Source organism: Sodiomyces alcalophilus (assembly GCF_042370955.1).
Source record: "Sodiomyces alcalophilus JCM 7366 unplaced genomic scaffold ACRALscaffold_2, whole genome shotgun sequence".
Lineage (NCBI taxonomy): Eukaryota > Fungi > Ascomycota > Sordariomycetes > Glomerellales > Plectosphaerellaceae > Sodiomyces > Sodiomyces alcalophilus.
In genome coordinates, this window is record NW_027263533.1 from 6669806 (window position 1) to 6741894 (window position 72089).

Sequence of the window (72089 nt, forward strand, 5' to 3'; positions counted from 1 at the left end):
TCTTCGATTATATCTGAAAGGCTGGTATCAGAATAATCGTAAATACTAAGGTCTTCTTTATTATAGTTATATAAAAGACCGATATTAGGATATATATTTATATAAGCCCAGATTCGATTCAACGCAGTAAAGTGGTCTTACGAGGGATTACTTATATAGCGAGAATACTGGTTAACTATATACGTTATATCCGGTCTTACATATAAGGCTAAATACAATAAAGCCCTGATATCCTGTTGGTGTTTATTTATATTATTAGTTAACGCTTATTCAGGATTTAGTACTAGAACCTTCTTCTGTATATAAGGGGTATTAACTCTTTTCAGACTTTGCTTATTATACCTTTTAAGTATCTTATTAGTATAAAGTAGTTGACTTATAGAAAGAGTCTTATTATCCATATTTATATTTATTATAAAACCTAGAGCGGTATTTATCTCATCTAAGTCTTTAAGTGTAATATCTTTAGACATCTCCTTAAAGAAATAGTCCAAAGTGTTCTTAGAAGGGCTTAGAACCACTATATGGTTAACATGATATAAATGAATAGCTCGTTCTTCTATTCTTTTAGTCTTATTATATTTATAAAAGGTAAAAAGCCCGTTATTGTATTCAGAGACCTAGTAACCTAGCTTAGATAACATCTTAACCAGGTAATTATACCAGAGTCTAGGACTTTGGCTTAACCCGTACAAAGCTTTATTGAGCTTACAGAGAGTTATATTATTATTTCCTGAACCGTCTTCTTTCTCGAAGCCTGTAGGTTATATAGTATATATCAGGGTATGTATATCGACATAAACAAACGCGGTTTTAACGTCGAACTGCCTGAATTTCTAACTGTGTAAAACGCCCAGTATTAAAGCTAGTTTATAGCTTTCTGGCCGGCAGGTAGTGGAAAAGGTTTCTAGATAATTAAGACCTAGAACCGGATTAAACCCCTAAATAACCCACTAAGCTTTATATTAAATAGCGTCGCTAAAGCTAGTATATTTAATCTTAAAGACCTAATGACCTGCTATGCGGATTTCCCGTATCTGTGTGTCACAAACGTGTGTGAAGAGAATTCAGAGAAGTGAAGATATCTTCTCTAAAGTATAAGCTTATAGAGCTCTATAGGACCGTAGATTAATATCTATAAGGTCCGGCTAACTAACGAGTCTATATATGACTAAGCTAATGGATACTATATATTAAGTACCTTCCGCCGTAAAAGTAATCGTCCCGATTACCATACCACACTTCATTGTATTTCCTTATTTATATTGTTTTTATTAGAGCAAAGTGAAAGCTAAGTAAGTGTCTATTCCGAAGCAGATAAAGGAAAATTTTATCTCGCGTATCCCTTTTTCGGTGTTTATCCCCTTTTCGTACCGCCGTGCTTCCGCGTCTTAAGGATATATAGTTAATTTATATTCCTCGGGTCGCCCGTGTTCGTCTATACTATCGAAATTAATCGGAATCCTCTAGTTAATCCGTCGATTACGAGTTTTATCGCGATATTAAAGGAGCTTATAGTTACGAGGATACCGGCTATGATTACTATAACGATTATGGTTATAAGGATAAAGACGGCTGCTATTATTACGGAGCCTTCGGCTTTACCGGCTTTAGTCGCGGCGCTTATAGCTATAGCTAAGACGTGGTCGGCTAGGCCGACTTTAGATAAGTTGATTCTACCTGTTTCTGATTCTTCGCCGCTTTCTATAACTAAGTGATTTCCTTTTATATAGTCGTGATACGCGCTTCTAGTGCCCTAATACTTACCTCTATAACTGCCTAGTTATCTTCGACCTTTTTACTGATTTACTTTAGTTCCGTTTACTATCGTTAACTATTGCCCTCTAGCTAATTAATCCGGATATAGTGTTTATCCAATTCTTTATATATAATATCTGCTCTCTAATTAAGCTTCTTCTAGAAATTACTTACCTATTAGGTGAATTTATCGTTAAACGCCCTATCCCTGTTATCGATTATTCTCTTAAGGCGTTTAATATAATTATTCGATTTTATATCCGTGGCCTTTAGCTTATCCTTTATCGTAAAATTCGTTATCGGCGGCGTTATCTGCGTAGTTATCTACGTAAGGGGCGTAGTTACGGTATTAGGGTCGTTAATAGTCTTTTTTTTCTTTCTAAGATTTATATCTATAAATTCCTATAGATTACTAGGGGATACTAGCCGTTTCCGTTATTTATTATTCTCGCCCTTTTATCGCTATTATATAATCTAGTCGACGATAATCTCTTGGTTTATTATATTCAGCTAGTCTAGTCTGATTACCCCTTTATCCCTAAGCGCTAATACGATAATATAGTGTTTAACCGAGGACTTCCTGGCTACTAGTTTATTTCTGAGTCTAACTACGAGGTCTATAAGGTCAAAGAATATAGATCCTAGCAGGTTATCCACCTTAGCCGCCGTATACTAGTTAATCGCCCTTTCGGCTTCTACGATAATAAACTATTAATCTATAAATATTTATTTTACTTAATTATCGTTATCGGTTAGCTATACCTAAGTTAGTTTAGCCGTCGGCTTCTAAGCGGCTATACCCGTGGAAGGCTATAAAGCTAAGTTAGTAGCTAGCTATAGGGTCGTGCTATTAGTCGTTTATAATACTATATTCGGCTATAGATTAGGGGTGTGTTACTAGTCGGGATCCGTTTACTAGCTAGTTATTAATAGTGGGGTTACTATCTATAGATTACCTACGCCGGTTATCGTGGCTGCCTTATTCGGATTAGTGGTATTATTATTATCGTATAGGCTAAAGTCGTTATCGCCGTATATATAGATATCGCTATTAGATATTACGAAGTTTATATAATCTATATTTTATTATCTATTATCTCCTATAACGCTATTATCCTAGGCGTCTATAATAAAAGCTAGGTCCTCCTAGTATCTAAATATTTCCGTATTAATTAAGGCTTTTTTAAATAATTATAAGGCGTTCTTATTATTAGGTAAGTAATTATTATCCTGTATTCGTTTATTTACCGCCTCCTACTTATCCTGCTAGTTATCGATTTATCGTTTTATACCGTTCGTCTAGATATAGTATATAGTATACTATGCCTCCGGCAGGTAAGGGCTTAGGTTATTCTTAAGGACAAAGTCGTCGAAGTTATCGTCTTTCTTTCTATTACTACCGCTCGCTATAGTCTAGCTAGTATAGAAAGTTATAGTGGCCTTCCTATCCTAGTTATTATACCGCTATTCTATAAATAGAAATAATAGTATATCGTGGTACCACTTATATAAGCGATAGTATTTATATAGATATTTAGAAATCTTCCTAAGCAGCTTAATACTCTTTTCCGCCTTATTACGAATAAATTAGCTTTCCTTTAGATTAGAAATAACGTCCTTGCCTTTCTTCGCTATAGTAGGATAATATTTAATTATTAAGGCAGTATGTTTACGTGTTTGTTTATATAGGAGAGGTATTTTAATTATCGTTATTATATAAGTAAAAGGATTAAGATTAACTACTATGGTTGTTAAGAGGGTTAAGGTAGAGGTATAGGTCTATTATTTAAAGTCTCTAGACTAAACGATTATATCTCTTTATTCTATTTAGGGCGTAGAAGGGTTAAGTAAGAATAGAAGGTAATATAAAGGATATCTAATTACGCCTCCTTTTCCGGAAGCGGCTAGTCGTCTCGCGTTCTTTCTTTATTTAAATAGGTCTTCTTATAAGGGATATAACTGCGTTTACGCCTATATAAGTTATTCTTTGACTTCTGTTTATATAAGGGAGTGGGGCTAGAGATAAAATAAGATAAGAAATAAGGAAAGAAAGGGGTTTAGTGGAAATAGGGGAAAAAGGTAAGCGAAAATAGGAAAAAGGGGTAAGCGAAAGTAGGGAGAGTTATCTTCTTTATTAGTTATCGTTATTAGGGCTTATTTCGTGATACTCTTTATCGTCCCTGCGCCGGCTATATAGGAGTACTAATTCGATATACCTTTTATTCCTTTATCTGCTAACGCTAACTAATCTTTTTTCCGCCTTATTATTATTTATTGTTTAACCTGCTAACTCCGTTATAGTAATCGGGTTCCGTCTCTCGAAATCGTAAACTATATCGCTTATATTCTTTATTAGCAGCTATTATGGATACTATTTATCGTATTATATTAGCTAGCCTTTCTATTTTACTAGGTATTCCGTCTATAATCGTCCCCTGATTTTCATTACTCGCCGTCTTTATAGCTTTTCGATTTTATAGGACTTCTATTCGTTATCGTCTCCGTCTACTACTACTAGTCCCGGCTTTATTCGTTCTTTACTAAACGGATCGCTTATTAGCGCTAGTATTAGCTATACGATTAACACTACTCTATAAACTCGCCACGACTAAGGGAAATCTAACTCGTATATAAGTAGATTAATTACTCTAACTACTCGGAAAGGTCTGACCCTCTATTATAACCATTTCCTCGAATTATAAGCTTATCCCGGAAGCTTATATCCTTAGTATAGACGAAGATATACGGAATCGCCTACTTCGAAGGTATATAGATATCGCGTTATATCGCACCGTTGTTTTATATTAGCTATAGCGATTGTTACTAAGTGCTCCGTCTCTTAGTAATATAGCTATGTAATATATTTTATCCACTCCCTATTATAGATTTACGGAGTACCCGTGCTAACTATTAAGTCTATAACTATTTATAGGCGGAATCTAAGGAGAAATTCGTTTAGGGAGGTATTAAGTGTTTCGGTGTATACTTAATTTTAAGTATGCTATACTACTAGGATAATATCCGGCCACGGAATATCGCTAGTAAAGGTATAATATTATAGGATAATTTCTATAGATTAGTTCTTTCTCTTTAATAACCCGTTAGTTTATATATACCACGCTATTAAGATCGCTAGCAGTACTCCTAGTGCCTTAAATAACTCGTACCAGAATTCGGATATAAATTTCGGATCTTTATCGGATATAATTCTTATCGGTAGGCCCTAGTCCGTTAGGTATAGTATCCGGAGCAGTAGGTCTGCCTAATCCTTAGCTATATATATCGAGTATCCGGGAATAAGGATCGTCTTCTTACTAGTTTTATAAGTAACTATAAGCATACTATTAAGTTTATTTATTAGCTTACTCTTAATTCTTTAGAATAGTTATCGGTATTCTATAAGTAGTAGACCGATTATAAAGTTAATTATAATCACGGAAAAAGATATCGCTAATAGTAGGATTAGTTATAGTTCTCTAAGCGGTTTCTATTAATCTATAATATTATCTAGGTATACTAGGTAATATTTTATTTATTCCGCTATAATATATACTTTACCTTTAAAGCTAAAGTTGTTTAGGGCGTGTATTATTAGTTTTTCGCCGAAATAATAGTTATTATCGTGCACTATTTATAAAACCTTTTTAATAAGTTTACGGGGTACTACTAACCTTAGTTTATTAGCTTCTCTGACTATATATAATAGTCCGTTCTCGAGCCGGGTTAGCAGAGGCCTTATTAGTCTACCGCTAGAAGTTTGTCTATCGGTTTATCTAGCGTTAACTTCGTCGATTATGGCTTTATATTTTAGATCCTCCTAATATACTTGTAGAAACTCCCTCTTTAAATCGTCTAGTATCGCGTAGTCCACCGCCACGTAAGTTATAGAGTATTCGTCTACGTCTATTAGTAGCCTTAGGTCCGAAATAGCTATATACGCTACTAATACCTCGTTATACTTAGTCTATATATCGTCTAACTCGCTATTATAAGCTTATTTCTTTTTATCCGTTCTCTTCGCTTTTTTAGCTCCTATTAATACTTTAGAGTCCTTATTGTTTACCGTTAGTAATTAAGATAATACGTCTAACACCACGTTTTATTATCCTAGAATATACTGGATATCTAAGCGAAATTAACTAAAAAAAGTGGACGCTGCTATTAGGCGCGGGTTTAGTTTATTAACGTCTATCGTCTTTAGGGATATCTATCCGATAATTCCCTTAGTTACTTAATAATCGGTAAGAACTATTATAGGCTTATAGTAGGATTATAGGCGCGTTCGGAGCATTTTATAGGCCTAGACCAGGTCGTAGATCTTTAGCTCTATCGCTTTATATCGCGATTTCGCTGCTATTAGCCTTCTTAAAAGGAAAAGTATCGGCTAAATAGTATTAACTAGGATTTTACCCCTATCCTATAGCTTCGCTAGATAGAAGAGGAATACTCCTGGACCGTTTGCGCTAGCGTCTAAGTTTAAGAAAGTCGTCTTATCGGGAATATAATAGTATAACCTTATCTTTTCGATAACTTACTTCTATATAATCTTAAAGGCCTACCGTTTAATATCTATGGGTTTATATATTGACTTACCTATTATCAGGTGCCGGACCTCCGGTACCCAAGTACCGGATAGTAACGAGTCACGATAGGGTTCTAGACCGGGGCGGATTACGGATAACCACGGAGTATCTAGTCCGGGACCTAACTCGATACTGGCTATGATATAGTCGGTACCTAGGCACGAGTCGAGTTATCGCTATAAGCAAATAGATAGTGATTAATCGGGCAGAATAGACTTAATCAGGGACTCTTATACTAGACTAAAGCTAGCTAGTACGTGTATAAGAAAGGATAGATAGCTACCCTTAGGATAAGAAGGCTAGCGATTAATTTAACTCTTTAGTACCCCCTACCTTTTAACTTAAGTATAATTACGTCCTAATCACTAAGTGCCTTATCCTAATTATCTCTTTACTCTTCGCGATTACCTACTTAATAATATTAATCGCTTTTCCCCTTTAAGGGCGCGAGGACCGTTAAGAAGTTAAGACACGATAGCTAATCTAATTAACGATTAATATATACTCGATACTACTAAACAGCTAGAATAAGCCTAGCCGGATACTAGTTCGCTTATACCTATTACCGAGGCACCGCAGGGTTAGGAGCACGAACTTATAACTATAACGGAACCTAGTATAACCAAACTTTAATAGGAACCTAACCCTGTTTAAGCTAATTATAGACTACCCGTAAAAGGGCGTCCGATTATTATTTATTCGACGCCTATCCCTTTAACCTCCTCGGGTCCCCTAGCCTATAAGCCGCTCCCTCTTAGGCCCCCTCCTAAGCAGGTCTTATAGGAGTAGCCGATATACTAGTAGCTAGAAGAACGCCTACGCTACTTAGAGCGAGATAGGTAGTATAGACTTAAGCGCTAGCTAAAGCTCGAAGAAATAGCTACGCACTAACTTAGTCTTAGTTATAACTAATAATAGGACCTGGGGGGTATAGTAGTTAAACGTTTTATTAGTAGATAAGCGGTTCCGGTCCCCGTTAATTAGTATACGATTATAAGAGGTCCCGGTATCCAGACTAATTAGGCTAAGGTTAACTACCCTTTTCCGAAATAGGATAGGATATCCTAGGCTAAGTACCGGACCTTTATCTAGGAGATAAAGGAACGATTTATAATTAACCCCTATAGCTTTCTAACTAACGCTACTAAGAACTACTTCGTTATCTCCTACTTACCCTACTATCTTAAGGAATATTAGCAGAATAAAGTCCGCTATAAGTATAACGGTTAGTCCGCGCGGGTCTTATAGCCAGCACTTAAGGCCTGGCTCGGTTAATAGGTGGATAATCAGGATACCCGCCTCTAGGAAGTCGCTATTTAGATTATATCTAAGTAGGAGTCCTACTAAAAATATAATAAGACTTTTTAATAATTTATTCGGAAATAAGAGACGCTAGAGTCCGAACTATTAGAGGAACTACCTAAGTTCTAGCGTATTTAGATAGTCCTAACTAGAGTCCACCTAGCTACCCATGACTATATTATCGCCTAGGGAGTTTTATAGGTATACGGAGAGCTTACCCCCTTATATCGAAAAGCGGAGGCCTTAATATAACCTTTAGAAAGCCGCTTTAGGGGCAGGCTATAATTACAATATAGCCAGTATAACCAGCATAACGATTAAAGTAATCGATAAGGGCACCGGGATTAGATAGCGGCTCTAGCTACTTAGGCCTAGACCCTAGGCCAGGGTTTTTCCGACCCAGCACCTAGATAAGGCAAGCCATTTTCTTCTCCTCCCGTCCACCTATTAAGAATATTACTTATTATAACTACTAATAGCGAGGCCACTATACGAGTACCTATAATGACCCTCGCGTTAAGCGGCAGAACCCGAGGCAGAATCCGAATAACTAGCCCATAGCCGGGATAAGGCTAGCGTTAGGCCGTGTTATAGTCGAGGACCGATAGGAACCTTCCCTGCCCGAGGACGGAAAGGCCCTTATTAAACCCATAAAGGCCTATATTAATATCCGTAAAGGCGGGGGTTAGGTTATAACTCCAGCGCGTCTAGATAACGGCGCCGACGGTAATATAGTGGACCGGTCCCTTATAGGCCCGGACTAGGTCGTAACGGGACCCCGATTATAGGTAGGATAGTTATTCGACGGTATAATAATAATAACCCACAGAATAGTATCCAGAATTATTAAGATAAAAGACTATTAGGGTCGTATAAAGATCTAATAAGATAAGTTCTATATTATAGACCTCGACCCGTCTAGCCCTAAGATTATCCTGGGTTTACCCTGGCTAGGATAAGTTAACCCTAACGTCGATTAAGCCCGAAAGACTTAGACTTACCCTATTATAAAAGGTAACCTAGAACTAGTTATATCCCGAAGAAATATAAGAAAGGTAAGAGAAGATATATAGTAGGTGTTAATACTAAAGTTACCTAAAGAAGCCTCCTTTCGGTTAGGCTAGATAAGCCTATAGCAGGACCTAGATAAGGCCGAAACGGGACTATTAGATAAAGAACCGGATAAAGATTATCCCGAGGCTCCCTTTACCCTACCCGACTAATATAAGGACTTTGCTAATATATTTAATATTAAGGACGCGGGCCGACTACCCGCTTATTAATACTAGGACTATAGTATTAATATAGAGGAGGAGAAAATACTATTATTTAGGCCTATCTACCCTTTAGTGATATAAAAACTTAAAGTACTCCGATAATATATTAAGTATACCCTCGCGAAGGGTTAGATTAGACTATTAAGCAGTCTAGTAGGAGCCTTTATCCTATTTATCCCGAAGAAGGGCAGAAATTTACGGCTTTATATCGATTACCGCGGGCTTAATAAGGTAACGGTTAAGGACTATACTCTACTCCTACTAATTCACGAGATCCTAGACAGGCTATCTGCCGCTAATTATTATACTAAGCTTAACCTTAAGGACGCCTACTACCGGCTCTATATCCGGGGAGGGGATAAATAAAAGACGGCTTTCCGGATAAAGTATAAGTACTTTAAATACCTTATAATACCGTTTAGACTTATAAACGCCCCGGCAAGCTTTTAACGATATATTAACCAGGCCCTGGCCGGTCTTATAAATACTATCTATATAATATACCTTAATAATATTTTAATTTATAGTCGGGACCTGGATAAGCACCGGGTATATATACGTTAGGTCCTATAGTAACTCCGCGACTAGTCGCTCTTTACTAATCTAGAGAAATACGAGTTTAAGACCTATAAGGTTAAATTCCTCGGATTTATCTATAGTCCCGAGGGAGTCTATATAGACCCTGCACGTGTCGAGGCTATCCGTGATTAGGAAAAGCCTAATACCGTTAAGAAGATTTAAGTTTTTACCGGCTTTACCGGATTCTATAGGAGATTTATTAAGAACTACTCTAAGGTGGCTGCACCGTTAATAGACCTAACTAAGGGGGGGAACCCCGGGATTATCGTTTTCGGACTAAAGGCTAAGGTAGTATTTACTAAAATAAAGAGGCTTTTCGTAAAGGCACCCGTCCTTCGGCACTTTAACCCTATATTACTAATACGTATTAAACCTAACGCGTCCGTATTTATAATCGGTATAGTTATTAGCTAGCTAGAAGATAGGATATAGCGCCTTATCGCGTTTATATCCCGGAAACTATATGGGCCCGAACTTAACTATAATACGCCGGACTCGGAGCTAATAGTAATTAATAAAGCATTCCGCACTTAAAGGCACTATATGGCTTATAGCTAGACTCCCGTGTTAGTCCTTACCGACTATTTAAATCACCGATACTTAATAGATAAGCCAAAGCTAAAGGCGTAGTATATATATTAGATCGAAGAGATTATAGCCTATAATTTCGAAATTAAGCACCGGCCGGGCTTATTAAACCTAGCTAATAGCTTCTCGCGGAAGCTATAGTATACCCTAAATAATTCCGAAGTTACCTCCGAATATACTAAGGCCGCGGAAGCGTTTTTAAGAAAGTTTATCCTAGGATTAATTACCCTAGGAGCGGTCATTAATCCTGACTCGCCCACGTTATATAAAGAAATTATTAAGGCTTAGGCCAAAGACCCGTTTTATATAAACTAGTAAAAAGCTAACGATAACCGGCTAAGGGCTAGTCCCTAGTCCCGAGATAAATAAGGTATCCTACGTTTTCGAGGAAAGGTTTTTATACTCGACTATTCCGGTCTACGCAGGAAGGTTCTATAAGTATTCTATAATAGCCCGATAGCTAGCCACTATAGAATTAATAGAACCGTCTAATAGATCTCTAGCTATTACTTCTAGAATTATATATCTAAGGATATTCAGGAGTTTATCCCTACCTATTTAGTATACTAGTATACCACGTCTAGGTATTATAAGCTATATAGCGAGCTAGTAAGTCTTCCTATTCCCGAATATCTATTTTTAGAGATTTCGATTAATTTTATTACCGGTCTACCGCCTATAACGGGGGCAGGCTATAAAAAGGATATAATTTTAATTATAGTCTACCGTCTAACTAAGTACGTAATATATATTCCGACTAATAGTGCCCTAATAGCGCCCGGACTCACGGAGATATTATAGATATATATCTTCTATTAGTTCGGTCTTCTGAATAGCATTATTTTAGATAGGGGGGCCCTTTTTACTAGTCGTTTTTAGGCAGCTCTTTATCGTTACCTAAGCACGGATCGCCGCCTATCTCTTATATAGTATCCGTAGACGGACGGATAAACGGAATAATAAAACCAGAATTTAGAATATTATTTACGAGCTTATTACACGTTATAATAAAACGACTAGGTGGATAAGTTAGGACTAGCTAAGTTTACGTATAATATAGTATAGTATTTAGCCACGAAAATAACCCCCGTAATAGCACTAATAGGCTATAACCCGAGGCAGCCTAATAAAGTAAAGTTATACTAACCTAGCGAAGTCCGCTTTATAGAGGCGGACCGGTATACCGCCTAACTCGTGGCCGATTATAAGACTATAGCTAAACTAATTTAGAGGGCTTAGGCGATATATAAACGTTATTATAATCGGGGACGTATAGCCTAACGGTTTAAGATTAGTAACTATATCCTACTCTCCACGAAGAACCTAAAGCAACGCCGGCTATCTTATAAGTTAAGCGATAAGTATATTAGACCCTATAAGACTATAGGAGTAGTAGGCAGCCACGGACTAGCCTGTAGGTTAGAGCTGCCCGCTAGTATAAAGATATATAACGTGTTCCTTATTTCGTTACTTAAGCTATAAAGGTCTCGCGACGGATTATTACCTAAACCGTAGGAGGTTATAGTCGAACTATAAGAAGACGACGAATACGAGGTAGAAGCTATCGTGGCCTACCGCTACTAGGGTAAACGATATAAATATCTTATTAAGTAGGCAGGTTAGGGCTATAAAGATAATACCTAGGAACCTACGAGGAATATACCGGCGGAACTAATTAACGGATATTTTATATATATTCTAGCGACGATTATAGCACGGCGGGGACTAGATCGGGACAATATAATAGTGGATTAAGGATACACGGAGTGACTTAAAAGGATTTTTATTTTTATTTTTATTTTTTTTTAAAAAAAAGAAAAGGAATAAAATTCCCTTCTAAAAAAAAAAAAAAAAGAAAAAAAAAAAAAAAGGAGGAGGAATTAGTCGGCGGTAAGGCTGGTAAGACTTAGCTATAGGTTATCGTCGAGTTCCTATATAGGGGCGTTAGCGGTAGGAGGAGGAGGAGGAGGAGGAGTCGGTATAACGGGTAAGGGGGTATCTCTACCCTTATCTTTATCGTCGTCGTTAATTATAGTATTATCCTTAACCGGAATAGGGGTGGCTTTCTTCTTAGCCTTACCCTTTTTCTAAGCAGATAACGGTCTAGGCGTGGGCGTGCTATAGACGCCGTTACTAGCGCCTAGGTTAGAGAGCATTACCCTGGTATTATTATTTATAATAAGACCGGTAACCGATCCTATAACGGTAATACCGCCCTAAACCCCTAGGACTTTTTTTAGTAGATCCGGGATCTCTTTCTAGGCCTTTAAGGAGGCCGATATTTCCTTTAATAAGGCCACGACCCGCTCTAGGGCATCTTACTTAGCGGCGGTAATCTCTTTATTATTACGCTATTTAGCCCGTATACCCTTACCGGACCCACGGGTAGTCTCGGCCTTATACTTACTAATACTAGCTTTTAAGATTTACTAAGCTTAAAGTATAGCGTCCTATTATAGCTATTAGTATATAACTAAACGCGGGATAGGATATACTTATAACACGGGCTTAGTTAAACCCGCCGGGTCGCGTTTTATCGGCCTCTAGGATATCCTATAAGACTTTAGCGGCAGCTTTACTAGCTATCGGTAACTAGTTAACGGTTAGTATTAAACGGACCACGGAGCGGTCTATAGCAGAGGGAGTATAAGCCTATATTAAGGCATAAACGACTACTATTAATCTAATAGTAATAGTATTTCGCTAATTTCTCTATAAGGTATATAAGTAAGGAGTAAAATAAAGGCTAATAACAGGACACGCACTAGCACTATAGCGGCACGACTTATATAAGATAATACCTATATCCTTTAAATCTAAGTCGGCTAGGTAGTCGGCATACTATAAGCACGGGGCTTATAAAGCCTTACCCTCGCCTATATTAACGAGCTTAGCTATACCGGGCGTGGCGGCGTTAGCGGCCAGGGCGTTAGCGACGGCGGACTTTTTCTAACGTTTACTAAGAGTCCTAGCTATACTATTACCGCTAATAGCGGCGCGTTTCTTATTAATCTTAGGAGCTATAGTGAATAAACCATACTACGGCGGTGGTTAGCCCGTGATCTAACTACGCGTTAAAGATATAGGAGGAACTTATAATAATACGAAATAACGATAGCTATAATAAGAAAACAAGGCTAGAACGGAAAGATTAAGGTTAGTAATAAGACACGCTATAGGACTAATAGGAAGATTAAATTTATATAAAGCTATTATCGGCTAGTCTTTACTCTACTATAGAGTAGCGTAGGATCACTTATAAGGCTAGATATCTAATCTAATAAAGTTAATTAGAATAGGGTAAAAAGAGGAAAATAATAAGAATAGGATTATAGGAAAGTCAGAATAGAATATCTATAAGGTTAGGTAGGACTAGTCTTTAGTTTCACTTATACGGAAGGAATAATAAAGGTGACTCTATAACTAAAAGGAATAACCACCCTGCTATTATAATAAAGGCAGTCACGGGCTAGCCCTATTAAAAGGACTTAGGATAATAAAGTAGTCGGTAAAGGATTATATTACGACTAGAATAGGGTTACTATAAAGGATAATATTCCGGAATTAGTAATTAAAAGGAGGAATATAATAGGTAGATTAGGCTAGAGTTATAATAGAATTATTAGGTATATCGAGGGTAAACAAGATATAGAGGAATACCGGGTTAGAGGGAGATATATAGATATTAGATTAGTATTAAGGTTTCCGGGACAGAAACTATAAAGACGGGGCGCCCTATTAAGTGCCGGACCTCCGGTACCTAAGTACCGGATAGTAACGAGTCATAATAGGGTTCTAGACCGGGGCGGATTACGGATAACCACGGAGTATCTAGTCCGGGACCTAACTCGACGCTAGCTATAATATAGTCGGCACCTAGGTATAAGTCGAGTTATCGCTATAAACTAATAGATAGTAATTAATCGGGCAGAATAGACTTAATCGGGGACTCTTATACTAGACTAAAGCTGGCTAGTACGTGTATAAAAAAGGATAGATAGCCGCCCTTAGGATAAGAAGGCCAGCGATTAATTTAACTCTTTAGTACCCCCTACCTTTTAACTTAAGTATAATCACGTCCTAATCACTAAGTGCCTTATCCTGATTATCTCTTCACTCTTCGCGATCACCTACTTAACACCTATTTACTTTTACCTTAAATGCTTAGGTACGTATACTATAATCTGCCCGGCCTTTTTTACCTTATTAAGCATAGTCGTCTTTTATTACTATAAAGGCTCGACTTTAACTTAAGACCACGGGATAAATCGCCGTAGAAATCCCACTTTACTAACGTATATCTCTAGGTTACTAAGCTTTTCGGGTATTTTAATCTACTATAGTGCTTTAATTCGATCGGATATAGTATATAGACCTAAGCCGTCCACCTTAAAACCGAGTAATTAAACCGAATTATACGCGTAGAAGGACTTTACTAGAGATAGCGCTAGCCGGATATCTTCGAATAGCTTTAGTATAGTCCGGAGGTATACTATATATTCTTTGAAGGTATCTAAGAAGATAATAATATCGTTAATATACGCCCTATAAAAGTGGCGATACTTAAATAGTCTCTGGTTTATAAATCGTTATATAAATAGCGGTGAGTTTCGAAAACCTATAAGTACTATTTCCGGGTATTCTAATCCTCTAGGGGATATAATCGTTATCCTCTCTCTATACTCTTCCTTTATAGGCAGTTAATAGAAGAATAAGCTGGCGTTAAAAGCACTGAACCACTTCTTCCTCTATAGGCACTAGATAATCTTATCCTACGATAGAATCGGGTATACGTCTAGTAAAACGGCCGCGTTAAGCTTTCGTAGATCCACGATCACTCTACCTTTCTTTAGTTTCTATACTATACGCTATACTATAAATACTAGGAAAGCGAAAGGGGTCGATAATTTTTACTATATTATATATCCGACTTTATATATCCTGTCGAACTTATTATCAAGCAGGTCACGATCTTCTCCGCTAAGTTAAAAAGACCTTAAGTATAAGTTTATTTTCTACTAGCCGTTAATAAGATCGACTTATATCCGTTCGTTAGGGCGTAAAGGTATAATTCCTTTATCACGCTATATATTAAAGGATTCTAATAACTTAACGATTTCCCGAGCCTTCGGTAAGTCTATCGTATATACGTGTACGCTGCCCTTTATTATAATTTCGGGTACATTATCTGGCCGTTCGGTCTTTATATCGTTATGCTTCTCTTTATCTACTCTAGATTTATCGCTTTTACTGTTCCTTATCGTGTCGTCTATTATAATCTTCTAGAGTTCCTCGGGGGTGGCTCTTAGTAATCGGCGCACTAATTCGGAGTCCTTAAACTCTCCGTGCTCTTTTATAGCTGTTATTATATAAGCGTTTACTATCTATCTCCTTAGAACCCGGTAAGGGGGCTAGTAAATTCCCCCCCTTTAATTAATTTACGACTATAGGTTATGCCCTTCTCGTATTAGGATCTTTTTATCTTCGCGTATTCCTCGTAACATAGTCTTATAAAGGCCTATTATTCTTATCCGCGGGGCTATATTCCGCTTTAAAATCCTCTAACGCCTTAGTATTCTATACGGTATCTAACGGTTCCTAAGTAGGTTCCGCGTATCCCTCCTATTATACTAATACCTCGCGTTATACGCCGCGACCTTGCCGTTTATTCCGTGTATATAAAATACTTTTTACCTCTTACTCTTTATTATTATAGAGTATATCTCTAATCCGTTCGGGTTAGGGGTCGGTTACGACCTATCCTAAGAGGGGGTTATAGCTAGCTCGCTTTAGGATATTAATATAGAAATAAGGATATATCCCTAAGGGTATATCTAGCTCGACGATATAAGAGTTAATTACTTTTATTACTCTCTACTTTTAGTATAGCTAGCTTAGCTTCTTTAAGGGCCTAGGCGTAGAGTAGTTAGCTATAAAAAGCTATATAAGGTCTCCTACTTCGAAGCGCTCCGCTAGGAGTCGTTGCTTATTCGCGGATTCCTTATCCTATAATTACTTTAAGGCTATAGCTACTTATACGAACTCCACGGCTCCTTATAAGCGACTTAATAAGTTATACGCGGCGGCTTCCTTCGGGTATACGGGTATCGGGTTATAGATTTAAATAGGGTCGATATAGAACCCGTGTTCTAAGAAAGGAGGACTTAGCTAGGTCGTTAAGCTCTTCCTGCTATTAAGCGATAGCTACACGGCGGGTAATAGGCGACCCTAGTTGTCCTAGGAGTAGTAGATGAAGGCATAGAGGTAAGACTAGATATCTTAGTTTAGCCTCTTAGGCCCTTTATCGGTTTAAGGGTAGTACGCTATACTAAATCGCTACTTAATCCTTATAAGTTTATAAAAGTATCGCTAAAACCTCTTAATCTAGTTTAAGCCTTAGTCGCTAATACTTAAAAGGGGTATACCGTGGAACCTAAAATAATAGTTTAGGAAGCGTTCCGCGTAGGCCTCCGCTTCTATTATTTCTATCGCTTTTAATATCACTAACTTTATTAGCTTATCTATAATCACCTATAAGAACCTCGCCCCGCCCTTGCCGGTAAGTAGCAGGTCCGTTATAAAGTCTATTATAAGGTGGCTATAAATTCGCTTTAGTATAGGTAATAGTTTTAATAGCCCGCGCTTCGTATTCCGCTATTAGTTACCCCCGTTACACGGATTATAGTTACGGATAAACTTCCGTATATCCTTATTTATACCGGGCTAGAAAACCTATCGGGCTATTATAACGATTATATTCTCTTTACCCGGGTAGCCGCTAATAGCGGAGTTATAGATCGCTTATACTAAGCATCCTCTTAGCAGCGAGACCTTTCCGGAGCTTAGAACCTAAAGGCGATCCCGGAAGGTTATATATCCCGCGGGGTTAAGAGGATATTCCGTAATCTATAGTTATAGTCTAAGGGAGGGGCTAAAGCTATAAGCTCTCGCGGTAATCGTAGTAAGGACCCCTTAATACTAAGGATCGGTCTTTATAGTTTCGTCCTAAAATCGCTAAAGGTCTTTATTTACTTTAAATACACGCTTAACGGATATCCTCCGTATCGTCGGCTCGGGGACTATTTTCAGGAACACGGAGTTAGGTATTAATTAGATTACCTATCTCTATTCCCGGTTATCTAAGCTATCCTTCGGGGCGTCCTATTCGCGATAAGAGAGGGTATCCGCCACGAAGTTCTTAGTACCTCGCCGGTACTCTAGTATAAAGTTAAACTAGGCTAGTTCGCTAGCCTAGCGGCTTTACCTTTCGGTAAGGGACTGTTTAGTTATAAAATACTTAAGGGCCTTATAGTCCGATAATATCGTAAATTACTCGTAGCTAGTTAGTTCTACTTTCTAAGCGAGTACGTAGCTTATAATTACTAGTATCTCCTTATTATAGATAGGGTAGTTATACTCCGCCGGAGTAAGCTTACGCGAATAATATACGACTATATAGTAATATCCTAGCTTATCTACCTAGGATAGGATACCACCTAGCGTATAGCCCGAGTAATTAGTTTCTAATATAGTCTTACGGTCCGGGTTTTATAAGTATAGGACAGGCTTTATCTAAAAGAGTCGTTTTAGTTCCTTAAAGGCGGCGTCTTCTTTAGTCCCCTACCTAAAAAGCCGGTCCTTTTTTGTTAATACTATAAGGGGGGCTATAATACCTATAGTTATAAATAAATATCCGGTAATAGTTCGCGAATCCTAAAAAGCTCCGTACTCTTTTTATAAAGGTAGGGGCCTCCTAGTCGCGGATAGCCTTTAACTTCTTAGGGTTATAGGACACTCCTTTACCTACTATAATAAAAAAGCCTAGGTATTTTATTATTATTATACTAAACTCGTACTTAGCCTGGTCTAGATTGAGGCTAGTATCTATAAGCCTATATAATACTAGCCGGACCTTCGCCTCGTAGTCCTTATAAGATCTACTTAAGTAGATTAGGACGTTATTAATATAGCCTATAATAAAGTTATTAAGGAACTCCTATAAGGTCTAGTTAATATAGCGTTAGAACGTAGCGGGTACGCCGCTTAGTCTAAAAGGGTATACTAGTTACTCGAAAAGACTAAACCGTGTTCTAAAGGCCGTTTTACTCTTATACCCGGGAGCTATACGGATCTTATAAAAGGCGGCGATTACGTTAAGCTTTATAAACTATTTAGCGCTAGCCGGGTTATATAGGGTCTTAGTGATTAGGGGGAGGGGGTAGCGATCCCGCTAAGTAATCGTATTCAGGGCTTTATAATTATAGTAAAAGCATAGCCCGCCCCCTAGCTTCTTTATAACTAAAACCAGCACGGTAGCCGCTAAGCTACTAGCTTATATAAATCCCTTATCTATTAGGTCGTTACGCGTCTTCCGGAGCACTAATAACTCTTCCCTTAATATACCGTAAAGGGGCCCCTATAGCAGGGTCGGCTTAAGCCTATTAGGACCTTGCTTTAGGGTGATTTTATAGTTAATACCTAGTTGGTAAGGGGGTAAATCGTTAGCTTTATTAGGCGCTAAGAGGTTACCGAACTCTTATAGTATATTCGTAAAGATATAGTCCCGAGCGTCTACTAGTTCCCTCTATAAAGGGCCTTATCGATATCCCGTATACTAATAGCCCGGATTAAGGCGTTAAACTCGTCTGTTTCTTTTCCCTTTAATCCCCTTCTTATCCGTCGTATCGAGGCTATAAATACCGATCCTAAGACTAGCCTTACCTCGCGGATAGCTCGTATATCGGCTAGTTCTTCCTCGCCTACTAGTTATAGGTTAATATCAGCGACTCTATAGTATAACCTACGATTCCTCGCGTAATATATGATATTATTATATTCTAGCCATGGTTTTCCTAGGAATATATCCTAATCTAATTCTTTTATTACGTAGGCAAAGACTCGTTATATATAGCCACTAATCTTAAGCTTAAACGCGGCGATCCCGGCGCTAATAGCCGGCTCGGATATATCTAAGAATCCTTTTAATAATCGTCTCCTTTTATTAACTAATAGTAATTAAAGTCTTTAGGCAAAGCGTTTATTTATAGTAGCGTAGTAGTTATAACCCGTATTTATAAAAGTATATATATATCTTCTATTTACTTATATTAATATTAGGGCTAAATCGCCGCTAGCTAGGTATTTAAACGCCTCCTACTCTTACCGTAAAGCGGCTATCGGCTTTAGTACCTATTTTCGCGTTAATACTATTCTTTTCCCGATTCTTTATTATCTAAATCATCTAAACTCGCGGCGATATCACTATCCCCGGCCTATACCTTCGTTATATAGGCGCCCTTAGCCTTACCCTTATCCCGGGACTTATAGTTTATACGGATATATCCCTTCTTCCTATAACCCTAGCACTCCCGGTTATTATAAGGTCGGTCTATAATCGTATCGGGCCGGACCTAATTAATCCCGCCTATTATAATATCTTTATCGGTATCGGTCTCTTAGTTCCGGGTTCGGTTTAGTATATAAGTGTTCCAGCTAGTTAGGCGTAGGCCTTCTAGCCTCTAGGCGATACTCTAGACCTTAATAACCCAGCTTGTATAGTTATAGGGTAACTTCGTAGTAACTAGGGCGCTACGTAGCTTTTAGCTTAGGGCTCCCTCTAGGAAAGTAATCTTCGCCGAGTCTACTTACTCGCTGCTACCTGCTTAGGCGATCTGTGTTTTAAATTTCGGTAGGAACTATAAAAAGGTTTACTCCTCGCGTTATCTAAGGGAATATAGCATAAAGGCCGCGTAAGGCTATTTATTCTAGTCCTTATATATACGGTCTAGGTAGGTAAGGAACGACTCTAGGTCGCGGGTACCTCCCGGCCCCCCGGCGGTATAAAAAGCTAACACTATTTACTAAGCACTCCCTTTTAAGTATAAGTTAATATAGTATTATATTTCGGCTTGGTTATTAAATAAGTATTCGTTTAGTAGGAGCTTATCGCGTATCTACTACGACTAGGTAATATACTCTATTCGTCTTCCGCTAAACTTCGCGGGGTATAGCAGTGGCTTAGTGCGTAACGGATATAGTTCGCTTAGCTCTTATAGGACTATAATATAGGGGGGAGTAGAGGTCGCCGGGGTTAGAGGACCTGCCACTAACTCGGTAAGCGTGTTTATAGGAGCTCCCTTTAAGGGGGGCATAAGGTTAGGGTCAGGTTACTACGGGGTCTAGACGTTCGCGAGACCGTTTATAAGTCATTAGAGTAGCTCTTATTATCAAGCTATCTATTCCTATAAAGGACCGAGCGTCGTATTAATAGCCTCGGTAATCCTTCTATCCGTCCACTTAGCTAGGTCGGCGGGGTTTATAAGACCGCCGCCGCCTAACGGCGCGTTCGTATCTAACTCTATACTAACCCAGCGCGTAGGGTTCGCTAAATTCTAGCTATATAAGCGGCTAGTTATAAGGTAATCGCACTAAATAAGGCCGAATAATTATATTAGCTAGAATTAAGGAAAGGAAAGGAAAAGGTCTATAAAGAAGTGCAGGATTTACTAGGTTTATACGAATCCGCGGTAAGGGTAGCGCGAGGTCCGAGCGTCGGACCTACGCGCTAATTAGCGGTTCCGGCCTTATATCGGAACTATACGTTCGAGGGGTTAACCCGTGACAGGAACTATTAGATTCCTCCTCGAAATAGTATAATATAGGTCCTCTAGTTCCTCGTCGTTCTTATATCCTTTATCGGAGACCTTATCGTTAATAATAATATTTAAAGGGTCCTAGGATTATTCTTAGCGGAAGTTCCGGTTTCCGCGAATAAATTAATCGGATATATTATTAGCTAAGAGCTATTAGCCGTGTTTGCTTATATACCGGTTTAGCGTTCCTAGGGCTAGTAGGGCGCGGTTATTCCGGCGGAATTATCCTAGTTCTGGTCCTAGTAAGCGACGTTCCGCTAATAGTAAACGACGGTCCGGCGCTAAGGAATATTATTTGGGCTATAGCGAGCAGTATAAAGCCAGGCTACTACGTTAATCCGGGTACCGGGGAAAGAGCGAATAAATATAAGAGGATTAGTTTAATATCGATATATCTTCAATCCGTAATAGGGTTTATCGGGTAATAAGTGCCTTTTAGGCTCTATTAGTATAGTTCCGGTATTATCTTAGTATTATACTAGCTAGGCTGCTTATAAAGTCGGTCACTATAGTTTCTGGTCCGGCGCGGGGAATAGTATTCGCCAGGATAGCGTCTAAGCGATCTTAGATAAAAGCTAAATACTTACTTTTAGGTTCGTTGGCCGCTTTAGCTAATCGGATTACCTTATTTATAAAGACACGGATATCATAGCGGGTAACTATATTACTTAGGGTATATCGCTCACGTCTTAGCTTATACTCTGCTTCCTCTTAAGATAGTCGGAACCTTTTTTATAAGCCGGTCTTTTATTCCGTAACGGTAGCTATTATAGTAAGGTATAAATATCGTCTATTCTCGAGGCTTATAAACTATACAGAGGCCTTGCCTAATAGATAGCGGACTAGTCCGCGGGGAAGGGACTCGCGGTACTAGGCACTTAGGTTAGTATACTAGTTTATTATATTAGTAAAGCGGAAGATATCTACATAAATTAGTTTAGTTCCTTTAGTCTTAAGATCCTAATCGATAGCGAAGTGTAAGGGAAGCTTAAAGTAGCCTAGGTCGTTAGCCGTAAATTGATATGTCCGATTATCGCGCTAGCCGAGGATAGCGAGTAAATCCGACTATTACACGTATAGGTATAGTTCCGGGTAGCTAACGCCTAGTATATTATAATAAGATAATCGCAGACCTATCGCCATATAGTCGGACCGATAGTCTCGCACGGACCACTAATCCAAATCTATCTCTGTATATACGTTAAGGGATCAGTTTAATCCTTTAAGTTAAAGTCTTAGTTTAAAGTCAGCGCTTAGTTAACGAATATACTACGATTACTCTATAATACTAAGCTATTAAGCCTTTTTTATAATATCTTTTCTTTAACTAAAAGTCTATACACTTTCCTTTTATTATAATTCGTTAACTTCTATACCTTTAAGGTAGTTAGGCCGAAGATGCTACCGAGAAGGACTTAAGGAACGAGCGTCCCCCCGGGGGGACCTAATAAGACGGACGCCGAGTAGGCGCCCGTCGTACCGAAACTAATAGCGATAATGCCCGAGCAGGGACCGGATAAAAACAAGGGGTTAATAGATACGCCGATTACGCTTAGTCCTAAAGATAGTCGTTTATAGGTTAATTAGTGATCCGTCGCTAGCCCCTTAACGTTAACGTAAAAGACATTAATTACGATATTTTCGTAGTATCTTTAGTAATAGAGCGAGATTAACCGAGTAATTATAGAGAAGCTCGCTAAATAACCGGCGCCACGGCGCGATTACGAAAAGCCGCTAGTATATAATTATAAGCTAATTAAAGAATTATCCACGGTTATAGAAATCGACGATTAGTTAGTAGCGATTAAGGCTAGGAACCAGTTTAGACCTAGTGCCCTAATACTATAGTAGATCGAATAGGCTTTAATAAAGCTCGAATATGCCTTCTAGGCGTCCTAGAGGCACTATACTAGGAAGATCGCTAACCCGAATTAGGACGACTTTACGGCGTTTATTCGGCGAGAGCACCTATCCCGCGATATATAACGGTACTATTACTATAAGGAACTTCGTAAGCTATGAATAACCGGCTATATAACGCCGATAAAGCTATTCAAATGGTAGGATAACCTATATAGGCTATTAGGCTAGGAGATAAGCGGAAGCGAAGAGCGTGTATACGACTATTTTCGTCGATTACCTCTATGTATTAAGGATAAGATATAAGAGCGGAGGACTAAATTAGGTAAGGCCGTGACGCTAGCTTAAGAGGTATAACTATTCTAGGATACGAGCCCCGTTAAGAAGGCGAGTAGTAAGCGATCGGATACCGGTTATAGGAGGACCTATATCGCTGTTATCGAAGAACTATAGGTCCTCCTTTAGTAGGTATTCTCGCGGGACTTTATTTTTTTCTTAAAATAGCTAGCGGTAAAATAAACCTTTTTCGCCTTTATTATAAAACTAGCTAGATTAAAGTAATAGCGTTTCTTAATCCCTTTTATAAAGGTTCTAAACTAGTTATACGACTTATTATCTTATTTTAGAGTTAGGAGGCTTACCTTAAATACATCGCCGTGACCACCTTAGGCATAATAGTAGTTTACCGCGGGTTTATAAGGGGATAGAGTAGCGTCCGGGTTTTCGCTATAACGAATAGCTTCTAGACGCTTTAACTTATACTTATATTCCTTATATTCCTCGTAGTAATTTAAAAGGAAGTCTAGCTTTATAGGAAGCAGCTAGTCTATAGAATAATTCTCTAGTTCCTCGATATTATAACGTATACCCGACTAAAGATTAAGTTATAGCTTTATAGTATTCGATAAGGGAACTATAAGTGTTTCGCGCTAAGGGATTATAGGATGCTTATGCTAAGGTGCTAAAGACAGTCCTGGCTACGGCTTTAGAGGGTTCTGTGGGATAATAATCTCCTGTTTATTAGGTAAAGGCGCGATAGTGTCGCTCTTAGGACTACGAGATAGCATATACTTACGAACCGATTTATAATCTCCGTCCTTAGGAGTAGTACTAAAACGTGTATAAGGAGGCATGGTTATTTATTAGCCAACTAATAAAGGTGAACTATACTTATAACTCTTAACGGTCGTTAGACCCGTTAGGATAGTTAACCGAATAATATACTAGGGGCTTTTATATAAAGGGTAAAAGACGTTATAAGATAATTAAACGATAACATAAACTAATATATTAAAGTAAGAGTTAAATTATTCGCTAAACCTCTAAGTTAGGAGTATAGCTTCACGTATCCTTTCTATAGATACTTAGATCCTCTATCCTACGAACATGGGAGAATGCCCTCGAAGATATTGCTAGGATGACGATCTATCCGCCGGTAGTCCTCCCTATTATACTATACTAAGTCAACCCGGATAGTACTAGCCCTGGGGCCGAATTGGCTATCTACTTCCGAGCACCATAACCCTATCCAATCCCCTTTATAACTATTACGACATATCGCCTTCTCCTATTCAGGCTATCCCTGACTTCGATAAATTATACCTGTAATAACTATACATAGAAACGTAAGGGTTAGGTTTATCCTAACTAGTAATCTTTAATATAATATACACAAGGAGTTTTTAACTCCTTTTCTATATAGCCCGGGGGCGGGCTTTTAGTAGACAAACACTCCTTAGGACCGGGTATAGCGCTATTAGCGCCCTTAGCAGCGGTGGCAATATTATAAGCAGCCATAGCGGTGGCTATATCTTTAGTAGCTTTAGGAGTCTTCTTTTATAGCTGGATTAGTAAAAAGCACTTATATCTTCCGCTAATAAATAACTCACTTTAACGGGCTTAGGAACCTGACCTGCCTTAATGGTAGTCTTCTTCGTAGCAGCCCTTTTCGCCTGGACGTTGTTCTTCTTAGGGGCCTACTCCCGCTAGCACCTATATAGCTCTCTTAAACGAATTCCGGGCTTAGTATACTATAATAAGACAAAAGAAGAGGAAAAGTGAGCCAAAGTGAAAAGGTTTTAGAAAACTATTATTAAAAACCGTTCAAAATTTATTAAGGAGAAGCTTATGAAACTAAAAGAACTTAAATTCGGCCGCCGGGCTATTAAAGTTATATAGAGCAAGCGGCCTACTAATCTCTAGCTTATATCGCTCTTAGGTTCCTATTCTAGGCTACCTATATGCTTTATTTAAATACTATCTCTTAATCTCTTTTATATTAATATTATATCTCTTTTACTCTATTTTCCTTTATTTTCCTTAATGGCTTTTTTCAATGAATTGGGCTACGAGTAGTAGGCTGTACGCGCGGAAGAGAGGAATCAAGCAAATAGCTGTTGAACTCGTAGATCCGTAGGATTACTGCTTGTTACGCAAAACGCGTAGTTATGTGTATAAAGAGCTGACTTCTGGGATTTCTTCCTGGATCCGGGGCTGGCAAAAGACCCTGAAAGATTAGGTGGCGACTGTTACGTCAATAGCCTACGCGACGGTTATCACGCCACGTTATTTGCTTAAGTAATAACCAAGATATCGTATTTACGATACCTAGTATATTTATATTATTATTATTATAATTATTACTTATTATAAGTATAATATCAATAGCTTTCTATTAAATAGCTTTATAAAACCTTTTTTAATAATAATTTAATACTAGCCTAGGCGTATTCCGAGTGTTTTTAAATAAATAGCTCTAAGTAGAGAGTGTATTATATAACTAAATGGGTTATATAAATACAGCTATACTAGTACGGCTATATAGCGCGGTCTTAGGACTCCGAGCTTTAAGGCTATTAGTTATATAACGATAGGAAAATCCGTGGACTTTAGTTAAGGAAAAGATATCGTAGAAAAGGGCGCGATAGCTTAGAATCGAAGAGTAGTCGCGGTATATCCATCAACCAAGCCCTGACTTAAAACCAAGACTTTACCTTAAGGGATTAAACTATATCCTTTAATGCATACAAAGATAGATTCGGAGCGGTAGTCCGTGCGCGACCATCGGCCCGATTATATATTAGGGACTCTGCGATTATCTTATTACACGTTACTAGAGCAGGTATGGCTTATATATAAAACAAGCTACTAAAAGAGGACTTCGATTAGTTATATTTAGTCTGGGCATAGCCTATATATACCCTAGCCTTTAGCGAGTCTATAGCTAGAAATCACGGCAATCAACGTATCTCTATAGCTCGGTTTAGGTACGCATAGCTTTATCTTATAATAAAACTATATCTCTTAACGTATATAATAATATAAGTTTAGATTAGTAGTCCTTGCGCGTCTATCGGTCTAGTTATATACTAACGGCTCTACGATTATCTTACTATATTTAGCTTACCGTTCTGTAGCTAGACCGACTCCTTTAGTTTCTATCGCATAGATATTCTAAGTTACTAGTAATATAATCTTAAAAACTTATATTAATCTTTATATTCACGCAGTTAAAGAGAGTATAATACTTAAAAACCAGAATATTAAAAATTTAAAGGACTTAGAATTACTATATAAAGAGGAAGATATTAAAGATAACAGGGACTAAGTTTATATATACTATATAAGGAATTATATACATTATAATTTATAGCCCATCAGGCTTATCGGGGAACTTGGGCATAAATGCTTGACAGGTACAGCCGGAATATTTAGTCTCTATCTTTATGCATTTTTCTACCACGTGAGATTTGGCTAACTAGATGAGATTGTCGAACGGGGCTTTAGGGTCGTTCCAGCCAAGCCTAAAACAAAGAGAATAGAAACGGCGCCTTGTCCGAGAGTACTACGCACACATGACCTTACATCTCCATCGCAACCCCTACCGCCTCTTCTCGGGCTCTCCTCAAACCGTCGTCTCTGGCCTCCTTCTCCTCCTTTAACCTCTCCTCTACCTCGTCCCGTAGACCTTCCAGATCCGGCGGGATAAGCTGGTACTGTACACTGGGCGCCGCTTCAGCGAAACGAAGCTGCTCATTGACATGCTGGACAATCTCCTGCAGCCTCTTGGGAGAGTTCTTATTGGCGCGCGGTTCACCTAATATCTGTTCCAAGGTTGGGAAAAGCTCCTCGTAGCGAAACTGATCACGCCAAGGGGTATGGGCGGGGATGATGGGGGAGATGCGGTCCTGAACGCCGGCGGCAATACTTGTCTCGTAGGCCCAAGCGCGGGCCACGTTCCTAGGCGTGTACCCGCCGCCGCCGAAGAGGATCATGGGCAAGCCGAACTTCTTGCAAAACTCGACGCAAGCGCCGTGGCCCTGCACCTGCAGGTTGAAGCGGCCCAGTCGGTCGCCAGCCAGCGAATCTGCACCGCACTGGAGAGCAATGGCGGTCGGCCGAAATTTTTCTATGCACTTGCCGATCACGTTCTCAAAGAGCCAGCCATATTGCTCGTCGGTGATTCCGTCGTTCAGGGGCACGTTGATGGCGTGGTGGGCCCCCGGGTTGTGCTCGTTCTTCGGGCCGTTGTCGTCGAGGGCACCAGTGCCGGGGAAGAAGTTGCATGGGTCGTATTTGTGGAAGGAAACGGTCATAACGCGGTCGGTGGAAAAGAAGGCCTCTTCGACGCCGTCGCCATGGTGGACATCGATGTCTATGTAGAGAACTCGAGGATGGTAACGCAAAAGCTGCAGGATGGCGAGAACAATATCGTTGATGTAGCAGAATCCCGACGCCTCGGAGCGTTTGGCATGGTGGAGGCCCCCGCCCCACGCAACGGCAATGTCCGACTGCCCGGAGCAGATCTTGCGCGCGGCATCCAGTGAACAACCGCCGGACATTGAGCAGTAGTCGTACAGACCCTCAAACAATGGGCAGTCGGAGCCGCCGAGATTAAACTTGAGTTCGGGATTGGGATTCTCTACATCACGGGGTATTGACTCGGGGAGCACGGTGCCAAGGAAATCGAGATAGTCGGCGGCGTGGAAACTGTTCAATTCTTCATACGTGGCCGGCCTGGCTGTGTAGTTGTCCATGGCAAAATTCATGCCGTAGGAAAAGACGAGGCTTTTGGACAGCGTCAGACGCCATGGCTTCATGGGATGCGTCATGCCGAAATGGTGGTTTTCCATCTCGGGGTTGAGGTGAAAGGAGACGTTGTAGCCTTTAGGTCGGGTGATGCCCGCTTCCAAAGCGTAGCGCTTGCATTTGGCAAAGTACATCGCATTATCCTCTTCGCTAGGCTGGCTAAGAGGCACGTTATACTCCGCGACGACAGGATCCGTGCCGATGGTGTGGGGTAAGTAGCTGGGTTTGGCCACGCGGAACCTGTATGGCGGGTTGACGTTGGTCATGGTAAAGACGCTCGGTGGGTGGGGAAGGAGAAGAAGACGGCCAGGCAGACCCGAAGAAGGGCACTCCGGATGAGAAGTCAGTTTCGTGTCGTCGGCTCCGTGAAGTATTGCAAGCCGATGGTGAGAATATGAAGAGGACGACTGTCGAGGAAACCTTCCAGCATATATAAGGCGTAATTTCTGGCCAAAAAAAGGAAAATAAAAAAGACTACGATTCCAGCCAAAGGTCCCGCCGATAGGATGTCCTCCATATAAACAAATGGGGATATAATGATTGACTGCAACTTCTTTCCATGATATATGAATCTAGGATATTGCATCGCTTCTAAACCCCGACCTTCTATTCCCCGAATTTTATAAGGCTGTAGGTAAACTAATAGGGATCCGTTATTCCGACTGTACTACTTGGTTATTCCGACTATACATACACCCCTACCAGGGTTTAATACGTTAGTTTGCGACTTTGCCCCACATCTCGACCGTTTATTGGATTACGCTGCCGATCGGTACCTTCCCATACAATTTTATATAGAGAGGTACAAAGCATTATGTCGCCAGAAGACTAACGTCAACAAAGAATAAAAAATTAAAGCCATCACGATGTTGTATTTGGTTCGTTATAAAGAGCTGGATTGATCGTTAATATCCGGAGCTTCGGTGGAGGGCAGAGAGGAATTGAAAGCAGCTATTGGAGCAGCTATTAAAGCAGTTTGGGAGGCAAATATAGAAGTCTTATTCGTAGTACGTTTAAGGCCATTAAGAGGATAGATTCATTATTGATTACCTAGGTATAGTGTTAAAGGAATAGAATCGGATTTCTGAGTATATACAGGTATATGAATTTACTAGTTAATATTATATAAAAGTAGGTACCTATACTTAAGTGGGTCACTTATTCTTATTATCTAGTTATATAAGGGAAGTAGGGCTTATATACGAGCTAACCTATTAAACCCTAGTAGAGGTGTAATTCGGCTATAGACCTATATCTATAGCCAATTAAATATAAGTTTCTACTTTCCTCCCACCGCCTTCCTATTCGATCGTTACTTTTAATCGTAGTCCAATTCATTAATCCCTTAATCCCTTAATCCATTAATAAAATCGACCCATCTATTAACCCATTAATTCGTTAATCCGTCAATCCGTCAATCCGTCAATCCGTCAATCCGTCAATCCGTCAATCCGTCAATCCGTCAATCCGTCAATCCGTCAATCCGTCAATCCGTCAATCCGTCAATCCGTCAATCCGTCAATCCGTCAATCCGTCAATCCGTCAATCCGTCAATCCGTTAATCCGTTAATCCGTTAATCCGTTAATCCGTTAATCCGTTAATCCGTTAATCCGTTAATCCGTTAATCCGTTAATCTGTTAATCCGTTAATCCGTTAATCCGTTAATCCGTTAATCCGTTAATCGATTACGAATAATCGGTTAATTAACGCGGCGATTCCGCTTATTTTCTTTACCTTATAATACGGAGAATTCGAGGATCTTTTAGCCTCTATAAATAAGCACGGGAAGGAATACGGATATACGATTACGTATAAACTATCGATTATTAGCCCTCCGAATAGGAACTATAGGAATAATAGGCGGCGGCTCGGCAGGAAGAAGTGGCGGCGAGGTTTACGTTATAGCAGCAGCAGTAATAACTATAATAATAAGGCGGTCGTGATAACTATGGGCGTGGCCGTGGAGGCAGAGGAGGCAGAGGAGGCAGTAGAGCTATTAATACTATAATCGGCTATCCATTAATTATAATAGTAATAGTAATAATTGTTGGATATACGAGTAACGGATAGATAGGGAGCTGGATTCCGTAACGTGGCCTTAATTCGTGGTATTTAACTATAATATAGAACGATAGTCCTTAATCCGAGCCATTAAGATTATATCTGCTACTGTCTTTAATTAACTTAAGGCGTTAAATTAGCTCCTACGTGAAAAGCTTAAAAACAGCGTTATAGTAGTTAATAATTATAATAATTATACGTACTTATATATAGAAGATAGTATTCCGAAATAAGAGATTTATAGGCCTATAACCGAACTATAGTCGGAATAACTAAGTAGTACAGTCGGAGTAACGGGTCTTAACTAATATTTATAACCGGGGCTAGGCTAAGAATTAATATAGGGTATGGCTGTTTATTTACAACCGCTATTTGTATATCTCCTGTTTATTATTCGCCGTCCACTTTGCATTATATTACATAGGCTGATCTGTAGAAGGGACGGAACTAGTTATTCCGGGCCCGAATCTAGATATACGTCTGCGGCCGGATTAAGGGCAGGATTTTAGTACGCAGATTAGAGATTTTTATAGAGTTAATTAAGGGTAGACTTATTCGGACTATAGTAAACTCCTAATCGGACTATAGTCTAATTTATAATAGCTCTTAATAGGCCCCGCTATATACTAAGTTTTGTTATATAAGTAAATGGGTTAGGTAAATATAGTTATACCGATACGGCTACTTAGCTCGGTATTTGGTATCCGAGCTCTTAGGCTATTAGCCACTAGAGTAGGCGTGGCTTGTGGATAAAACAGGCTACTAGACAGGGATTCCTATTAGTTATAGATAGCCGAGGCATAGCCTATATATAGCTTAGCCTCCTACGAGCCTAAGGTGTGGAATTAAGGTAATCTATTATATTTCTATAGCTCGGTTCGGTTAATTATAGCTTTACGTTATAGTTATAAGCCTAGGTGGTAGTAGTATACTAGTAACTTCTATTACTTATAAAAACCGTTCCGAGTTATGATTCCTTCGTCTCTTTTTTATATCTATTTTATCCCCTATCCACTTCTGTTATATATTACCTGTTCCCCTGCACCTGCGCCTCGCTTACTTTTCCTTTTTCGAGTACTATAGCCTATACCCTGGAGATCGACTACGCGGTTAACGCTTCGGATATGCCTAAGCTTATACACTCTAACTATTAGATTAACTAGTACTCTACGGTTAGAGGCGCGGCTTATACGCTGGAAATATAGTATATAATCGATTCGGATAAGCCTAATTAGTCTAACAATATCCTACTAGAGCTTAATCCTATTTCTAAGCACTAAATCCGCGAGCGCCTTATAACCCGTAGCGGTAGGGTTATCACGCTACTATCTAATAATAAAGTTAAAGCAGCTCTGCTTAGAGCGTTATAGTCCTTGGATTTAAAGAGAAAGGAATACTAACCCCTTATTAAGAAGCTCGAAACGATCCTGTCTCTAATCCGGAAGATTATTAACGTAGCCGGCTTTAAGATAGCTATCTCTAAAGCTATCTCGGTAACGTAGGTAGAGCCGCTTATATCTGTAGTCCGCGAAGATCGCTATACTATTCGCTAGCTGCTTAAAGCTTTTAAGGACGCCTATACTCCTAGCAAGCTCGCTATCCTATCGACTATCCAGAACGACTACCGATCTATTCTACGCGACGCCTAATATAGAAATACTAAGCCGGAGGCTTAGAACAAAGCTTAGATCCGTTAATTATCGCGCGCTAGAAACTATAGATAGAAGGAGGTGGATAAGATTTTAGTAATCCGCGAGTTTATACTAGCTATATATCGCTTTATACCCTAGTAGTCCTTTACTAAGCTACTTAAATTAGGCGATTATTATAGGAAGAATATCTAGCCTAAGATCCTTAACTACGGCTAGTCCTTTATTAATTTTATCCACGACTCGAAGACGAATACCCGTAGCGGCTTAGTAGTGTATACTATACTCGGCGGCTATTCCGATTAACTAAAGGATAGCGGTTAAGGGGGTTAGTAGTATTATAAATACCCTTATTAGCGCTCCTATTACTAGAAGCTCTTATATTATAACTATTTAAAATACGCGCTTACCGGTAATAGCCCGAATTTAAAGGTTAAGCTGGATAAGGCCTGGTATAATAAGATCTAAGTAGAATACTAGGAGTTATATTAGAAGCCGCTCCGCGAAAACTAAGTAAAGTTAGGCTAGACTATTAAAGCGGATTCGTTAAAAAGCAGCGGCTCTCCTACCTATCTAGGTTATATCGTCGCGGTTACTTTTAATCCTGATATAATTTACGGAGAGCACTAAGCTACGTAGATTTTTACTACTATAACGCCTAGCTTATATCCGCTCTCGAAGAGCACCTTACTTAATAACTATAGAGCTACCTATCTAGTAAACACGCTTAACCTCCTCGAACCCGGTATATTTATCCCGTTTAACGGCGAATATATTAAAGCCGGCACGACTTTTTTTCCGATTTTAGGCTATAGTACCCGAGTACTTTAAGGGATTTTTAACGGCGCTAGAGGAGCTTTAAAAGTGGATTTAACGCTAAAGAAGGTGGCTGTTATTAAGGGGTTTTACACGAATATAGTCTTAGAGGCTCTGCTATAAAAGGTTAGGATTTAGGTCTAAGGCTACGATTACTCCCTACGCTACGAGATACCTAAAAAGAGCGAGATTTTATTAAAGATAAGCCGTTAATATAACCTTACCTTCCTCGAATATAAGCCTTTTTCTTTATACTTCTTTTCTTCCTGTTTAGGCCGTAAAAGCTAGGGGGTGATTCTGATCCGTATAGACCCTATCTAGCTGCTCGTGGTAGTAGCTTACCGACTAAGGCTACGCTTTTATCCTTTTTTTTGATAAATTGGGCTACGAGTAGTAGGCTGTACGCGCGGAAGAGAGGAATCAAGCAAAAAAGCTATTAAATTCGTAGATCTGTAGGATTACTGCTTATTACGCAAACGCGTAGGTTATATGTGTAAAGAACTGACTTCTAGGATTTCTTCCTGGATCCGGGGCTGGCAAAAGACCCTGAAAGATTAAGTGCCGACTGTTCCGTTAACAGCCTACGCGACGGTTATCACGCCACGTTATTTGCTTAAGTAATAACCAAGATATCGTATTTATGATACCTAGTATATTTCTATTATTATTATTATGATTAGTACTTATTATAAGTATAATATTAACACCCCCCCCGTAAGCTAACTCTTATATAATAAGTGCAGCTTAGTTAGATTATAGTTATAATTATATTATGTTATAGTGTAGTAATCCTAGTCTATCTAAGACTAGAATATATAGAGGAAAAACTTAAAAAAACCTCTTCCCTTTTAATTTAAGGGAAAATTCAAAAACCCTTGTTATTGTTATTAGTATATTATCCAAAGGAAAGTTTAGAAAAACCTTTGATATCTAGGAAAACCCGAAGGTAAAAAACCTAGTTATTCCCTTTATAAAGAACTAAGAATACTAAGTATTAAAACTTAGTATTTTAATTCTTTAATATTATTATAAGGCGGTAAATTATACTTAGGCAATGTATCGTCCTTGTGACCTAGGTTTCTATCACCGTAAAGAGTATTATAAGTCTCTTTTGCTAAACCTTTAGTCATTATATCAGCTATATTAAATTTCGTGTTTATATATACGATTTGTATTTTATTATTTTGTAGCTGTTGCCTGTAGTAGTGATACGGCCTGTCGATATGCTTTACTCGTTTATGAAATTCAGGGTTTTCGGCGAGCTTCTTTGCACTCTTACTATCTATTTAGATAGTAGGAATTTCGAGAGTTTTATTATTATTATTATTATTATTATTATTATTATTATTATTATTATTATTATTATTATTATTATTATTATTATTATTATTATTATTACTATTATTATTATTATTATTACTATTATTATTATTATTATTATTATTGCCTCTTGTATTAGAATCTAGACCTAGATTCTGTAGTATATCTTTATATAGATTATAAAGATAGATTCCTTCTTTAGAAGCTTCTGTGAGTGCTATATATTCGGCCTCTGTTATTAAGAAAGCAACGACTTTTTGTTTAGTTAAGGTCTAACTAATGGGGTTATTTATTCCTAGGCAGTAAATATATCCTAAAGTCGAGGTTCTATCCTTGATTATATCTGAAAAGCTAGTATTAGAATAACCGTAAATACTAAGGTCTTCTTTATTATAGATATATAAAAGACCGATATTAGGATATGTATTTATATAAGCCTAGATTCGATTTAACGCAGTAAAGTGGTCTTACGAGGGATTACTTATATAGCAAGAATACTAGTTAACTGCGTAAGTTATATCTGGTCTTGAATGTAAGGCTAGATATAATAAAGCCCCGATTTCCTGTTGGTATTTATTTATATTATTAGTTAACGCTTGTTTAGGATTTGGTACTAGGACCTTCTTATGTATATAAGGGGTGTTAACCCTTTTTAGACTTCGTTTATTATACCTTTTAAGTATCTTATTAGTATAAGGCAACCGACTTATAGAAAGAGTCTTGTTATCTTTATTTATATTTATTATATAGCCTAGAAAGGTATTTATTTCACCTTAGTCTTTGAGTGTAATATCTTTAAATATCTCCTTAAAGAAATAGTCTAAAGTATCCTTAGAAGGGCTTAGAGCCACTATATCGTTAACGTGGCATAAAAGAATAGCTTGTTCTTCTATTCCTTTAATTTTATTATATTTATAAAAGGTAAAAAGTCCGTTATTATATTTAGAGACCCGGTAACCTAGTTTAGTTAATATCTTAACCAGGTAATTATACCAGAGTCTAGGACTTTGTTTTAACCCGTATAAAGCTTTATTAAGCTTATAGAGTATTATATAATTATTATTTTTATTTTTATTATTTTCTAAGCTATCTTCTCTCTCGAAGCCTGTAGGCTGTATAGCGTATATTAGGGTATCTATATTAGTATGAACGAACGCGTTTTTAACGTCGAACTACCTGAATTTCTAGCCGCGTGATACGCCTAGTATTAAAGCTAGTTTATAGCTTTCTGGCCGGCAGGTAGTTAAAAAGCTTTCCAGATAATTAAGACCTAGAACCTGATTAAACCCCTGAATAACCCACCGAGCCTTATATTGAATAGCTTCGCTAGAGCTATTATATTTGATTCTGAAGACCCAACGACCTCCTAGTACGTGGTAGTCTTCTTTTATTTTATTATAATTATTAGGCGTATTTTTTATATTTATTAAGTCCCAGGTCTTTCTCTTTTCGAGTTCTGATATTTCTGCTACCATCGCGTCTATCCATTTATCTTTATCTAGGCAGTTTATAGCCTGTTTATAGGTAGCTAGTTCGTTGATCGAATTTATACTTAAAAGAAATAGGGAATTTTCTTAAAACTATAGGTTTCTAAGTATTGTATCTTTTATATGATATAGCAAGTGCGCACTATTATTATAGGATATTAAATCCTTATAGTTCGGTTTTAATGGTTCTGAAGGTATTTAGACTTCTAGCCTGGTACTCTGGCTACTATTATTATTAGCCGGGCTATAGTTAATATTATTATTATTATTATTATTATTATTAATAGCTGGAACTTCACAGCCCGCTGCCCGTAGACGAAGACTCTTACGTCTGTTATTATTATTATTCTCTTCTTCAGGTTAAATAGACTTAATAGAACGTTTCGAAACGCGCGAAGGAATATTTTATGAAAATTAACCGGTATTTTCACTAAAAGTGATTCCTTTATTATACTTAACAGGTTGATAAGGCCCGCGGTTGGAAACCTGGTTATTATATGCCTGAGTATTAATATAAGGAGGGAGGTTATTATTATATTCGTTTTTAGGCGTATAGTTATTATTATAATTATCTGAAGAAGAGTGAAGAAACTGATTCTCTAAGATATAAACGTCTCGAAACCAACCAGTCTTTTTAGTTACTGGGTTATAAACCTTATAGTTATAGTTATTAAAACCTATTAAAGCACCTCGAAGTGCTCTTATATCTAGTTTCTTTATATTCGGGTCGTTGTTTGTATAATAAATAATCGAGCCCTAAACCCGTATATTATTAATAGTAGGTTTCTGACCTTATAAAAGCTTAAAGGGACTCTTATATTTAAGAGCTGAATTAGGTGATCTGTTATATCTATAAATAGCTGAAAGCATAGCTTCACCCTAAAGGTATCGAGGTAGCCCTGAGTGGAAAAGAAGAGCTTAAACCTTTTTTATTATAGTTCTTATAACTCGTTTAATAGAGCCTTAAGCTTTATAAGTGTACGGTGGCTTTATATTATGCTTTACACCTATAAAGAGGCGTTAAAAAGAGGCGTTATTAAATTGTTTTCTACCGTTAGTATCTATTTCTTTAATAAAGAAGTGATATTTATTATTATTATTATTTTCCACCTGAGCTTTCTACTCTTTTATAGCTATAACTACCGTCGTTTTAGACTTATCTAAGAGTAGTTATGCCTATAGAAACCGGGTAGAACGGTCTAGTATAAACAAAATCTAACGCCTTTTATTATAAGAAAGAGGTTCGATCGGCCCGTAAAGATCTATATAAACCTTTTCTAAATAGGAAAAGTCTTTATATTTATGAACTGAATCTTTATTCGTAAGTGTAATAGACTTACTCTTCTTATAGTCGTTATAGCTCTGTATTTCAATTAACTCTTTATTAGTTATATTATAATCTTTTTAAAGAGTATTAGTATAAAGACTTTTTAAGGCAATAGGGTTAATATAACCTATCCTGTTATGCTATAGCGTTATGTTTTTAGTTATAGAGGTAGTCCTTCGACGGTTACTACGGTCTCTTTGTTTATAAAGCTCTTCTTAAGGTTAAAGAGGTTAAGGTTTCTTTGTTATATTATTTCTTTATTAAGGTTTAACTAACCCCTTTCTTTATTTATTTAATTTCTTTAAACCCTATTCTTTAAACCTCTAAAGCCTCTTTATTCTAGTTAAGTCTTACGATTATTCTTTAGGTAAAATACCTCTTTATAACAGTTTCTTTGTGTTTTTTCTAGTATTTATTATATTTATTTTCTAAGACTTAACCCCCCCGTACGATAGTGCCCGTGCTATAGCCTAGTACAGCCCGTTATAAAGCAGAGCCGTTATATAAAGAAAGAGGGGCTCTTTATTATTAAATAATAAGAGCTTTTTGTTTCTAGTAAGACCGCGAGCTTTATTATTAAGACGAGAGAGACTAATAATATTCGTGCCTATTTCCGGTATATAAAGGCACTCTTTTAGAAGCAGAAGCTTTCTAGTATCCCTGAATTTTATAACATAGTCTCCTTTACCTTATATCTTTATTTCCTTTACCTGACCCTAACGAACAGTTCTCTCTTTGGAATTATAAGTAGAAAAGAGTCTTTTATTTATAATAATATACGCCGTAGCCCCGCTATCTATATAGAAATTCAGATCTAATTTAAGACTATTTTCTGCTTATATTTTATAAATCTTTTCCACTAACTAGTCTATATTAAGGTTAGTATTATTTATATCTTTATTCTTAGAAGAGATAATAAATACCTAATCTATATCTATTAAATCCTGTATAAAAGGATTAGGACGGTCTAGAAGAGGAAACAGAGGAGGGAGGACGTTCTTAAAAATAACGCCGGCCTCTTTGTTTTTATTATCGTCTTCCTGTTCTTTTTCCTTTTCTTTTTCCTACGGCTAATCCTGCTACTGATTCTGTTAATCTATAATTATATTAACCGTAGCAGACTCGTCGTTCTCCTCCTCTAAAGACGTATCTAAGGCGTGCTGTTCCTTGGCCTTTAGTACGAGGTTTATTATACGCTTCTCTTTTTAAAAGAGACTCGTCCTTCCTCCTTTCTTTTCCTTATCCTTTCGAGAGGACTAGGATTTATTTACCTTATTCTGGGTATTTTTCCTTGATCCTGAATTATCCTTTATTACCTAGTTCTTAGGTGCTTTTTTAGGATAAAGAAAGTAGTAGTTAGTCGGCGTATAGCCAGGCTTCTTATAGTTCTTATAGAATAAACCCTTAGTCTTCTTCCAGGGTTTCTTTATATTTTTCTATGATTTTGAACCTTATATAAGGAGGGTATTCGACGGCTAATCGACCTTTCTTAAAGCATCTATTAATTCCGCTATTAATTTATCTAGTGTATAACTGGTAATATCCTGATAAAGAGCTTAAGTTATTTGCCTTACTATAGGTTTATACCTCTCGTCGAGACTATTAAGAATCTAGGTAAAGATCACTTTATTAAAAAAGGATATACCTCTTTGATTTAAGGTAAGCAGTCTCTCTTATATTTTATATAAATACGCTTTAAGATTAGGGAATTTAGAAGGCGAGAGGTTAAAAAAAGAAGTCAGGACGATATAGTCGGCCTGGAATCCCTTTACTTTATATAAATCCTTTAGTTTTTCCTATACTTTTAAAGCTTCGTTTATTCCTTAAACCTGGGTTAAGGGACCGTCTAAAAGAGCAGAGAGTATATCTCTAGCTGCCTTTAGAGACTCCTCCTTCTGTTCTATAGAAGGGTTTACTAAAGGGGCTTTATAACGTCTTTAATATATTTTCCTTTACGGGCAAAGTAAGCGTGTATTCCTATAGTCCAGTTTTGATAGTCTATGCTGCCCTGGAGCTTCCGGACGGAAATTCCTTTGCTAGTCTTTTATTAAGCCAATTTTAGGCAGTAGAACGATATTTTTTATTATTTATTTAGGTTAAAATTAACTAAGTTATTTAACGATTTATTTTTATTATTTTTATTCGTTTTCCTTTATTCCTTTTTTCTGTATTGCGTTATTAATAAAGGATAGAAATAAAGAATACTAAGCTAAAGGTCTAATTCTAATTAGCCTAGCTTCGAAAAATAGATCTAAAAGTGGGTCTAAACGGTGAAGCTATTTATAGATCTCGTGGTATAAAGAAAAGCGATGCTTATATAAGCGAATAACAGGATTTCTATAGGCGGACTTTTTACTAAAAGCTTATATACTATATTACGATATTCTGTTGTTATAGGCAGCGCGGTAGGTTAAGTGGCTTAATTATTATAGCTATTAATCGTGGATATATAATAGCTCTTATATTTAATCCACGTATTCGTTATTTTTCTTCTTTTTTAAAAAGTCCCTTTATAAATAAAGGAATAGTATATCCGATTATAATAAAGAGTCTTATTCCGATCGTGTAGTTCTTTCGGAACAGGAATAAAGAGCTAGCCTCTTGGCACGACTCTTGGTAACCGTATTAGGAAGAATAAAGAGCTTTAAACCGTGGTATCGGAACGAACGGTTCGATTCGATTAGCTGTCTTCAGGAAAAAAAGGGATTTCGTACGGTCAGAGATAAGGATCTACGACCAGGGGAGGATAAAGGGATAGCCTAAAAAGGCAGGGAGTCTTTTTTGGTATTTCGAGTAGAATAAAAGGGTAGAATAGAGTAGATTTCCTTCTTTGCTAACCCGGGCTTATAACCTTTTAATAAATTAGGCTACGAGTAGTAGGCTGTACGCGTGGAAGAGAGGAATATTAAGTAAATAGCTGTTGAATTCGTGAATCCGTAGGATTACTGCTTATTTCACTTATATGTAAAGAACTGACTTCTGGGATTTCTTCCTGGATCCGGGGCTAGCAAAAGACCCTGAAAGATTGGGTGACGACTGTTACGTCAACAGCCTACGCGACGGTTATCAGGCCACGTTATTTGCTTAAGTAATAACCAAGATATCGTATTTACGATACCTAGTATATTTCTATTATTATTATTATAATTATTACTTATTATAAGTATAATATTAATATAAGTAATAACCGAGATATCGTATTTACGATACCTAGTGTATATATATAATATATATTATAAGCCAAGTATATATACACGTATAATACGTATAGTATTATAGTATAGGTTAAGCTGGTTATAAAGTAGACGTCTAGTAATATAGCTATAACTATGTACTATTTATTTTAACTTAGATATTATACTTATGATTATTATAATTATTACTTATTATGAGTATAATATCGACATTTTTACGACCCTTTATATCCCCGTATTGATATTGAGAATATATAGTATCTTAGGGCAGGGTATCTTAGCCTAGAGGCGCTCCGCGCGCTTATTAGGAATACCCGAAATATACAGATTTCCGGAACCGAGCGGCGTAACTATAAGACCTGCAGGATAACCTACTAAACTTAGGTTATCTTACGCCGGAAGTTAGAGAATCGCTTATTATACCCCTTTTAGCGCGTCTTATAGAATATTAGAGACTTTCTAAGCGGCTATAACGGGGATAAGTGGGCCGTCTTCCTTAGAGATTAATATAGCGGGTGGACCTTTATTATAACGTTACCGTGTAAGATAGTAGATAAGGTATTCCGCGTTCTTTTTAGCTTTAAGAGGTGGGTTAAAAGATAGTTCTAGGTTACGATTTATACACTACGCTCCGATAACAAACCTAGTCTGCTATCTTTAAATAAAAAGTCGCGTTATAGGCACTAGAGCGGAGTAGAGGGTATTAACCTAGAAATAACCCCCCCTTATACTTATAAACCGAATAGTGGTATCGAACGCCTTATTAAGGAGATTATAGATAAAATAAACGTTATGCTTAACGGCGCTGGTCTCCTAGTAAAGATATAGCCGGAAACGTTAAAAGTAGTAGTATACCTATATAATATATGCCCGTTATAGCGGCTTAAGTGGAAATCCCTAGTCGAATTTCTTTATAACTGGTTTAGGCATAAGGCTCTAATTCCGATAAGAGAGTATACTACTAACCTATGCCCGGATTAAAGCGACGTCTACGCCTATGGGTGCCGTGTATATCCTTTAATCCGTGATAGGGAGGCAGGAAAAGATAAAAGGAGATTTAAGGTTAGCCTTAGGGCTTATATCGGGTATCTTATAGGCTACGTAGCTTATAATATCTGCCGGATTTAGGTTCCGCTACTAGATAAGGTGATTTCTAAATATAACATGAGTTTTAATAAGCAGATCTTTTATAAGTAAGCTATAGAAAGCTCGGAGGCGCTGCCCGTAAAGGAGACTTCCGAGTAGATTATATAAATTAAGGAGGAAGATTTATTAGATAATTATTAGATCTTATAAGTAGACTCTTCTAGTATTTCCGAGTCCTATTCTACGAGCTCGGGGGTGGTAGACACGTATATATAGGCAGCTCTATCCGGAAAATAAAGCGACTTAGCTACTATTAAGAGTAGTATATTAATATTTATCGCCTAGTATACACTAACCTAGTTTAGTCTCTAGACCCCTTAACCTTCCCCGGAACCAGCTCCCGAACCGACTTTAGAGCTAGACTTATAGGTTTACCGGCCTTATTTTCCTAATAAGATAGTATCTAAGCCCAGTTAGGAACGGGAGGAGCGCCCGACCCCTTTAACTAAGTTAATTACCTCTGTGGCTCTAATATCCTTATCTACCACGAAACGGCGGGCGGTACCTTAGCCGCCGCTAAGCGATCCCCCGCGTAGAAGTTTTAGAATAGCGTAGATAAAGGCTAAGGGCAAAGCTAATAGGATAAATCCACGGACTTATATAATAGAACCAGATAAGGATCTAGTCCTCGCGGGATAATAGCACTTTTTTACCTTTCCTATACCTAATTAGCTTAGAGAGGAAATTATAGCTAATCCCGCTAGCGTTCTAACGCTTTATTTAGTGTTTTTAGCGGCTACTAAGGGTAAATAGGCAGAGACTTCTTTCTCTTTGTTAAAGCCTAAGAGCCATAACCCTATATATCACGATAACCTTAAGCCTCCGCCGAGGCACTAAAGAGATCTTCACTTATATCCTATAGGCTTATAATTTAAGGAAGCAGCTTATCGGGAGGTGAATAAGCTGCTTAAAAAGAAGACGTGGCGCGAGATCCTATAGAACCAGGCTAATACGACGCTAATTCCTCTGATATAGGTGTTTATATACGTTTTTGATAAGGAGGGTATTTTAGAGCGATATAAATCGCGCCTTATTATTCGAGGAGATATATAAGTAAGCTTTATAATCGAGGGCACCTATACTACCACGCTCGCTTCTTATTTTTTCCGCGTAGTCATGGCCCTTATAGTATAGTTCGATCTAGAAATCAAGTAGTTCGATATCGTTAACGCTTTTATTAACGCTAAAAGAAGTAAAGATAGCGAACCTGTTATCTATTAGTTACCGGACGGCTTTAAGAAGCCAGAGACTAGCTTAGAGCTTAATAAGGCCTTATACGGCCTACGCGATTCCCCTTTTCTATAGTATAATAACCTTACTACCATGCTCTAATCTGTTAGTTTAGTTTATAGTAAGGAGGAACCGTGCCTATTCTTTTTAGAAGCTCGTGATATCTTTGTGGTATTCTTTATAGACGATATTCTATTCCTTTATTATCGGGACCGCCTATACGCAGCTCTTAGCTATTAAGGGATTAAAAAATAAATACGAGCTCTTTAAGAAGAGGGACGTAGAGTAGTTTCTAGGTATACGTATTATCCGAGACCGACCTAACCGAAAGATCCTCCTATTACACGAGTCTTATATCGAAAAGATCGTAGCTTATTTTAACTAGGTAGATCGGAATATATATCCTAGTATACTAATCCCTGCCACTAAGCTTATAAAGCGCGAGGATAAGGCGAGACTAAAGGAGATTAAGGCTTATTAGGAAAAGGTCGGCTCCCTGCTTTATATAGTAGTGATACTACGGCTAGACGTCGCGTTTACTGCTTCCTTACTCTCTAGGTTCCTAACTAACTTATTAAAAGAGTATTACGACGCCGTGGAATAAGCGATCCGTTATTTATACTTAATACGGGACTTAATAATCTACTACGGCTCGGATTGAAGCTGCGTAACGTAGGCTATGATGATTATAAGCGACGTATCCTTCGCTAACGACCTCGAAACCCGGTATTCCTCGTAAGGCTACCTTATTAACCTATTTAGCGGTCTAGTGGTTTAGAAAGCCTTAAGATAATCGACTATCACGATATCTTTAACGGAAGCTAAGCTGCTTGCTTTATAGGAAACTACGAAAAAGACTATAAGCTTGAAACGGCTGTTTATAGAAATGCGGTTTAACCCCGGGACTCCCTAGGATATAGCCTGCGATAACTGCTAGACGATTCGACTTATAGTAGAAGAGCGCGCCCGAATTAAGACTAACCTTTATCACGTTGATATTCAGAGCTTATGGATACGTTAAGAGTATAAAAAGGGAGCTTTTTAAATCGTCTACTTACTAACCGCCGAGATACCGGTAGACGGGCTTATAAAGGCCCTTAGTTATTAAAAGTTCGAGTAATTTAAAGTATATCTTAACCTAGTTAGCGGGCGACGATTAGGAATTCAGAGCAGTATAGTAATAGATAGGAATTTATTAGCCGAAGCCGGAATAGATAACTAAGCTACTGTAATAATACTTAAATAATAATATCGCTACCTCCTTCGATAATAATAATATTACCCTTAGGGGCACCGATAATAGTATTAGCCTTAACGGCCGCCGTCTCCTCCTCTCTAGCTTAATTCTGCTTATTCCGAGCAGAGGGGGTGATATTGCGAGGCAATGCCTCGTGTTCTTCTCTGACCCGACCCTCGCGAGCCTTATCGACTATAATAAAAATATCTTTGATAGCCGTTATTAAATAGTATTTAATCCTCTCCTTAGGATTAGCGCTAGCGGCGGTAGCTATACTAGCTCTTAGACTAGCGGGAGCCGGGTAGACTAGCTCGAAAACTTAAGGATACTTAATATCCTCTAATATATCGTCTAGAAGACGAAGGCCGTGGCGGAGCCGCTTAATAAGCTGCTCGAAAACGTTAGAATATAGCTTAATAGTAATTAATTCGAGACTCACTTCTTAGTTGCCCGTGTTATCGGGCTTTTTAACTAGTTCTTTCTCCGCGATAACAGCACGGGGAATTATAGGAGCTATGACCGAGGTACTATAGGCGTTAACGTTAACGAAGCTTACTTTAGATAAATCAGAGCTTACTAAGGGAGGCACTTATACCCGTTAGAAAAATACTTGTGGCATCTCTTCGTGATGCTATAGGTGATAACGTAGTGGTCGAATTTATTATGGCCGGCGATCCAGCCTTTAACGTATCCCGTATAGGGGTTTTCAAACTCCTCTCCCATGAACCCGGGAGGCGGGTTCTTAGCCGAAAAGCGCTTCTTAGGAGCTTTAGCGGTGCTGCTACTAGCCTCGGGGGTGGCGGCGGTGTCGGCGGTATCGGCGGCGGCGGTGGTGGCGGCTTCTTTAGCAGCCTTATAAGTATTCTTCTATAGCTCGATTAGTAAAAAGCACATGTCTCTCCGACTAACGATTAACTCACTTTAGCCGGCTTAGTGACCCGGCCGGTCTTTATAGCACCCTTTTTTACAGGGGCAGCCTTCTTAGCGGCGGTATCGTTCTTCTTAAAAGCCTATTCCTGTTAGCACTTATATAGCTCTTCTAAACGTTTTCGAGCACGGCTTATTATAGTAAGAGAACGGAAAAATAAGATAAGAGCTGGAGGAGTAGAGAAATAAAGGAAAGTCGTTAAAGAATCGTTAAAATCGTTAAAAGAATCGTTAACGAAGAGGTTAGTTAACTAAAAGAACTCGATTTCGGCCGCCGGGCTACTAAAATTATATACAGCGAGCTAGCCTCTAACCTCCAGCTTATATTGCTCTTAGGTTACTATTCTGGGCTGTGTGTTTGCTTTGTTCTGACTATCCCTTTCTCTTTCTTTTATGTTATTTTTATATCTCTTTTAAACCTGTTTTTCCTTTATGGTTTTCTATTAAACGGCTCTTTAAAGCTATTTTAACTATAGTTTGATTCTAGCCTAGGCATATTCCGAATGTTTTTTAATAAACAGCTCGAAATAGGCGGTGTGTTAAATGACTAAATGGGTTATGTAAATATAGTTATACCGATACAGCTACTTAGCTTAGTATTTAGAGTCGGAGCTCTTAGGCTATTAGCCACTAGAGTAGGCGTGGCTTATGGGTGAAATAGGCTACTGGACGGGGATTCCTATTAGTTGTAGATAGCCGAGGCACAGCCTATATATAGCTCAGCCTCCTACGAGCCTAAGGTGTGGAATTAAGGCAATCTATTGTATTTCTATAGCTCGGTTCGGTTAATCACAGCTTCACGTCATAAGTTTTGTGTTTATTACACCTATATATAATCTACACCTATGAAGTCTACGAAGTAAACTAAACTACTATCATAACCATTACGACTATTATATATACGTATAGTGCAGGAGTCGCCGCCTCCACCGCCATAGTTCTTTACCCTCGCCTATAAGACTATTAAAGGGCTAAGTAGTCACGGTAATAACTAGGCTTATAAGTATAGCTATAGGATTAAAAGCTGCTGCTAGTCTAACAAGGGCGCCTATAATAGTATCTACTATCGAGTTAATCTAGCTTACAATCGCGGCGGTACCGATTAGAGAATATACTAGGAAGTTTAAGACTTAATATAGCGTGCCCTTCTTGTATATAATAGCTGCTAGGCAGCGCGAGCGGCCTCTATAAGCGTATAGCTATCTTATAATTCATCTATATTAAGACCTTAGCCGCGTTCTAAGAGCGGAGGATAGGTCCGTCGTATCCTTAAGCTAATTATCGTTATTACGGATTACGGCTAGCCTTATCTTACTATAGAGAATATCTCTATAGCTCTTATTACTTATAGGAATAATCTCCGCCTATAGAATTAACTTATACGAGCTCGTGATCTATTAGAATAGGAGACTAAGAAAGAATATGCTCATATATACTAGGAACGGGTGGCTAATTGCTTCTAGCAGCAGTATAAGATAAGAACTTAATCGTAACCGTAATCGTAATAGTAATCGTAATAGTAATTATAATAGTAACTATAATAGTAACAGGGTTATAAGCGGTGTCGTGGACGTGGGCGTCCTCGCGCCGGCTACACGGTTCACGAGGTGGCAGAGGCAGAGGATATAGAGGAGGCCACGAAGGAATTAATCGCCTACTAAATACAGGTGGCGAAAGTTTAACTGCTACTAGGTTATAGTCGGGCACGCATAAAGCCATTGGGAGGCTACGGTAGCAGTTAGCGTAGATCTGGATAGACTACGACCTTAATTAAGAGACTCTGTAGGGAGACCTTATATTTCTATAGAGAGACCTTATATATGATATTTTTAGGGAGGACTTGTTCCGGCTAGGGCATTTGTTTATTCCATCTGGGACACTATTTTTACACCCGGCGCCAGCCGGCCCATAATCACATTTCTTTTTTCTTTTTTTAACCAAGGAGCGTCTTTTTGGCCTTGGATACGATCGCCAATCAACGGATTAATTCGACTACTTCGTATACTATAAACAGCTACTCGTATCTTCCTATAACATAATATATCTACCCAGGCCTCTTTACCTTTTCCTATGGCCTAAGGATAGCCTATAAGTTCCTGACCAGAATCCAGACAGGATTAGGTTGCCTCCTACGGAATTTAGGTATAATTAACCCGACCGCTCCCTTTATATTATCCACGCCTTTCGACCCTGACTTTAACTCTACGGGTAATTATGACTGAATTATTATTATTATTATACAAAGAACCAGGCGGCAAATATGCTATTTCGACATTAAAGATAAATAGACGATATTATAGTTATATAGTAGATAGAATAGTGTTAAAAGAAAAGTGGCTATAAAGAAATGTAAAGCCGTTACTATATAGAACGGCTTAGGCAGTGTAAACTCGGATAAGTCTTCGATAACAGGAGTGCTTAAGACCACGAAGTGTATACAACCAAAATAACACAGATAATAAGGAGACCTTTAAAAGAGGTTCCTAGAGGTGCGCACTGCTTTAATCAGGATAACGTAGCTTAAACGAAGTGAATATAATAAACGTGGCAAAACTTAGGGTTAAAAAGATAATAATTATATAGGATAGTAAGCATCCTCTGTGTCTAGGTGGCGTCGCTATGTATATATAATATTATTATTATTATTATTATTATTCTCTTACTCCGCTATCCTGACTAGTCTAGGAGCCCGGCTTAGGCTATACGGTCCTTCTTAGCTGGTTATAGGGGGGAAAAACCCGTGCGGGTAAAAAAATCCCTATACTCTCGTTATTAGGATCGGTGCCGCGTTAGGGCCTTAGCGGTCCCGATAATAACTCGATACGTATCTGGATTATACCTTTAGTCTAGTGACTAACGGGAAAATAGCAGGCTAGGGATCGGGTTAGCCTAGGGTGCGGTATACTATATAGGGGGCCGAAAAAGGGCCGAAGCGGCTCCGCTTTCCGGGAGTCCTCCCTGCGTCGGGGTAGCCGGCTTTATTTACACTTTCCGTTTAGGCGGGGGGTTTAGCAGGAGCTCCTGCCTTTATTATATATGCCTGCCGAATTCGGTAGCCTTCTATAACTATAGTTAGGTTAATTAAAGTTTTTAAGGGCCTCCGCCCTTCTTCTTATTTTTCCCTCCTTTAACCCTTTTATCACGATATCGTAGGTTTTCCTTTAAGCTACCCGCCCCTCTAATTCCGTCTTTGTCCCCGGCCCTATACCGTAGCTGCTAATAATACGCGTTTAACGCCTTATAGATAGATAGGGTCTTTTTTCTTTTAATATCGTTTAGTTATAAGTAGTAGCGTGGGCGGGACGCCGGTAATCTAAGGGCGGGCTAATAAGGTGGATTATAGTTAGTTATATAGTAATAGTCGAGTTAATTAATCTAAGACCGTTACTATAAGTAAAGGGGTGCTATAGGGGGCGTGTATCGGTTTAGGGTCGGCGCTAACTATTTCTAAGATACCTCCTAAGAAAAAGGCTATTAAGAAGAAGAATAAGGCGTAACACTATAATACCGGCGCTATACGAGTCTTACCGTGGGTATTCCTAGGGGCGCCTTTAGGGTGCCGGAGTAATACCGATAAGTAGCCGATTCTAACTTTAAGTAGATATCTTAGGTGTATTAAGCGCCTCGGGGGCGATAAGCCCGAGGATATAGAAGTATATGCTAATACTACTAGAAAGGGAGCAGTATACTATTAGTATACTAATAGTTATCGGACTTATAAGGATATTATAGAGGGGCAGACCCGTGTTCCGGGTCAGGACGTTAGATATCACGTGACTACTCGGTCCCAGAGATCTGGTCTTGTATGCGGCTATTCTTCGGAATAGACCCACTATATCTAGCTAGCTTTTCGTCCGATCTTTCACGATCGTTACCTATCACCTATTATAATCACAATTTGCATCATCCTTCCCTTTTTGGTTATCTAGACGATCCAGAAGAGCCGACTATAGGCCCGCCTGCCTATCTAGCTATTCGTTCCCCTGATCGGACCACTGCCGACCCTTCTAGAGGCCCGGCGGCCGTCTCCTCGGGACCTTAGCTCTAGATACGGACCCGTGACGAGCCTGACCCTCCCTTCGGCTATATTGGTTGGTTATTTGTTTTGGCCCTAGCGGAGCCGTTCTGTATAGTAACGGCTTCGCCTTTCTTTAATTAGTGCTCGGAGGCGGATATAATCGGCGTGGGGGATTTTATCTATCTTCCTGCGCACAAGGGTAGTTCCGGCCTACCTAAACGAATAGCCTGTTAACACGTTATTAATCACGATACGGTCACGCTTTTCCCTTTTAAGTCTTCGGTTTTAAGTCTTCGGTTTTGAGTCTGAGTCTTTGAGTCTTGAGCGTTCGGATACGATACGGTTCTGGTTACTCCTCTAATGACGGGCGAAGGGCTCTGGAAAAGGCCTAGAAGAATGTCGCGTTATGTGGGCACTAGAAGAAGAGGTCCGAAAGAAGAAGATTCTGTTTCGAGTTCGTGTTCTGATTCCGGTTACGATATATTACTAATAAAAACAATAAAAATAATATATTCGAAAACACTAAAAACAGTTTCCTAGGGCCCGAGTCTCCGGAAGAGCGATCCTAATAGTGCTTCGGATGAGTAGAGGCTGCCTGCTTATTAGTAATAGCTATAACCTATCCCGACGCAGAGACTGCCTATATATTAATAGTCCCACGGATCCGGTTTAACGGTCCCGAGTACTATAGATCCGGAAGAGCAGAGACTGCCTGCTTAGAAAGAATAGTCCCCCGAACCGACATAGAGACTGCCTGTATATTAATAGTCGAATATAAAGAGAAAGATATTATAACGACGGCGTCGTGGAAAGAGGCGTCGTGGAAAGAGGAGGATATAATACCCGGACAGTTATCCTCCTCGAGGTGGTCGCGTATAGGATACGTTCCTGCTGCTCTTAATCGGGTTAACCTCCTGTTTTAAGGTCGTCGCGAGAGTCACGCTGAAGGCGTGCGAGGCAGCCCTGGGAGAGCTTTATACTCTAAGGTCTAGCCGCGATATCTCTTTGCCGTTTACTTCCTGTTCGTCTAATTAGACTAACGGTGACGTTACTTATAGGTAGTCTATAGCCCCTAACCCGAGCCGAAGTAATAGTCGGAAGAGCCGCCGCCGCGGTAGAAGTATAACCCCACGGAAGAGCCCTGTTAGCTCTATGATCCGGAAGAGCTCCTATAATAGCTCCGCGCTTTAGAAGAACTGGCGTGTTAAGTCCGTTAATCCCGTGGCAAAGAGCTCCCGTGCTAGCTCCACTGCCTCTACCGATTCCATGGTACTGGTCCCGAAGAGTCCTCCTATAGACTCTGTGATAAAGGAGCCTGCCGCTCCTCCTGCCGTTCCTTTAGTCTAGAGTCCTCCCGTGGACTCTGTGGATAAGAAGACGCCCACCGTTCCTTTAGCAAAGAGTCCTCCCGTGGACACCACCGTGCCGCCGTAAAGCTTTCGTGTTAGCTCTGCCGCCGAGTCCGCCGTTCCTATAAAGAAGAGTCCGCCTACTACTAAAATAACTACCGGCCCTATCGGCTTTATAACAGCAGATTAGGTAGTTAAATCTATTCCTACCGATTAGCCTGATCCGCCTACCGGCCGCCCTGCCCCTATTCCTGTTCCTAGCGATTAGGCCTACCTGCTTTCCCTTCTACCTACCGACTTCGAAATTAGTTATCCGGTATGGTATGCGTATTACCTTAATCCGCACTTCCAGGAAAAGATCGAAGAGATCTTCGGAGACTCCCTTAAAGCTGCGCTTAAAGAGGTATATTCGTAGATCGATAAGGAGATAGTAGAGGTAATCGAAGAGGCGCGGGCGAAAGCAGAGTCTTCGTGATAGGCGTTAACGTCTTCTTCTTTTTAGTGGATTTGCCTCTAGGGCCGAGGGATTTTCTCGTTGTTATCTTCCTCCCTCCACCTCCCGCCTTTCCCTTCGCCTGATCAGGGTAATAGAATCGTTTTCGGAAGCAGAAGACCTGCGTGGACTCCGTGGGAGCAGCTTTTCTAGTTCCTAACAGGGGCCGCGTCTTCTAACGTGGGTTCGAATCTAGGGCCGCGTCTTTCTTTTTGATTACGCCCTGGGGCCGGATTTTTTTTTCCCTAAACCTGCTCCGTTAGCCTGATCAGGATCTGTTGTTTCTACCCTTCTTATTTGTTGTTTTTTAGGTTGTTTGGAAAGCTGCCCTCGAGGGGGACCTCTTCGTTTAGCTTTAGGGCCGATAGATATAGTCCTGCCCTCCCCCGATTACCCTGCCCGATTTTTATTCCTTTCTTTTCTACACGAATACCCTGATCCAGCCTGTTATTTATGTGGAAAGCTGTACGCGCAGGAGCTTCTTCGTACAGCTTTGGGGCCGATGGATAACTGGGCCCGGGGCCTAGCCTATAAGTCTGTGGGAGCAGCCCGCCGATTTTTCAGCTTTTCTTTTCACCTCTTCGTTAGACTATATTATTTGCAGTTCTTTACCTCTTCTTTTGCTCGTAGCCACGTTAGCCTGATTAGAAGAAGACGAGTCGAATGGCTCCGATTTTGATTGATTTGGCCTGCTAGTTATTGAGTTGTTATTGGTTGGTTTAGTGGTACGCGTTGGATATCTTCGCCGTCTATTCGAAGCAGACCACGTGCTATTAATCCCGCCTACCCTTTTTGATCCTGCCTGCCGTTTTTTTCTTACCGGTAGAGTCACCACGAGCTTAACCTGCTCACTCTTTTCTTTATTTTTCCTCTTTTCCTACTCTTTTTACTACTCTTATTTTCCCCGATATCTTCGTTCCTCTGATCGGCCCGAGCCTGATTAGCCTGCCTGTAGTTAATCTGATTGATCCAGTTAATCTAGTTAATCCCGTTGATCCTGCTGCTTCTTCTTCCTGTTGCTTCGAGCCCGGCCATGATACTGCCGCGTCGAAGAGTCCTGCTTTATATGCACGAAGGACCTGCGAGGTTACCTCTACGTCTTTAAGGTTACCGTCCTTCGAGCCCACGTCTTCGAGTCTTTAGGAATACCGCACAAGGAAAGAAGGACTGCTACCACGTGTAAGCTTAAAGGGGTGGACGACACGGAAGCTATTACTGTATAAGCTGCTTATGGATGCCCTAATCAGGGCAATAGAGATATATTTGGGATGGTTGCTGTTTGTGTTTGGAAATTATTAAGACCACGAGGCGTGGCTTAATAATTTAGGGCCGATTATAGAGGGGCAGACCCGTGTTCTGGGTCAGGATGTTGGATATCACGTGACCACTCGGTCCCAGAGATCTGGTCTTATATGCGGCTATTCTTCGGAATAGACCCACTATATCTAGCTAGCTTTTCGTCCGATCTTTCACGATCGTCACCTATCACCCATCATAATCACAATTTGTATTATCCTTCCCTTTTTAGTTATCTAGACGATCCAGAAGAGCCGACCGTAGGCCCGCCTGCCTATCTATAGCTATTCGTTCCCCTGATCGGACCACTGCCGACCCTTCTAGAGGCCCGGCGACCGTCTCCTCGGGACCTTAGCTCTAGATACAGACCCGTGACGAGCCTGACCCTCCCTTCGGCTATATTAGTTGGTTGTTTGTTTTGGCCCTAGCGGAGCCATTCTGCACAGTGACGGCTTCGCCTTTCTTTAATATAAGTCGGTCTCGTAGTGGTATCTTAGTAGTGCTAAAGCAGCGGTAGCAGGGTTTTAATATTTAGTACAGGTTCCGGCTATAGCCCTAAAGTATTAGTAGCGTGTTCTTAAATATTACCAGGAGCTTATAGCGGCTATTAGCGAGGGTAGAGACGGAGCGGTTATAAGTCGTGTCCCTAGGGGTGCCGAAACTATACCGTGCTAACTTTTAGGTAGGCTTAGGGTCGGCTTATAGCGGCGGTAGCGTCCTTTAAGCGCGCCGCTAGGCGTGCTCGCCCTGCTAGCCACCGCTATAGTAGAGACGCTATATTAGTTAGTCTAGAGCGTTATCTAAATAGGCTAAAGGGAATAATCGCTATCCTATTAAAGGAGGCTATAAGTCCCCTAGCGGTCTTTTAGTAGTCTCTTAGCGGTATAGTGTTACTAATATAATAGGATAGGAATACGAGTATATTACTAATAGCGATAATACCTCCGGTAATAAGGATAAGGAGGGAAACGGCGAGACTAAGGCTAAATAGAGGATAAATACTATTATAGCACGCCCTTTCGGTGCCGCCGGGGTCCCGGCTTATAGGGCCCTAGAGTAAATAAAAGAGTCTAGATCGGGTACTATCTTTATTTTATGTATTTTATACCGGGGTAGTCCCGCTACGGGGTCTTAGCTATATAGTTCCTTATAATTTCTAGGGCGAGGCGGAAATCATTTAGGCGGCTAAGGTGTATAAACTATTTCGCGATTACTTTTGCCTTTTCGGGGTGGTTTAAGGTATTAAAAAGGTCCCCCTTAGTTAAGATCGGTCTCCTTATAGCGTTATATAGGTCCTGCCGCGACTCCGGAGTAGTATATTAGTATTATAGAATAATATATTCGGCTATCTCCGCCCCTCTATCTCTATAGCGGTATTAGGCAGAGGCGAATCCGGGAACCCTTACTCTAAAAAGGAAGGCCCTAAGCCCTACTTTCTTAGAGCGGATCTAGGTAAGGATAAAGCTTTACGGCTTTAGGAGACCTTTATATCTTTAAAGGTCTTTTTTTAGGGATTTCGGCTTAGTACTACTACGGCGTAGGTCGGGTTCCGCGTAGGCCTTATATCTTTTTATCTCCTCTTCTATTCCTCCCGGAGGGCGGTATCCGGGTTATTATTATTTATTTAGTTTTAGGCGGTAAAGGATTAAGCGGGCTAGGCGAGTGCTTATTAGGCGATATAGCGACGCCTTAGCGCCGCTAATACTCTTATCGCGGCTTAGGTGCTAGCTAGAATAAGTCCCTTAGTTCCGGCGTTTTAGTAATTAAGAGCTCTTTTAGCTATAAGGCGGGTAAGATATAGATTAAGGGGGGGATATACGTCTTTTTTTCTAGGATCCGGATCGGCTTGGCCTTATAGGCTCCCGTAATAGTTTTAAGGTATTTATTCTAGGCTAAGCTAAGAGCCGTAATAAGGCTATAGCGGGGCTTATCGGTGATTCTATAGAAGGTAGGGGCGTAGTAGGAGATAGCTAGGCGGATTATAGCGATATAAAGGCGCTAGGCGTTAATAAAGCTATAGCCTTAGGCTACCGCGGCGAGCCGGGTTAGGGCGTAGTTCTATATCGCTAGTTTACCCTAGATCTCCTTCTAGTGCCGTAAAAAGTTTAGTTTTTAATCTAACCATACCCTAAGGAACCTAGTTTCTATTAAGGGGGGGACCGGTATAGTACTAAGGTAGAAAGGCGTTAAGGATAGGGAGTAGGACTTTATAAAGGGTATAAAAATGTATTTTAAGGGCTTAAATTAAAGGCCGCTCGCCTAGGACTAGGCCTTATATATTTACTAAGCGGAGGTAAGGCGGTACCGTGTTTAGGCCTTTATACGGCTAAAGGCGATAATATTCGTGTTATCGGTAAGGCTAATAATAATAGTTCTCGCGGCGTATTCGAGTTCTTTATATAGGGTAAAGATATATAGAATAAAAAGGATTAAGGAGACCGGGGACCCTTATAGTACGCCGGCGCGGAGGGGCTATAGGGATACCGCCTAGCCGTTAAAATAAAGGTAGACTATTCGGTCTTAGAGGAAGCTACCGGTTAGCTAGACGGCCTAGTCTAGGAATCCTTTATATTTAAAAGACGTAAAAAGCTTAGCGTAGCGGATAGTATTAAAGGCCCCGCGTATATTTAGCTAGAGTATCGCGGGGGCACCGCCTAGGGCCTAGGCGGCCCTAATAGCCTTAGTCGCGCGCTAAATAGCCGTCTTCGTGTTACGTCTAGGCCTATTTCCTATTTAGGTACTAGGGAGTAGTCGATATTCTTCCGCTATAGCCGCAAAGCGGTCCGCTATAATACTTTTAAGTAGTTTTCCGATCGTGTTAAGGAGGGAAATCGGCCTTTAGCCTTTAGCTATCTTATAATCGCTTTATAGGCGGCCCTCTTTTTAGACAATTATAACGGTAGCGATACGGTAATAGCGCGGGAAGTAGCTTAGGGATAGGCAGGCTAAAAGGATCGTGGCTAGGATCTAGTATAAGGCCGGGCCATAGGCTTTTAGGAGACCTACTAAAAAGGCTTCCGGACCGGGTACGGCCTATAACTTAGTCCGGCGGAGGCGGCCTTAGATATCCGCTATAGTAACGCTCCGGTCTATATCCTATTTAAAGGGGTACTCTCGCCCTAGGGGCCTAGGATCTAAGTCTCCGGGGGGGGGGGGGGGGAGAACTTAGTGTATAGGATATTTACTTTTTTATTATAGGAGGTCGCTAGGTTACCTTAATCAGGGTATAGCGGCGGTATAGTCGGGGGCCCGGGTAGCTAATATCCTTTAGTTCGGGCCTATCTTTAAAGCCTCTAAAGGAGCCCGTTATTCGCTTAGGTTAAGTAAAGGAGGTGGCGCTAGTACTATCTTTTCGTTACCGCCACGGCCTTATCGTGGCGGAGCTCGGCCTACCTATACTCTTTCTACCTATTCCGTGATTTCCTCGCTATATACCGCCTATATAGTCTACGCGCTTCTTAGGTTAGAGACGTTAACTTATTAGTCTATTATAGACAGGGTAAGCGGCCAGGGGGGCCTATTCGGTATCGCGGGGCCGTTTAGTCGGTAATAATAATAAAGTCTTAGGTTAGCTAGTTAAGGGCTCCGTTAATATCGGAGGGCGATATTAAGGGGCCTAGTTATATAAGGGACCCGGTTACTACCTAGCGGGTAAAGGAAGGTACGAATTCCTTCTAGACCCAGTATAGGCGGTTGGGGGGCTATAGCGGGGTTATAGTAGCAGGGCGGTCCTTATTAAGGTATATAGTCGCGGTTTAGGAGAGATAGTCTAATCTAATAACCTCGTTATCTATGCTATTATAACTATAGCGGAGCCCCTAGGACGCCTAGATAAGGTTAATAATGCTTAGCCGTTAGCCGGGTCTATACTAGGTGGTTATACTAAGGGGGGTAATAAGATTAAGGTTTTAGCGGGTAGTTAGCTCTAGGAGGGTACTAAACCTAGGATAAAATCTAAGGTAGTTAGCCTAAAGGGGATAGTAGAGGTTAAAGTCTCCGAGGAGGATATAGCGGCCCCGGGGGGGGGCCCCTATAAGGTCTATAGTTAAAAGGGTATACCACGGGGTTATAGCGGATTAGTAATTCTCGGAGTAAATTAACCAGATTATAACGGCCTAATCGCCTACGCTAAAAGTAACTATATAGGAGTCTTAGTAGGCTCGCTATATCTATATACTCGGGGGGTATCGCTTATAGATATAGAGTAAGGCCCTGCTACCTCCCTAGATTAAGAGGTATAAGGCCCTACTTAGGGCTTTTAGTCCCTTCGTAAAGGGGTTAAGCCATAGCTCTTAGATAGCTATAATATTATACTCGGTACGGGCCTAAAGCAGGAGCTCTGCCCGGGCCTATTTAGCTCCTATATTCTAGGTTAGGATATAGAGCTTTATTATCTAAAGGGGGAGGGGTTCGGGGCCGATCTAGCCGGTACGGCCTCCTAGGTGCCTCGAGTTAGAGTCGGGTCGGTCCCGCGGGGGATAAGGAAAGGCTCTAGGGGCCTAAAGGCCGGGAGGTATTCGCGGGGTCGCTTTGGTGGGCGGCTAGGACTATAGCGGATAAGGGCCGCTTATAATAAGGTGGGGGAGGGGGAGGGGGAGGGATATCTAGGGCGGGGTCGCGGGTATACCGCCCTAGTCTATCTTATAATATTAAACTCTTTTACCCGGTACTTATATACTTCCCGGGCTTTAGCAGCTTCGTGTCTCTTAACCTAGTAGGCGTTATTAAAGGTATCGTGGTTTTTATTATATACGGCGTACCGCCGGGTAGCTTTTAGGGCTAATATAAGTAGTTTTCGAAGCTATTTTTATAGGTAGACTCGGGTTTAGCGTAATAGCGGCACCGTCTCTCCGCCTCTAGGCACTAAGTAGCCCTATACCCGAACTATAAGCAGTTAAAGTATTATAGGAGGTTTATATTAGGATTATAGGGCTTATATAGGTAGCTACCGCCCTCTAGCAGGAGGCTATTCTATATAAGATTCTCCGCGCCTTCCGGTAAGGTAGTCTTAATAAATAGTATCGCTACCTTACCGGTACTATATCGGGGGAGTCAGGTCTTTACTCGGTGTATTTTTATATCGGGGTTGAAGGTATATAGGGACTATAAGAGCTTATTTTCGGATAATAGGCCTAGGACCGAATAAGGGATAGCTTTTGCTAGGACTAAGTAGGTTCGGGTAGCTATTTTAGCCCCGGGGCTAAAGGCCTATTTAACCTAATAGTTAGCGAAGTTAGACCACTACTAGGCCCTTATAATAAAGGTTAGGTATATATCGCTACTAAGTAGTCTCCGAGCTGCTACGGCGTTATTATAGCCAGCGGCCGTGTTTATAGCTTAGATAATCTCCTTTAATAACCGGGCTTAAAGTACCGGGTCCGGCTAATCTCTATATTTAATAATTAGTTCTTTATAGTATTAAGCTAGGATTACTTAGGGGGAGGCTAGGTCTTATAGGGGTGCTATAACGGGTAGCGCTATAGCCACTATGGCCTAGGTCGGCTTCGTTCCTTTTCGGAGTTCCTCCTTAATCGTACTATATATAGTGGCGTGGAGGTATATAATCAGGGCCGTTACGGTGCTCTGGCTATTAAGGCAGCGTAGCTTAATAAGTTCTTCTATTAGCTCCACGACCTAATTAATCGTGTTCCTATTAGCTAGTAGACTTTAGATTAACGCCTTAACTTATTAGATCTTCGTTCTAGGGGCCCGCTATACCCCCGTATCGGTCTCGGTTCGGTTATATACAGGATTGCCTTAGTTTAGGCGGTAGGAGTTAAGTAGTAGTCGCTATCGGTGGGGGCGGTTTAAAGGACTTTTAGGAGGTAGGCTAGTCGCCACCACCCCTTCTATCGTATCCGCCCCCGCGTCCGCACTACGGCTTGTATTCGGTGCTATCATAGCGTAAAGGAGGGAGTTAGGTTCCTTCTCCAATTAGTTTCGGCGTTTTTACTTAAGTTACGCGTCGGTTAGCTCGGATCCTATCTATTCAACGGATACTTATAATCTTAAGTTTATATATAATATATAAGATAAATAAAAAAGATACGCGCGTCTTATAATATTACGTAATATCCTAACGATATAGTACTAGGTCTCCGATCTACCCCTTTATAGTTATCGGCGGCTACGCCGGCTATACTAATAGTGCCCCAGTCGGAATAAATAAATACCCTAGTTAGAATAAGTTCTCCCTATTTTTATAGGGCTATAATAAAGCTATAAAGCCGCTTAAGTACCGTACCTCTTTTTCTATATACGCCTAACTATACGTTATACTATACTAAGGTAGTCTTATACTACTACTCGATATTCCCAAAAGTCAGTGATTTTTTGGGACATAAGCAGCCTAAACCTAGCCCTTAAGTTATCTAGTATAGGGAAAAAAAAGGGGTAGAGGAATAATAGTACTTACTAGTAGATTCGAAATCGTAGCCACTTAAGTACCTAGGTACTATGGCCGGGCACCGCGAGAATAATCTAAAAAAAAGTCCCGTAAATAGAAGGACTTAAAAAGAAATGTCAAGTACAGGTATCTACTCAAGCTGTATATACAAATTATATAGGATACTTAGGGAGCTTCACGGCTTTCTTATGACTCTATAAAATCTTATAAAGAAGTCACGTGTAAGGTCTCTCTATGGAAATATAAGGTCTCCCTAGAGAGTCCCTTGATTAATCAAAAATATAAAAAACGTTAAAAACGTTAAAAGTGTTAAAAGCGTTAAAAGCGTTAAAAGCATAGTTAATAATTATATATAGGTATAAAAAAAGTTAGTGGGTGGCGGGGCCTATTTAGAGCTGTTAGTAATTAGACTATAGTCCGATTACGAGCTTGCTATAGTTCGAATAAGTCGACCCTTAATTAAATAAGGGTCAGGATATTTCGACTAGGGCAAATCCGACTAGGGTCTATATATTAGTAGCTGCTATAACTGCCCACGACTATGAATTAAATTTTACCCTTCACTCCTTCTATTAATCTAGGGCTTGACTGGAACGACCGTAAGTTCTACTATCCCGACCGTAATAAGTGGGTCCATGTGGGACGATGACGTGACACCAAATGTCCTTAAGTACCACAGCCAATGTGTATATAGAAGTTGAGTAGGTATATATAACTGTTATATCTGTGCATCTATCTTATCTATAAAAAAAAAAAGAAAAGTCGGATAATAATAAAAAGAGTAATAAAAAGAATAACAAAAAGAATAATAAAAAGAATAATAAAATAGCTAAGCAGCTAGTATCTTCTCGAGCTTATATAATTCCCTTTGCTTGTCTAGGATATCCTTCTTAGCCTGCCTTAATAACGTATCTATTATATCCTTAAACTTAGCGGAAATATGCTCTAATTCGTGTTCCTGCGAGGACACCTTATTAATCGATTCTAATTAATCGAAGATTCGAGCAGACTTTCGGGGGGCCTACGTCCCGGGCTCGTATCCTAGTATTAGGGCAGGAGGCGTAGTTAACGGTAGGAGGGTATTAAGGGTATTATATTATTCCTTAAAAGCTACGATTTTAAAGCCCGATAGTAGTCGCTTAGTACTATTCTTACCCTAACCCTTCTTCTTCCCTATAGAAGATGCCTCTAGGGCTCCTTTTAGCCGGCCTTTTCCTTAAACAGTTATCGGTTCGAGGGGACTAAGGGAAAAGGGGATAAGTGTGGTACTATCGTTATTATTAGTATCAGAGCGATCCTATCGCTAATGGATATCGATTAATATAATACGCAGAGGCTCCGAGTCGCGTAGATAGCGGGATAGTATATACCGGTAGGGCAAGCCTATAGAGGTCGTGATAGTATAAGGCAGGCAGGGTCCTAGCTGCTATTACGAGGCTAGCCGCGAGGCCGGTTATAAGGCTATTTATAATAGTCGTGATAGTTACCGCGCCGATTCCAGGGTAATAAGCTCGATTTTAATCCGCTTAAGGATTTATAGGACGACCTGCCATCTAATAAGGCTAAAAAGAACGCCACTTATATAAAAATACGTTTTATTAATCCGACTATTCCTCTCTAATTATAAGTCCGCCTCTTAATTCCTTTACTATAGCTTTAGGCTATAGAAGATAGTTACTAGATTACCGGTGAAGGAGTGTATATACCTTTTAAGGCTAGCGTAAAAGGACTCTACGATAAATATAGTGCGGTAACTAAAATACAGGACCCTCTTCGTAAAGTAATCTATAATCTTCTCTTCGTAGGGCTGGATCCACGTATTTATAGCGTAATTAACTGCGTTTTCGGGGTGTTTTCCTGGTTACTCGAAGTCTCTAAGTCGTTAGGCGAATATCTTTTCCGTTAAACTCGTAACCAGGGCATTCTAGCCCTTTAAAAACGCCTAAAAAGTAGGGTGGCGAGTAACCCTTCCGTTACTAGTCTTTATAGCCTTAGGGAAAAAGGATTTACTCTTCGTAAGTAAGTTTATATTAATATACTAACGGCATAGAAGATAGGGAACGTATCTTAAGTTTATATAGAGTTTTAGGGCGTTTATTAGGGTAAGCTCCTAGTCCGTGATAATATAGCATAGTAGTAGCACGCCGACGGTAAGGAGATATTCGGTTAGAGTCTTAAGGGCCCAGAAATATTAACTCTGCTTCTCTTTATTAAGGAAGACGATAGCCGTTAAAAAGGCCTTTCGAAGCGGCGATACGCTATAAAAATTAAGTAACGGTATCTTAAATTTATTTATTTTATATGTCGCGTTAATAATTAAGATATCGGGAGCCTGCTATATAAGGGAAATAGCAGAACGCGGTGCGATAAAGAGGCACTGGATCCGATCTATACTATCGCGTCGATCACGGTAAAAGAAGTTACCCTGATTATTGATTTGCTAAGAAATTAGTATATAAATAGATAATAGCGGTAAGGGTAGCTTACCTCGTAAAGCCACTAGATTAGAGTCTTACCGGCTAGCTCCTTATAGCGATACTAGGCGAGTAGATTTATAATATCGCTCCGAACCACCTCGAGGGGCTATTATCCCGGTATTTTAGGATCACGGAGCCTCGTCACGATATCGCGGGGGCGAATACCGCTATTCTATATAAAGATAATCTTAAGTCTCTATGCCTATAGGCCCCGCGAGCGAAACTAAGGAAAGGCACTAGTCTTAATCTACCCGTGGTTATAGGAAGAGGAGTTACCGCCGCCGCGTTTAACGATAGCCTTTACCTCCTAGCCGTTATCGCGACGATAGAGATTAACCCTAAAAGGGTAGGCCGTTATCTACGTCCTTATTTTCCGGCGCTTGGATTTATAAGTTTAAGAGGGCCTTAGCGTATAAACCTGACCCTTCCTATAACGATACGTAACTCGTATCGTTTTACTACCACGTGGATACTATTCGTGGATAGTAAGGCTATAACCGGTTATGAACGCGTAAGAAATAAGAGCTTCGTGTGCCTGCTCTCTAGAAGGAAAAAGGTCCTCCGGGAGGCCGGAACCGTAGGGTCGATCTTTATTAGTTATAGTTATCGAGGGTCGCAATATGGTTATGTGTTATGAATAGCTTTAATTACAGGAAGGTAAGATAATACGTGTATAGTAAAAAAAAAAAAAAAAAAAAGATAAGATAAGGTGGGATAGGTAAGATACATAGATATAATAGTTGTATATACCTACTTAACTTCTATATACAAATTGGCTGTGGTACTTGAGGATATTTAGTGTCACGTTATCGTCCCATATGGACCCACTTATTACGGTCGGGATAGTAGAACTTACGGTCGTTCCAGTTAAGCCCTTAATCTATTAATCCGTTAATCTGTTAATCTGTTAATCTGTTAATCCGTTAATCCGTTAATCCGTTAATCCGTTAATCCGTTAATCCGTGAATCCGTTAATCCGTTAATCCGTTAATCTGCTAGTCCGTTAATCCGTTAATCCATTAATCCGTTAATCCGTTAATCCGATAACTCTCCTATGGGAATAAGAGAAAGAAGAGGCTCGGCAGCATCAGGACGAGGCTACACGTTAATTCGAAGAACAGCAGGCGGCACAACAACAATAATAACAATAACAACAATAACTATAGCCACAGCATAGGAGAGGAGGAAGTCGAGGGCGCCCGCGAGGGGCATATAGCATAAGGGCAAGAAGATATAGGAGAGGTCGCGGTAGAAACCTTTTAGTAGCGAATCGTATATAAACCGATTCCGATACTATAAGTGGATAGGCTAATACTAATAGTGCGATTAAGCGCCTATAACAGAAGCTATTGCAGTAATATATATATATATATATATATAATTATTTCTATTTAACGCTTAAGCGGTAGCTAGTAAAGATTGATACTATATCCTGCTATCGGAATATCGGGCAGCATAATATTTATATATCTATGCCCAGGCCATATACTACTAATCGCTTAACTCTATACCCCCTACCCTATAACAATTAATAATATCTATACTATATTATTAATAAAAGTATATAAAATAAAAGAAAGTGCTTATATCTCGATATATACTACGGGGGTCTATAACCCTATAGTTATCCCACCGTCGTCTATCTACTAGCCGCCTTCTAGCTAGTATTCCTTTTATTCGAAGGTATTAGGCAGATCCTATTAAAGAAGCTTATTATATCTACTAACACAGCAAAGGCCGCGTTATTTATTAGGATCTATATAAGGGTCTTCTAGTGGTTAAATCGGCGAGTCTCCTTGCTATCTTCATTATGCCGGAGTTTATCTAGCTATCTATAGGAGTTCCTAGCCTTATGATAGTAGGCTAAGCTATTAAGTAGGTAATCACGAAGAGTAAAGAGATAATCAGAATAAAGGCACTTAGTAGCGAGAATATAATCATACTAAGTTAAACGATAGGAGGTGCTAAAGAGTTAAATTAATGGCTAGCCTCCTTATTATAAGGGCGGCTATCTATCCTTTCTTATAGACATACTAGCTAGCTTTAGTCTGGTATAAGAGTCTATTTTATCCTATTAATCACTATCTATTAGCCTATAGCAATAACTCGACTTATACCCTAGTACCGACTACGTTATAGACCGCGTCGAGTTAAGTCCCGGACCGGATATTTTATAGTCGTCTATAATCTTATAACGAAAGGAAAGTCCATAGACTTTAGTTAAGGAAAAGATATCACAGAAAAGGCTCGATAGCTTAGTATCGCAGAGTGATCGCAGTATATTCGTCGATCAAGCGCTGACTTCAAACCAAGACTTTAACTTAAGGCATTAAACTGATCCCTTAACGCGCGTACAGAGATAGGTTCGGATCAGTGGTCCGTGCGCGGCCATCGGTCCGACTATATACCGATAGGTCTACGATTATCTCGTTACACTGCCCCCCCCCCCCCCTGATTAGTCTGGTCCTATAGACTTATATTATCGTGATGTCTTTAATTACGCGTTTATCGCGATTAATTATCTCTTTTTATTTAGTTCTATACGAGCCCTTATTAAGAACCCGTAGGAAAAAAAAGTAGCCGCTCCTTTATTTACCTGCTCGTCGGCGTTCTATCGCCGACTATATACCTCGTGATTTATCCGAATATTACTATAGAAACTCCGCGATACTTATTATTACCTATAGTGATCTAACCTTTCGCGGATATTATGTCTAGCCTTAGGTAACCGTTTAGCGGTAAGTATATAGTTTCTTACGTGATTTTCCTTATAGCTCTTAATTCTCCTGCTATAACTATCTCTAGTTATTATTATAATCGCCGACTATACGGCGATTATCTTACTTATTTCATTCCCTTATTATCATTAATATTATTATTATCCGCTAACTAATCGCTATTATATTATCGGTTAATTTATAAGTTACTATAGCTCTTCGCGAGCTGCAGTATAATGCTGATAACGGATAGGAATCGGTTATTAGGGACGAGGCTCCCTATTTATTTTCTATTTCCCGGCTAGATTTATATATTAGTATTAACTACCTCGATAAAGCCGGCGATAGCACGGGGGCTAGTCGTTGCGTTACTTACGCCCGGGGTTATTAATAATATATCGCTATAAGTCCGCCGATCTCTCGGCGTATTCCTATACTAATTAGCTATTAGATCCCCGATTTTATACTAGGTGCCGCTTAGTTATTATAGAATAATAGTGAGCGTATTTATATAATAAATAATAATTTAACGCTAATAGCCCGGCGTCGCTTTTATAAGCGTATCTCTAAGGCCTATAAGTGGTTCCGCGTAGTTATGGATCGCGGTAAGAAAAAGCTTACCGCTAAGGATATAAGTTTTTTAGCCGCTAACCGCTTAGCTACCTGTTTTTAATAATTAGCAGTCTTAAATACTAGTTCTAGACGAAATTTCGTCCTTATATTCTATAATAACGGTTAATTTTATACACCGTCTTAGTCGTATTAATAACGCCGAAGCGTCGGCGTTACTAGACTAAACCCGCCCGCCATATAAGGGCAACCTCCGCGACGTTAAGTCACTTATTTCTTTTATTAAGGATTTAGCGACGAACGGTTACTACCTATTTAATCGTAAAGATCGCCTCCGAGGTCTTAAGGCGTTTCTATATTTAGATAGACTCGCCGACCTCTTAGCGGCTATTAATAATCCTCGACGCCCTGCCCTGGCTTTTTATTTCGCCGGTCGCTCGGCGGCTACTCGTTATAGTTATACCTCCGTTAATAGTAATAATAACCCTTTTAGCGATAGCTCTAATAAGGCTATCGAACCTATTCCTTATCCCGCTACGGCTTACCCCCGCCGCCCTGCTTATTATCGAGCTTCCGCCGCCTTATCGGCGACTAACGCCCCGGCTCCTACTAGCGATACCGCGTATACGCCGCTAGCGTTTACCTTATCGGATAAGGACGATATCCCCTATCGGCGTATTCGTATACCTCGCCGTTATACCCCCGCCGCCTAGCCGGCCCCCGCTAACGACGACGATATTATAGCCGCCGCTATCGGTAATAAGACCGACTTCTATAGTTTTAGTAACTAATTTTTTTATTCGCCGAGTAATCGCCGGTAATAATCGCCTAAAATAGCGTTAAACTTTATACGGATAGTTTTATAGTTTTAGGATTAGTTAGGGCTTAACCCTATTTTATTTAGTTATTATAAAGGGAAAAGGTTATTATAACCTATAATCAAGTTTTTATTTTTTATATCCGATAACCCTTCGGCGCCTTATACTATCTCGTCGTTATCCTATTTCTTATATATATATATTTTAGGCTTTTAGTACCTTTTTCGGATCCCTAGAGCGTTCTCTAGGTGGTTCTTTAGTTCCTAGGTATTATACTCTACCGGCTAGCCTGCCCACTTTATAAGATAGAACGTTTTCCCTTATTCTTTTTTATAATTAACGATATCTTTTACCTCCTATTTATCTTACTCCTCCTCTAGAAGCGGGAGACCCTTCGCCGAAGGCTTTATAGCCGTTCGGTCTTTCTACGGTTCTAATAAGGATACCGAGAATATATCGTGTATCCTTATATACTACGCAGGAAGGCGAACCCTATACGCCTACTCGCCGATCCTCTTAGTCATCTATACCCGAATATATTATAGTGCTAGCTTCGACCCTTACCGGAATCGGAAGTTCTTCGTGAATAGTCTAATAACGTCGCCTACCTTATACTATTATAGTTAATAGCGTTTATTATAGTGCCGAGCCTAGTGCTCCGCGGTACACGCCTAGTATTCGCGGACCTTCCGCTAAGCCTCTACTAGTTTCTTAATATATTCTTAAATACCCTATACCCGAGTATCGTCCCTAGGCTAAATATATTCTACTATATATGGATAGTACCCGTATAACGCTTTATATAGTAAGATACTAAGTAAGGAGTACTTATTATTATTATAGGCGAACCCTGCTTTTAATAACTAAATAGGCTACTATATCGTCGCGTTACCGGCGATTATTTATAGGTACTTAATCAGGAACTAATACGTTTATTCCGTCTAACTATCCGTTTACAGGTAGTATACGGTGGATAATTACTAAGCGTTCGCCTACTCGCGGCAAAATTCTATCTAAAACTAACTAGTAAATAGCTTATCCTGGTCTATTACTGTACCCTTTAGGCTACCGAATCGGCACTTAATTTCGTTATATAGCAGCGCCGCTAGCTAGGGTGCTATTAGGTCCTTCCGTATAAGGATAAATAAAGCGTACTTTATATACCGGTTAACGATTACTAGGATAGCGTTATACGTTTACCCGTCTACTCCTTTTATAGGCGGTAGACCTATAATAAAATCTATACTAATCTCTTAGAACGGATATATAGGTAACGGTAGCGTTTATAGCTAACTATACGGCTTATATCGTGGCACCTATACCCCTTAACACGCTGAATATACGGCGACGTAATTACGAACGTCCGCCGCTAACTCCACTTAGTAGAACTTCCTTAAAATTAGCTCGAGTATCTTATTCGCTTCTATATACCCAGCTCTAGTGTTATCGTGATACTATTATAGGACCTCCGCCCTTAGGCCGCCCTATATAGGTAGTACTAACTATCCCTTTGATAGTAGTATATCCTTATCTCTAAGACAGTACCCCGCTCCTTTTCCGGTCCTTTAGCGCATATTCTTAATTAATAATATATAATCTAGGTTAGTGGTCTATAGCCCTTTAACTAGATCTTCTAGTTCCTTGCTAATAGTATACCGACTAGCCGTTTTATTCCTGGCTAGCTCTCTGGCTATAGAATATAGGATATACTAATCCGGTATTATAGTAACCCTAGCTTTATTAGCCTTAGGCGTCGGCGAGATCTTATTAGTAACCCTTTACTAGGCAGTCGCCTTATACCCCACGTCTTATATACGGGAGCGGGTAATAGTAGCGACGATAACACGCCGGGTACCGTTAGTAGGTTATAGGGGTTATAGCCCTTTTCTATCCTTATATTCTCTTAAGCTAGGCAGGGCCCCCTCTTATAGAGTCTATACCCGCTTATATTTACTAGGCCTATATTCGGGTAGTATTACCTAAGCGGCTTAAACGTATACGATCTTTACCGCGTTACTTATTAGGGTAAGGTGGATACTCGCTATCTATTAGCGAATATTTATCGGGAGGTCGCTAACTAGTTATAATCTTTATAATAAGGTAGGAAGTATATTATCGTATAGTATCCTATCCACTATATAATCCGGCTATCTTAATAAGCCGTTTACCGGGTCTATTTTACCTGGATAGTATTAAAGTGTAAAGTCGAATAGCGATAATCGGTATACCTATCTAGTAAGCCTTCCGGGAAGGTCCCGCGCCGGCGTGTTTAGCACGCCCTTAATATAGAGGGGTGGATCGGAGACCCAGTGCCATATCGTTGGGACGTCACGTGACGTTATAAGACGCGCGCTTTTTTATTTGTCTTGTATATTATATATACGTGGCGACGCTACCTAGACATAGAGGATGCTTATTATCCTATATAATTATTATCCTTTTAACCCTAAGTTTCACTACGTTTATTATATTCACTTTATTTAAGCTACGTTGCCCTGATTAGAGCAGCGCGCACTCCTAGGAACCTTTTCTAAAGGTCTCCTTATTATATATGTTATTTTAGTTATATACATTTCGTGGTCTTAAGTATTCCTGTTATCGAAGACTTATCTGAGATTATACTGCCTAAGCCGTTCTGTATAGTGACGGCTTCGCCTTTTTTTAATTAGTGCTTAGAGGCGGATCTATTCGGTGCCTAGGAAGTCCTGATTATCTGATTAGGGTAACCGAAAGCACTTAAGGGGAGTTCCGACCTACCTAAATAAACTATACGTTAATTACGGAAATAGAGAGGGAAGTATACGGCTAAGAGGCCGAGAATAAAAATAAAGTATTGATATTTGAAATTAGTATTAAGATTACGATAATAGCCTAGGAAACCTGCCCCCTATATAGCTTTAATAAAACCTAATAACTAGAAAACGGGGACGGATCCTCCCTACTAAAAATAAGATAAGAGCTATAAACGGAGAGATAGGCCCTTACCGCCGATAAGGTAGAGGTAAGAAGAAAAGTGAAAGATAGTTAATAAAAAGGTATAATAAATAGAATAAAGAATGGATTAACTATAAGATAGATTCCGGATATAGTATAGATATAGATATAGAGGGCGCGCTCCCTTACCGAAATAGGAAAAGCTACGGATATAAACTATTAGGGGCCGTAGAGCCTAGATATAAAAAAATCTCTTATTATAACCCTCTAAGTACGAAATAACGAAGGCGTAGGGTTAACCTTACTATAATTAGGGTAATAAAGGCCTATATAAACAGCGGTAAGTCCTTAGCCCCGAGAATTTTAAGAAAATCTAGTTATATAAGGCCCTAAAGGTTAGAAGAACCTATCGAGGAGCCCTAAGATACCGCGCCCTTATAGACCCGGCGGTTAGGTAAACCTGCTAGTGGATCCCGGATACGACTTAAACTAATCTCCTATAACGGCTAGCGATACCTTATCCTATTCCTTATAGGTATCTTTATTAGTCTAACTACGGTAGGTTCCCTCCTAAGCCTTAACGGAGAATACTTATATTATATCCTTTAAGGCCCCTAAGAAAAGGGCTCCTCCTACCCCCTATCGCTATATAGAATTATCCTTAGACTTATAGACTTAATGCATAACTACTTCTTATTTCTTAACCCTTTCTTTCTTAAAGACCCTAATTCCCTTAATCTGCCTAAACTAGTTACTATAATAGATTAACCTCCCCCTTTTAATAATATAACGGCCTTATAGTGGACCGACTATCGCGACCCTCCCCCTACGGTTATAGTCTATAATAACTCTAAGCCTAATAATAATAGCATACACGCGGCTATCCTAACCCCTACGACCACGGTTACGCCTAATTAGGGTAACGCTGCTCCTACGGCTAACCCTCCTTATATAACCGCCTCGCTTAGGTAAGGGGATATAGACCCTGGTATCGGCCCGTTAACGACCGTCTCTTATAGTTAGGGCGCCCCGGTATCCGGCTATAAAGCCGTATCGGCTTCTCCTTTACCTGGTTAGGGTAACCCGAAGCCTAACGGCGGGCTAGTTCCCCCCGCTCTACCCGTTTCCCCTATTTCCCCCGTTTCCCCTAAACCGAGCGCTCCTTACCAGGCTCACGCACCCACCACGGCTATCGCGTCTTCTAATAATATCCTAAAGAACTTTAAGGCAAACCTTACCTTAAAGACGCTCGTAGCTATCTACTAGTATATTAGCCTATACGACGATAAGAAGACTTGAGCTACTATTACGTCTCGCGCGCCCCTAAACCCCTTCGCCGCGGGAGCCCCTCGCTTTAGTAGAAGGGCCCTATCTAACTTCCTTAGGGACTATAAAGACTATACTAAGCTTAACCGCCTTAGCGAGGCTAATAAAATCTCCTATATTAGCCTATTCACGGAGCCTAGTATCTATCCTACGGTTAATAAGATAATCCGACTAGTCGAAGTATCCGGTGGCTAATAGAAGCACTTAAAGTAGCGGCTTATTAACGAATACTCTTACCTGGATCCCGACTAGTAGCTCGACCTCTCCGACTAAGTGCGCTAGTTACGACTCACTTATAAGCATAAAAAGGTTAAGACCGTTTAGTAGGTTAAGTAGCTATTAATAAGCGTCACGGTTTAGAAGTTAAGAGCTAATAAGGTTGGCGGCACCTTTATTAAAGACTATAAGCTTTATAATATCTTCCTTATTATCTTATATAGAGATATTAATATATAGCTCGCTAATCGGATAAAGTATAAGTTCGTTAACCTAAAGAACCGGCTACGCAGGTATTACGACTTATCGGATATACTAAAAGAGTAGGTAGAAGACGTCTAGGTAGCCGATAGGCGGCCTATTAATAAAGTAACGAGTATTATAGATATTCCTACTCCTACGCTAACTACTAAACCGATAATAGCTATTACGCCTCGGCCTAATTAAGCTAACCCGATAACGTATACGCCGACTATTTTACGAAGGCCTATTATAGTGCCTAAACCGGCTATATAGATAAGGAGCGATATAGATAAGTTAACGGAGCTGTTAAAGAAGTGCGCTATCTTTATAGTTTATAACGGTGCGGGCGTTATTAGGAACACGGTTCCCTAAGTCGTGGCCCTCTCGCGTTAAGTAGGAGCCGATAAGGTTAACGCGATCCTCGCTACTAACCCTTACCTAAAGACCCCGTTCTACGCCGCCGTGAAGTAGTCTACTTCGGAGAGGCAGGACGCCGCTCTAGCAGCTTATTATATTACCCCTAATCAGACTAATATTAGTATATATAAGGATAATATATAGTATAGGTAAGGGCTATTATAGTATAGGAATAGGAATTCCTACCCCTATTCCGGCGGCCCGTTATAATACCACCCTATTAATAAACTACCCCTCTATTACTTTTATTATAGATAGGAGTGTTACCGCTATAAGTAGTACGCGGTACTATAGCTAGATAAGACCTAGCACCTAGTTAGGTTTAGGTATCCCGACTACCTCGCCTTAGACTAAAATAACGAGTAGTAGCCCTGCCCCTAGGATATATACCTTAAGTAGTAAGACTAGCTATACCGGCGGTCCGTCCTCTACTAGCTTAGCACGCGCCTTTAAGGGAAGTATAAAGACCTAGCTAAAGCCTACTATATTAGCATTGACTCCGAAGCCTCCCTATTAAGATAAAAGACGTTATAAGAGTAATATTAGAATATTATACTAGGCTAAAGGAGGAAGAAGCGAAGGCCAAGGCTCCCGCGGCGAGCTCTAGTATTAATTTTATATCTATTATATCCGATTATTAGTAGGCGGATATCTATACCGCGTTAAAGGATACTCGGAAAGAATAGCCCCCCTCTTAGCCTTTTTACACGACTAGGAGCGGGAGAGTCGTTAAGGCCACTCCTAAAGCCGTCCGTTTCCCTAATTATATTATTAAATAGCGCCTATAGAAGTTAAGCCCTAGTTTAGGCTACCGAGTCCCGACTCTACTTATAGCCGAGACCGTTAACGAAAAGGTGGATATAGATAAAGCGCCGATATAGTATAAATAATAGTAACCTAAGACTATTAGTAAACGTAAGCCTAACTACTCTATAGACTAGCCTTACGACCTAGAGTAAGCTTAATTAGACCTAGATAGGTAAATCAGGGACCTTTATATTAAGGTTCCTATCTAATACCACTTTCTTACCGACCCGGATATAAAGCTAAGAAATAATAAAAGGATACACGCCGCTAAGACTAGTTAGCTATAGCACGAGATTATTTATCTAACCGCTAATAAAGCCTTCTTCCTTAATAGATAAGGTCCCCCTAGTATACCTCCTCCCCTACCTTTATTAAAGGGATATACCGTCTTATTCGCCCGACCCGATAATACCAGCTCGAGTACCTTTATTATCGTCGAGAAAGAGGTAGTCTCTAAAACCGATAACCCCCTAGTTATTACCCGGTATATAGCCTTAAAGTGCCGGCGTACTTAAAAGGGTACCGTAACGTATAACCCTAACGTTTTTATAAAGGCTATTATCGATATAGGGGCCACCTTTAACACTATCTTTATAGTTACCGTAAGACGCTTCGGTTTAGAGTATCGTATTAGCCAGACCGAGATCCGAATTAAGGGCGTTAATAACTAGGAGGGGTAACCGTATACTGGATACCTTAAGGAGCGTTTATAGGTCAGCGAGTAAAGCCGCGTTTTTAATTTCTAAGTCCTCCCCGGTCTAGGGCCTAATATACTACTTAGTATACTATAGATCTAGGAGACTAAAGCGTCCTTTTCTTTCCGAGATAGTTAGATCGATACCGATTTTACGCTTAATAACGCCTATATTCTTATACTAGTCGCCTATCGCGAGTAGATTAAGGAGATACTAAGGAACTAAAGCTAGCCGAACTACGAGGCTAATAAGAGGCGTCGGATCGATAAAGATCGGTCTAATTAGGCTAATTAATATTAGCTCTAGGATAGTAACCCTACCTATTAGCCTAGGGCCGCTGCCTCGCTACCTATTAAGGAGAAGGCTAACGATTACCCTTTAGACGTTCTAGAGGAGGGCGATAAGATTTAATATATAATCGGAGACGCCGATATAGCGTCTCTAGTAGCCTTCGTATTCTTTAAGGAGATTAAGCCACTTTTACTAAGGGTATGCGTGGCCTTAAGGGCGATGCTATAGAATTAGGGCTAAGGGTATAGGAAATATAATAAGGAAGCCCGATAATACCGCGAACACCGTTTTCTTCTACTACCACTATATTTTTTTATAAACCCTTATCGTAGTTACCCTAATTAGCCTAATTTATACTAAATCACTTACGCTAATTTTAAGTCGGAAGCGTAGAAGTCTTACTAGTCGTTAGCGTTGTTAGCTCTAAAGGCCGAAGATACGCGTATTACTAGCGCCGCCGTAATAGCTATAAAGAAGCTATAGACCCTAAAAAGAAGAAAGCACTAAGACCTAATCGAGGAGGTATACTATAAGCCTAATTAGGCTATCTATACTATATATAAGCCGAAAGCCCTTAAGATTCACCCTATAAACGATGCGCTATCCGATAGTTTTATCCCCGAAGGCGACCCCCTTTAGAAGCAGAAGATCTTAGCGGAAATCCTAGAGGATATATAGGAATAAGAAGACGACCGTTTTATTAGCCTAATTACCCTAAAGTTCGCTAAGATTACCCCTTACTCGAGACTTATAGAAGAGCGACTTAAAGATATCTTAGACTCTGCCGACTGTCTACTACCTATAGAAAAGGAGCTTTTAACGAAGACCCTCCTAAACCACGAAGCTACCCTCGTATAGGATTAGCAGGAGTACGGGAGACTTAACCCTAGAGTCGCCTTACCGTAGAAGATTAAGGTAGTTCCGTATAAGGTAT

At 39.8% G+C, this 72089-nt stretch overlaps 2 protein-coding genes across 2 annotated transcripts; both read right to left on the reverse strand.

The window, feature by feature from the left end:
* Nucleotides 1-26259: 26259 nt before the first annotated feature.
* ACRALDRAFT_1062239 (uncharacterized protein) lies at nt 26260-28139 on the reverse strand. The gene has a single exon (XM_071016560.1). The coding sequence runs from the start codon at nt 27951-27953 to the stop codon at nt 26460-26462; it is 1494 nt and encodes a 497-aa protein (XP_070878231.1). The 5' UTR covers nt 27954-28139; the 3' UTR covers nt 26260-26459.
* Nucleotides 28140-43597: 15458 nt separating this feature from the next.
* Nucleotides 43598-44967, reverse strand: ACRALDRAFT_1069296 (uncharacterized protein; the record flags this gene model as incomplete). The annotated part of the gene is made up of 4 exons (XM_071017654.1): nt 43598-43682; nt 43733-44022; nt 44076-44165; nt 44956-44967. The coding sequence occupies 4 exons, from the start codon at nt 44965-44967 to the stop codon at nt 43598-43600; spliced, it is 477 nt and encodes a 158-aa protein (XP_070878232.1).
* Between the last annotated feature and the right edge of the window lie 27122 nt (nt 44968-72089).

What these genes read in the sequence shown, in the direction of transcription:
- ACRALDRAFT_1062239 (XM_071016560.1), bottom strand. Translation starts at nt 27,953, where the DNA reads ATGACCAACGTCAACCCGCCATACAGGTTCCGCGTGGCCAAACCCAGC.